At 49.1% G+C, this 53,447-nt stretch overlaps 6 protein-coding genes across 8 annotated transcripts; 5 read left to right on the top strand and 1 right to left on the bottom strand.

Annotated features, from left to right (window-relative positions):
* Positions 1 to 7,378: 7,378 nt before the first annotated feature.
* ALAS1 (5'-aminolevulinate synthase 1) lies at positions 7,379 to 14,544 on the bottom strand. The gene is made up of 10 exons (XM_005435943.2): positions 14,225 to 14,544; positions 13,376 to 13,579; positions 12,288 to 12,443; positions 11,984 to 12,206; positions 11,336 to 11,520; positions 10,595 to 10,774; positions 10,227 to 10,391; positions 8,866 to 9,134; positions 8,227 to 8,389; positions 7,379 to 7,669 (listed from the first exon to the last, which is right to left on the bottom strand). Exons 1-10 carry the CDS (start codon positions 14,424 to 14,426, stop codon positions 7,509 to 7,511), a joined length of 1,908 nt encoding a protein of 635 aa, XP_005436000.2. The 5' UTR covers positions 14,427 to 14,544; the 3' UTR covers positions 7,379 to 7,508.
* Positions 14,545 to 14,669: 125 nt separating this feature from the next.
* Positions 14,670 to 39,568, top strand: LOC114015028 (heat shock transcription factor, X-linked-like). 3 transcript variants are annotated; one of them, XM_055709203.1, is made up of 5 exons: positions 14,670 to 15,653; positions 16,790 to 16,990; positions 17,907 to 18,076; positions 35,966 to 38,487; positions 39,131 to 39,568. In XM_055709203.1, exons 4-5 carry the CDS (start codon positions 37,807 to 37,809, stop codon positions 39,554 to 39,556), a joined length of 1,107 nt encoding a protein of 368 aa, XP_055565178.1. In that variant the 5' UTR covers positions 14,670 to 15,653; positions 16,790 to 16,990; positions 17,907 to 18,076; positions 35,966 to 37,806; the 3' UTR covers positions 39,557 to 39,568. The 3 variants fall into 3 exon arrangements, with proteins under 3 accessions (XP_055565178.1, XP_055565180.1, XP_055565181.1); XM_055709205.1 differs by having other exon boundaries at positions 15,791 to 16,990; XM_055709206.1 differs by lacking the exons at positions 14,670 to 15,653; positions 16,790 to 16,990; positions 17,907 to 18,076 and adding an exon at positions 35,360 to 35,637.
* Positions 39,569 to 41,050: 1,482 nt separating this feature from the next.
* LOC129735979 (heat shock transcription factor, X-linked-like) lies at positions 41,051 to 42,632 on the top strand. The gene is made up of 2 exons (XM_055709002.1): positions 41,051 to 41,551; positions 42,195 to 42,632. Exons 1-2 carry the CDS (start codon positions 41,156 to 41,158, stop codon positions 42,618 to 42,620), a joined length of 822 nt encoding a protein of 273 aa, XP_055564977.1. The 5' UTR covers positions 41,051 to 41,155; the 3' UTR covers positions 42,621 to 42,632.
* Positions 42,633 to 44,114: 1,482 nt separating this feature from the next.
* Positions 44,115 to 45,696, top strand: LOC129735974 (heat shock transcription factor, X-linked-like). The gene is made up of 2 exons (XM_055708993.1): positions 44,115 to 44,615; positions 45,259 to 45,696. The coding sequence occupies exons 1-2, from the start codon at positions 44,220 to 44,222 to the stop codon at positions 45,682 to 45,684; spliced, it is 822 nt and encodes a 273-aa protein (XP_055564968.1). The 5' UTR covers positions 44,115 to 44,219; the 3' UTR covers positions 45,685 to 45,696.
* A 1,482-nt stretch (positions 45,697 to 47,178) lies between these two features.
* Positions 47,179 to 48,748, top strand: LOC129736074 (heat shock transcription factor, X-linked-like). Its single transcript, XM_055710239.1, has 2 exons — positions 47,179 to 47,679; positions 48,323 to 48,748. The coding sequence occupies exons 1-2, from the start codon at positions 47,284 to 47,286 to the stop codon at positions 48,746 to 48,748; spliced, it is 822 nt and encodes a 273-aa protein (XP_055566214.1). The 5' UTR covers positions 47,179 to 47,283.
* Positions 48,749 to 49,671: 923 nt separating this feature from the next.
* On the top strand, positions 49,672 to 51,864 carry LOC114015027 (heat shock transcription factor, X-linked-like). Its single transcript, XM_027800721.2, has 2 exons — positions 49,672 to 50,743; positions 51,387 to 51,864. Exons 1-2 carry the CDS (start codon positions 50,063 to 50,065, stop codon positions 51,804 to 51,806), a joined length of 1,101 nt encoding a protein of 366 aa, XP_027656522.2. The 5' UTR covers positions 49,672 to 50,062; the 3' UTR covers positions 51,807 to 51,864.
* Positions 51,865 to 53,447: the final 1,583 nt, after the last annotated feature.

Here is a 53,447-nt window from a genome sequence, read left to right as displayed (position 1 = left end):
GAGCTACAGCCAGCTGGCTGCCGGAGGGGACATCCCTGCTCAGCCCAGCTTTCCTTTTTTCAAGGGCTGGCGATGATTTTGCAAGGCTGTGAGGCCACTGCCTGGGGCTCTTGTTCTCTTGGCTGGGGTGAATTCGTGTGGTGATGGGGAGGGAAAGCAGGAGGAGGATGCTGAGCCAAGAGAAGAGCTGGGAAGGTGGTGGGGTCTGCCCACATCCCAGGCCCCATCCCTCCCACACCTCACCTAGGGCAAGGCAGAGGGTCCCAGGCCCCTGGGGGGGGAAGCAGACACCACATGTCCCTGAGCGGTGAGGAGCTGCCCTACCAGAGATCTTCAACATCCAAAAAATGGCCAACAGCCAAAATGTGGTAACTCCAGCTGGGCTGCAGGCTCTGAATTTCCCAGCAGTGGATCCTGATGGAGAAGCAGGAAAGCACGTCCCAGCTTGTGACACAGCCACTGAAAGCTGCTGCCTCCCCTCTCCTCACCCAGAGCAGCTCAGCTGCAATTCTGCCCCACGGAAAGGCTCTCTGTGTGCCACACAGCCCGGGCCCTGAACAAGCTCTTGCAACCAGCCTGGTGGGGTTTGCACCAGGTCAGGGCTGTGCTGTGCCTGGGCTTCACTCGCTGTGCCTAGGACGAAATGGATGATTTGAGAAGTCAGCTGTAAAACACTAAAAAAAAACCCAGAAAAAAAAGAGTTTCATGCAAAAAAAGAACCAATGTTAAACAAGTGTCCCTTTGGCATGGAGGCGGAGAGAAGATGCTGCTATGCATAGCACTCCCACTGCATATAAATACTAATAATTCTGAGCCAGTGCTGCAACACTCTCCAAACTATCAAGCTGCCACAAGGTCTTTTACCATCTCATACCAACACACTCTTCGTACAGTCCCTCTGCTGCCTTCTCCTTGTCTCATCTCATCCAGGGCCCACTGTTTCTTCTCTTGCTTCTCCCACAGCTGCTCTCTCCATTGGCTCTCAACCCCTTAACAGAACCAGCCACAGCTGCACCTTGTCTACATCGGCCAGCCCGCCGCCCCTGAAGCCAGCCCACAGCTGTATATTATCAGTGATAATTAACCCAGCTTCATTCCTCTACAGGCCAACACCACCAGAGTAATCTAAAAAGCTCATTCACCCCCTTCTCCTTTGGATCCTGCTTCCCTTCTGTGCTTGATGATTTTTAAACTTTCCCAAATGTTGAGGAGGAGTGAGAGGTGTCCCCCATTTCCCACCTGCCCCCCTCACTGCCCCCAGCCCCCTGCCAGCGCAGCCATCCCCAGCTGAAAGCCCCCCCATGCCAAAGGATGACTGCATGTGGCTGTGGGGGAGCTGGCCAGGAGCAGCCCAAGGGCTGTAGACCCCCAGCTGGTGCCCATTCCGTTCCCTCCCATCCTACCCCATCCCAACCTCCACCTTCTATCCCATCCTATCCTGTCCTCTCCCATCCTACCCCATCCCATCCTCCATCTTCTATCCCGTCCCGTCCTATCCCCTCCCATCCTATCCTATCCTATCCTATCCCACCCTGTCCCCCAGTCACATCCCATCCATCCCCACTCCTGCCTTCTCCCAGCTGCAGGTCTGGTGGCAGCTCCCAGCAGGGCCAGTATGTGCAGTGGGAGGCCACTAGCCCTGCTGCTGGAGCTTGGGGCAAAGGTGGCTGGGAGCATGGCTGGCTGTGGAGTCTCTGGTATATTTTATATATATGAGCACAAATGCTGCCTCTCCTGCAGCACAGCCTAGCAGGGACACACTATCCAACTGTTTGGTTTTGCAAGGCTTGTCAGGATGTAGCCCGATTTGCAGCTCACCTTCTGTTAATTTTGATTGAGAATTAGAATAGAATAGAATAGACAGTGGGACGGGGGGTGCTGAAGCAGTGCAGGAGGAGGGGAGCTGAACGGTGACCCCGACGTGATTCGAACTCACAGGCAAGGGACCAACGGCCGCGTGTGCTGGGTTCCCTTTGGAAAGTGGGTTACAAAGCCCATGCTGGCTCAACGCAGAGCAATTCCCAGGGGCAATTAAAGCACCCACAAACCTGGCTGCTGCCTCCTGACCCCACATCCCTACACCCAGCATACACGCCAGGCTTCGTGCAAGCATTGGTCTCCCTCTTGTTAAGGTTTGAGCTAATAAAGTCTCCCCTGCTGCATACCAAAAGCCCCGGGGTCTGAGGGGATGCTTGGGAAACCCACGTTTGGTTGGCGGCTGCTGGTGCCACCTTGGGGCATGTGTGCAGGGGGACAAGGCCACCCCATGCCCGCGTTTGGCCAACCAGGCAGGGAGCAGCAGGGCACAGCCACCTTCAGCAAGAGTGGGAAGCTGCAGGTGGATGTGGCTGAGCATCCCCACAGCCAGCCCAAGCACCCAGGTTTTTTAGGACTGACATGGGCTCCACAGCAAACGAGCCACAGGGGAAAGAATGGGAGCAGGATGCTTTTCACTATGGGATTCCTGGGTGAAGAAGTGCAAAGGGCAAAATCGCAGAGGAGATAACTCTTCTGCTCCCCCGAGGGCTGAAGCTGAGGAGCTGTGAAGGAGTTACACCTGATTGTAAGCTGAATGTGTGAATTGAAAGAGCCATCTGGCTACAAAAGCACAGGTGCCTGCAGGAAAGGGAGGTGAGCCCAGGTCCTCCCAGGAGCTCTGTGCCCTGTCCAAAGTGCTGCTTGGGCTTGGCAGCCAGCTGGGGGGAGCGGGCAGGAGCAGCAAGGAGTGAAAGGCTATGCAAGGGGTGAGTATATCCCGGATCAGCTTCCCCCAAGTCTGTGCAAGCCTAGGGGTATGGATGGAGAGGAGGGAGCCTGACCTAGTTTGGGGATGATGAGGGTTTGGGATCTGGCTCAGGCTGGAGGGTAGCTGGAGCACAGTGTCCTAAATAACTGGAAGCTCAGCCGTGCTGGTGCCGGCTTTGGTGCCTTGTGCCAGCACGAGCTGCAGTCTGGCTGGTGTCTGCCCAAATTATAGCAGTTTGCAGCGAGTCCCCGCCTGCATCCTCCATCCCAGCTGGTGGCAGCAGGACAGGGGGCCCATCCGTAATCCCCTGCAAGGAGCTCCCTGCTGCTCTTCCCTGGGGAGCAGCAAGTATGGGTATTGCTCCCTCTGCATGCCTCGTCCAGTGCCTACCAAGGAGTGGGCTTTGCTGTGTGCTGAGGCGGCCGAACCAGGCAGCCAAGGGGGGAGGGGCGTCCTGTGCTGGGGCTAGCCCCTGGGTGGGGGGTGGGAGGTCTGTGGCTGCAGCATCCCTTTGCAACCCCTCGCTGGGATGGAGATCCAGGGCAATGGCTCTTGTTGGAGGGGGTGGGCTGTTGGGAAAGGTGGCTTCTCCCCATCCCATAAAACCCAGCACCTCCCTGGGGAGCAGTAGCAGGTCAGTCTCTGCTGGGGGTTGGGGGAAATCTCAAACTGTGGGGCTTGGTTGCCCCCCCTTCTACTCCGTATGGAGGCTTTGGGAGAAGGACAGGGCTTAAGATTTCTAATCCCTTAGATGTTGCCCTGCATTAGTAGCTTGTTTCGGCCTAAAAACCCCCGTCTGCCCCATTGTCATCTGTCCCTACAGGCAGGGGTATGAGTGGTCATTCCTGATGATTTAAGACTTAGCTAACATTATAAATATTATCTAAAGGCAGGTGTCAGTTCCAGGCATAATCCCAGAGCAATGTGTAGCTAGGTGGCCCGTTTGAATAGAAGAAAAGCAGGAGATTTGGACCTGTGAAGTGCTTACTTGGTCGTGCTGCTGGCGTTGAGAGTGAGACCTGTTGTGTGCATCCATCTGGAGCCTGTGGGAGCTGGTGGGTCCCGCAGGGAGCAAAAGTTCAGCCTGGATTTTTTCAGGAGGACAGCATGGGTTTGCTTTTGGGGAGCAGAAGAAAGGTCTTTTGGGGGCTGAACACACCCCAAAATAAGAGAAAGGCATGTGGTCAGTCGCCACTGCAGGCTCTAAAATTCCTGGGCAGGAGACCCTTCCCTTAGCTGCAGATACCAGGGAGCTTGTGGGGCTTTTAAAGCCCTGGTGTGGGCAGCAGGGATGGGCTGAGTGGTCCTCCCCATACTGGGAGAGAAACCCTGATAAATGTGAGCGCTGGGAGATGAGCAAGGGTTGAGGGGTGCGGTGCGAGAGAAGTGGCCCAAAATAAATGGGTGTAAAGCACCAGGGGTACCAGAGTTATGAACCTAGTGCTGTTAATAATGTTCCTATTATTATTGCTGGCTAGGAAGCAGCATAGGCTTAATGGCTGGAAGCAGCAGCAGCAAGAGCAGGCACTAGGAATGGTTTCCAGGGCATTTATTTCCCCACAGGAGTGTGTTTCAGCAAGGGGCAGCTGGGGCTGGTGCAGCACAGGGCAGAGGCAGCGCGCAGCCCGGCAGCCGTGACGGCATCCTGCAGCAAAGGCCCGCCGGTGGGAGAAGCTGACCCCAGCCTGAGGGTTGGGTTTCAGTTTGGTTCCCTAAAGAAACGCAGGTCAGGAGCTTGTGATGCTGGTTTCCTTTCTGGGCTGAACCCAGGGGATATAGCTAACCAACTCCAGTGTGCAGTGAGGGGCTTGGCAGGAAGCCAAGGACCCCAAAAGCTTCATGAGCATTTGTAGTTCTGCTAATTAGCCGTTTCTGCTTGGTGGGGCTGTGCCACCGACAGGGGCGGAGGAGGGAGTGAAGCTGCCACAGCCTGCCCAGCCTGGCACCCGGTCCTGGCCCAGGTGGTTAGAGACCCTCTTGATGCCTCCTCCCAGTGATGGGGAACGTGAGCTCGTGTTTGCACTCGGGATGTTTTTGCTGGCCCTGTACCACCTGGGGTTTCTCTGTTGTGTAAATAAGGTTGAGAAATGGAGGAGAGTATGAGTTTAATGCTATGCAACATTCACCTAGATGAATTATTTTGCCCCAGACAAATCTTAGCAGTGGCTTTATGGCTGCGTTCTTGCTTGTTTACTCTGCCAGTGTCATGGACCATTTGTCTCAGACTTTAAACATCTTTTACCGATTACTTCCTCTATTATTTTTCCAGAAACCAAAGTAAAGCTTACATAATATTTCCAGTTATGCAACCCACCATTCAAGTTTTGCTTGCTGGGAAAAAATATGTGTTTGTTTTTTCATTCTTTGTTCTTTTCATTGGGGAAAACCTATCCTTTCTGTGTGTCATTGGAATTGTCTTTCTTTTGCAGTTCAGTGATGGACTTCTACCGGCCCTTTGCTGAGCACTGGTTCTGCTTTCACATCCTTGCTTGCCAGCACCAGAATGTAAGGTAGCTTGTTACACGTGATGTTAATGGGTGCAGTGCTACCAATTGCCACGTGTCAAGGTTAGTTGTGCACCTGTCATTTCAAAGGCTGCTGGCTTCGAGTCTCGGAATTTGGTTCTCTCCTGCAACTAATTTGGAATAACGTTTGAGAATTCTGGTAGCTGGTACCCTTTCTGTGTCATGTTTCTTCTCTGCTGCAGTATGGAGTGTAGAATAGCTGCTATAAAAACTAGAAAGAAAAATGTGGTTTATTAACCAGTATGTAAAATGCACTGGGCCAGTTCTGAATGCTTTCAGTGAAGAAACTAGAAATGCAAGTAATGTTGTACTGTCAGATTATGGCTATATATTAGCCAACATGTTGTGTTGTTCCTTCCCTCCCCCACTGATTGCTTACGCCAGTGGTTCAGAACAGCATTGAAGGCATGTTACAGTGTTAGGGACCCTGTTCTAGGAGAGGTTGGTGTAGGATCTGTGGCTTTTTACTTGATGCCTCAAGTTAATGTGGTAATACAACCCAATATATAACGAGAAAAGCTCTGTAATGGAGATGCATTTTCATTCAGTCTTAGGCCACAAACTGCTTGCGGCAAGGAAGTCAGGGTGCACCGTTGTATTTTATCTTCAGCAGCACTGAACTTGCCTCAGGAAGATCAGGATAACGTTACAGCATGTCAGAGCTTGAACAGCAATGCAACTGCTTGCACATATGATAACCTGGTGGTGGGTTTGAGCATCCCAGTTCATCAACTGCCTTGTTTAGCAACAGAGCTAAATGACCACGTTAATCCTATAGCATGATGGTGAGTGGTTTCCTCCCTCCTACAGAACACCTGCACATGACAGAGGCAGCAATCACCTGACTGGCTGGCAAAGGCCTTTTTAAAAGTAGCTTGACTGCTTGGGAAGTCAAAATATTTTTATACAAATTCTTCTGAGAATAGCAGCGTGCTCCAATACATGCTTAAGTGACTGGTGACTTCCAGCCAATGGAACTGGTGGATGTTGCTTTAACTTGGGCTTCTACCTCCCCAACATGTAGCTATTTGGGATACTGTAATGGACCCTTAACCAGAGCTTCACAGTATGCCTGTAAGTGTGACAGCAAAAGGCAGTGCCCAGGGGTTGGCTTGTTACAACCAGAAAACAAGAGTGTCTGATTGAGTAGCTGTTCAGTAACTTGCAGAAGCTAGACTGCAGCAGTTATTGGACAAGCCTGTACATGAAGGAAGCACTTCAGTGCTTTGCTCTAGACTTCATGCCAATACTGACCTCTGAGCCCACACATAACACCCACAAAATCACTTCCACCTGTTTAAACCATGCCCTTGCTATTCATGAAAGCATTAAACAGCATGGCAATTAGGCAACAGGCCCAAGCTTTCAAAAGTGGCTGCAAAGAGCAGCACTGACATTCTCTTACAATGACTTCTGTCAGAGACCTGAGTTATTAGATTGCTTATTGATAATCAATCTTGACACTGAAGTCTAGTTCTGCATGCACTGGAGAGCAGACCATGCAGACTAGAAGAGTCACAGACACCTTGAGGTGGCTTGCATCCACCTCTTGTAGTAAACAGGCCTTCTTTTCCCAGTCACTACACCACCCTGCCATCTTAGTTTTCTAGCAGTCACAAAATACCACTTATTTTTAAATCCCATTAGCACTTTTTTTGTCTTAACAGTGAGCACCATGCTGAACACCAGAAAGGGGAGAGCTTGTGCACAAAGCTACAAAGGAAGGGTAGCAGAATCCATCCTAAAATGCCTGCCCTCTCAAAAATGGGTGCAAGTTTATTACATAGCATATACTCTTAAGAAATGCTGTACAGTGGTTAGTGTGCATATGGTATTATACCTGCATGTTTTCAAAAGCTTTCAGGTAGAAGCTTGAGGAGCTATAAATACCCATCTTCTCAAAAGAAATAAGTCTACTACTTTGTAGTACACCAGAAGACACCACTGAAGCTCTTCTGGCACACAGTCATTGAAGGCAGTAGTTCAGCTGAAGGATATTAAGCTGTAGCCCATTGCTTTTATTCCTTCAGCTGCCCTTCCAACCACTGACACTTCAGTTCCACTTCCAGACAGTAAGTAAAAAAAAAAGCAAACACACACACGTGGGCATGATGGCTCTAGAAATTTATTTTCAGAGCTTAGTGCTTTAACTATGATTAAAATACTCATTAAGCAATTTAAAAATGCTACCAACTGGGTACTAGAACTAGACAGGAATACAACTAACACCACTACTTTCATGCACTGACAGATATTAGTTTGCTCATGCCACTGAAGTAGGATCTTTCCCGTTCACTCATCACTTCAAAATGTAGGGGTCTTCTACAGAAGTTACATTCAGCTGATGAATGTGGTTTCAAGTCTAGACCGACATCTTTCCATGTAGCCAGCAGTTTTTCTGTTAAGAACAGAAAAGATCAAGGCTTAAGACAGTGGACTGATTTAGGGAAGCAGCAAAAAGGAAAGTGTTAGCATACTATCCCTCCTTATTTGCTAGGACAGTATGTGAATTCACTGTGACTTAACTCACTCAAGAGGTAAGCTATCTGGACTGCAAGTGAGTCTCAGCTATCCCCATACCACAGGACAGGACTGACTGGGCAGGTCCATGTTTAAGACTGGTTAACAGCTCAGCTGAGGGCAGATTTCTTTGGACCCCACCTAACAAATGAAGATTAGTTTGGACAATGCATGAGCAGAGCCAGCTATGATGGAACTGACAGCGTAGGGTGGCACTGGCCTTGCACACTCCATTCTAGGTTGCAGTGCACTGGCCTTTAAGTCATGCTCAAAGCAGGTTAAGTGCTGAAGTACACTCTTACATGTTGCAGCAGTGGAAAGACAATGTCCAGCTAGCAACATCTAAAACTTAAGTGCTTCCTAATCTCATCTTTAGTACAAAGACTACATAGATAGCCCAGTATCTTCATTGCACTGATGCAAGAATCCACTCACCAAGAAAGTAACTCATCATTTGAGGGGTGTGGTGAGGTGTAGGGGCAATACGTAGCAGCTCCTCTCCACGGGGAACTGTTGGGTAGTTGATTGCTTGGACGTAGATGCTGTGCTGGCTCATCAGCTTGTCACAGATCTCTGTATTTTTAGCTGCATCTGCAACCTAAAGTTAAAACCTGTAAGTTACAACATCAACCAAAACTTGCAATGTGGCAGACCTGCCAGCCCAACTGGGCCAGCCACAAGAATCCAACAGAACTAGTCTCCCCTGTGCCACTATGAATAGCATATACCTCAGAAGGCCTAGAAGCTTGTGCTGTGAAGTCCTCTTGGCATAAGCACACCATTGCAGCCTAGGCAGGTAGCTGTTTATATACAAAATCTTCTCTTTCCTACCTTGTTACTTCCCTACTTTCTGTATACTCTTAGGTTGTGGGTTTCATCCACTTTATCACTCTGCTTTACAACATTTATAGGAGGCAAAGAACAACTTAAGCCAGACTCTTGGCACATCACTGCTGAATACAGAGACAGGTTTGAACTTTGTGAAGGTAGTAACCAATACCTGAAAGTGTAACATGATCATGGACAGGAAAACAGGCACCACAGTCCTGTGTCAACAGTATCCCAAGTACTCACCCGTATTGGAATGATGTGACTGGGGCAGTGCACCACAGGAAGCCCCGCATCCATCAGCATCTGTCTCATAAGCTTCACATTGCGTTGGTGCTGGCGCCTCAGAACTTGCCCCTCTGCACTCTTCAGAGTTCGGACAGATTCCAGGGCACCAGCTAAGAGCATGGGTGGCAGGGATGTTGTGAAAATAAAGCCAGCAGCATATGAACGAACAGTGTCTATCAGAGAACTTGTACTGGAGATGTAACCTCCTACACAGCCAAATGCTTTGCCTGAGGCAGGGGGAAAAAAAAAAAAAGCAGCCAAGGTTATTCCTTCCACCCATTAGAATGGCTTGAAGTATTATAACTTTTTTCCAAGTAAAAGGCTATTTTGACTATGTACTTAATGTAGTCATTGACAGGCAACAATTCTAGCACTCTCTGCTAATCTTGTATTTACTCAGCACATGTTACAGCTTTTTTTTAAGCCAATCCTGCTAACACGGATCTAGCTATTACACAGCAAGGACAGTTCAAGACTCTCTCAAATACTTAAGTTTTGATTTTGGGGAAGACCTTACAAGCCCAATCATCAAGCATAGACTTCAATAGTGACCCCAAGTGATCAACATTAAGTCTCTCAGCAGATTTAAAATAATCTGTTCCAGAGATGCTAGAAATAGCCTGTGCTCCTAGAGAGCACAGAAGGTTGTTACTGTGACTGTGCAGTAGAATGATCTGCCTCCCCTTTCCAGATGTTCAGGTATGAGAACAGAGCCACTGGTAAAGCTAGGGTGCCTGGTGAATGTTTCTGTTTCTATTAGGCTGTAACCCAAGACTAAGTTTCAAAGCCATGAAGTTTCCTATTAAGTTTTATTTATGTTTTAGAAGCTGTTTAAACAACTTTCTGATTTGCAGCAGTAAACTTACTAAGGCTGCATTCTACTCAGATAATAGCAGTTGCTTCAGTTCTTGCCAAATCTCTTTACATAAGTCCCCATCTCAAGTTTCTAGATTAGGAGCACTCCATTTCACATAAAGAACTAAGCACTACTAAATATAGAGGACTACCCTACTAGCACTCTCACCTGAATTTATTCCTGAGTTGTATAATATGCCACTGGAGGACTTTTTGCTAGCTTGTTTAAAGAAAAAACCCCACAATGCTACCTTAACTGGTTTGTAAGGCAGTGTAAGTAGCTTAACACAAGCTTTTCAGACTGTGGGACATACTTAAATCCTTTGGGCTTTCTGAAAAATCCTAGCCCCCAAGAGCCCTTAGGCAAGTTTATTTGAACAGATTATTTTGAATTAACCCACTTAATTTGGCTGCTCAGAAGCTTTGCTGCTTTAGCTTCTGTAGCAGTGCCAGGACATGCATACCAAGTGTGCCAGAGATGATGTCCATTTTGTGCATGATTCCATCCCGGTCTCCTATACCGCCACCTCGAGCTCCATACAGCCCCACGGCATGCACTTCATCCACAAAAGTGATAGCCCCATGCTCATGGGCCACATCACACAGCTCTTCCAGGGGACAGACTGCACCTAGGAACCAAAGCAATGACTGGCAGTTTAGGATTTCCTGTACTCAGCTTGGATAAATACCACAAGTTCCCCCAAACACCAGGCACTTCACAAGACTATTTCATGTAGACCCTTATCACGCTGTATACTTGCAGACTTAACATATGGATTATTTGAGCACTAACTGCACTGGAAGGGGAGAGAAGGGTTTGATGTCAGCTTACCATCCATTGAGTGAACAGTTTCAAATGCAACAATTTTAGGGGTAGATGGATCAGACTTCTTCAGTAGCTCTCGAAGATGGTTGACATCATTATGGCGAAATATGTGTTTTGGCACCCTACTGTTTCGGATCCCCTGGATCATGGAGGCATGGTTCCCAGAGTCAGAGTAGATCTCACAGCCTGAGGAAACAGCCCAGTTACTTTCTATACTTAAAAGTGTAACAGATTCCCAGCATTACTTTAGGTATTGGAAGTGTTCAGGCAGCAAGGGTAGCACATTCTAGAAAGTAATGCTCTTGAACAAAAGAGCAAGTTACAGATCATGAAGCAAGAGTAATATTTAAGGCTTATTTTAGGTGTTTAAACTAAAATAAACTTGAGCTTAAGGAAATACTGAAGGGTTTTCCCAAGTCCTTAATATTTTTATCTAACTTCTGAAGTTAGAGTTCACACCCACCAGTGGGAGGACACTAAATTCCAGTTGGAGTTTAAATGCAAGAGCAGAAGACACTGAGCTTTTTGTTCAATTCTTTCTGCAGTTCCTAGATCCCAGTCTCAGTAGGCTGCTACGTAATTTGCACAAGATGAACATAACTTGAATATGGCATTAAAAAAACCCATACTTTGCTGATCAAGTAGGATGAATCCTTAGTTCAGGTAGCTATTTGTAAAGTGTACTCCCAATTGTTTAGGGCATGCTTGTGTTTTTGTGGTAAATAGGGGTGCAATCTGTTGTCTCACCTGGCAGCATTTTAGCTAGAGTGAAAAGAGTGGAGTCATTGGCTACAAAGCAAGATGAGAACAGCAGCGCTGCATCTTTTCCATGAAGATCAGCTAGTTCTTTTTCCAAATCAACATGAAATTTACTTGTTCCTGAAATATTTCTTGTGCCTCCTGCTCCAGCACCATGTTGTTTCAGTGTATCCCTACAGAAGGCCCAAAGAGAAGCATTAGTGTTACTGCATCACACATATTACTAAATGATTATGGCCAAAAACATTTTAGTACATAATTGGCATTGCTCTAAAAAGGAACTGGCTACAAAAAGCAGCTGTTAGGTTTAAGGTCTTTGAGCAACCAACACAACCAAGTACAGCTGCAATATACCACCCAGTTTATCTGGTAACATGATGCTATGATTTGGGGGCTTTAAAGAAAATCCAAAGAGCAAGGTCAGTGACTGACAGCCATACTGCAGTGATGGCAATAATATTAAGTTGCCTACCCCAGCTTAAGAGAAGAACATAAGTTTAATTATATACCAAGAATAATATCAGAAGCAGCTTATGTAGCACAGTACAGAAATCAATTCTTCAGAAGCCTTCCCACAAAAGCTTCTGCAGGGTGCTGTAGCTTGAAACTGCACCTTAAGAACATGGCACTACTCACATAACTGCTCCACACACGCGAGGGTGACGACTCATCCCCAGGTAATCATTGCTGCACCAGACAGACACCTCCTTCTTGGTGATCAGAGAATCAGTATAATCATCTGCCATGGGAAAGACTTGTGCCTTTCTGTTCACCGTTTTGAATACACGGTAGGTGTGATCCTTCTTCTTTTCATCTATCTTTTTCTCAAAAAAATGATCATACTGGAAGGTGGATACAGCTGAAACGAGACAGGTACTTAAGCACACACGAAATAATCACAAGAGACCAAGCCTGTGGGCATTTTGCCAGATAATCTTACATTTTGGCAAGTTATCCTGAAGTAGATGAGAGACGCTTTCTGGTCTTTGCTTCAGCATAATATCCTTAAACTTCTTGAGCAAGCCACTCTGCTCTTCTCCCTCAGTCTCAATGTTCCTCACTGTGGAAGTAGTGGGTATTTTGGCAAATTCTGTACCTACAGACACTGTAATAAATTCCAGTGAACTTGATCAGTATGAAACAAAATTAACTAAGTTGAGTTCAGCAAAGCAAACATTTTAAGTAGCTCTATTCTTTAGGAAGCATGTGCCTGAATCCACGTGCCCTTTAGGATCAACTTATTTCATTTGCTTAATATTTGCATTGTACAGGCCAAAAGGAAAGCCTTGCAAATTCAAATACAACATTTCCCTGCAATACATTTGGTTCATCATGACTCAGAAGACTACTCTATAGAGCTACAGGATTTGTCTGAAAGAGTTGTTACACACCCAACTAAAGGCAAAATTCTAGCCAGCCACTTCCTTTTTGTTCCTAGTATTTTGTTCAGTTGCACAGATTTTTCTTTAAAACTATGCCACAATAAACAAACAGGAAAGAAAAATAAGCTTCCCAAGACAGATGGCAAAGCTTTACTGATGTTGCAGAGAAGTTCCTTCCTTTGAAGGACAGCCCTTCCACATCAGGAGTGCAAGCCATCAATACCCTTTAGTGCTATTAAAAAACCAAAATATGCTTGCTTGCTTTCCAGCTTGGATTTGCGTTGGTCCTTGCCTAGTACCTCAACCCAGTTTCTTCCATATCTGGATATGCCACTTTAGTCTACACCAGCACCCTGATAAAGCTCTCTTTAGTTCTAAGCATCCACTTCGGGTGTGAGCATTAACTCGATTCACCCATTTAGAGCCAGCATATCAAAATACAGTATACAGTACTCCTCCATCAAAGTCACTCAGGGAAAACACAGCTCAATATTGCAGGTGTACCATTAACACCTACGTTCTCCAACAGCTTTTTATTGCTGTTTCCCATAACCCTACCTGTTAAGACTCTGCACACTCTAGAGTCAAGTCAGGCACCAGAAGTTCTCTCAGAAGAGACCAACACTTCAGCACAGAAAATACATACCTTTCCTGTCCACCTGCATCTCCTGCACATCCTCCTGGAGTTCTAGGCTGGCCTTGCAGAAAACGTTACTGTTCTTGTGATTCATCTGAGCTGCCAGGAACGGGCATTTGGTAGCAGAGCTCTGGCTAGCACCAGCAGGTGGATGGCCGGTAGGTGGCTGGGTTCCATCTGTATTCTGTTGGGCCACCTCTTTGGCATTTTTGGCTTCCGAGGTGAAGACAGAGAAGGGAATGCACTTCAGCTTGACCCTTTTAATACACTGACAAGCTTTTCTATCCGTTACCTTTGCAATTAATTTAGCACAGATCATTCAGAACTATTTAACTGAGCAGTAACTTGTACAAGCACAAAATCCCAGTAACACCTAAGGGGAAAAAAACCCAGTACCTCCCCTCCACTCCCAAGGGGATGATTTCCTTTGGGGTTCAGCTATTTCCAGCCACCAGCCCCTGCTCTGCTGGAAGCCTTGACTCCTTCCACGAGTGCCAGAGTAAGGATCTCCCAGGGAATGTTACTGGGGGGTGAAAAGCCGCTTGTGTGGCCCAGGATGGCGGACCCCCACCTGCAGTGGGACGGCCTAACAGGCCAGTCTTCCACTTACACGGTACCCGTGCCTGGTAACCAGACATTTAAAGGATTAAGCAACCCTCATCTTGAGGCTGCCCGTTCCAGAAGTTTCCTGCTACGACATACAGCGTCTGCGTTACTTGTTTTTCCTTGAGGACGACTACGTCTGGGTAGCAGGGCCGGCTCCCCGCTGCGGTTACAGCGGCCTAGCCCGGGGCCCAGCAGCCCACCCCCGGCAGGACCTGGCTCCGCGGCCTCCGCTGCCCCCCCGGCCGTACTCACCCCGGCGGGCCGTGGGGGTCTCCTCCTCCGCCTGCTGCCCGCGGGCGGCGGACGTGGCCAGGGCGCGGGTAGCGGCCGGGGGCGCCGCCTCCATCATCCGGGGGCAGTGCTGGGCGTAGAGCAGCAGCGAGGGCCCGGCCTTCTGCAGAAAGGCCTGCGAGACGCGGGCCAGGAACGGGCAGCGCCGCACCACCGCCTCCATCCTCGCCGCCTGAGAGGAGAGCCGACGCGATATCAGCGGGAAGCGGCACACGAAGCACCGGCAGCACACCCGGTCACGGCCCCGGCCGCCGCTGCCTATATAACCCCGCCGGGCACGGCGCAAGCGCGCTGCCGTCGCCCCGCCGCCACACGGCGCAGGCGCGGCCCGGACCGTGGGGGGCTGGAGGCGGTGGCGGCTGCCGGGGCGGGGGGACCGGAGGTGGTTCTGGGCGGTTCCTGCGGGAGCGAGGCGGTCTCTGGGCGGCTCTTGGGGGAGCTGTGAGGCGGTGGAGGGGCGCCGCGCAGCGCCTAGGGGAGCCGTAAAGAGATGAAGGGGCCCCGGACGCCGTGAGGGGCTAGAGGTGGCCTGAGGAGACGGAGGGGTCCTGTGCGGCTCCTGGGGGGTCGTGAGAGGACGGAGAGGGGCTAGGCGGCTCCTCTGGGAGCCGTGAGGAGATGGAGGGGCCCTGGGCGCCGTAAGGGGCTGGAGGTGTCCTGAGGAGACTGAGGGGCCGGAGGGGGCCCGGGTGGCTCCTTGGGGGCGCCGTGAGGGGATAGAAGTGCCATGAGGGTGCAGAGGGGGCTGGGCAGCCGCCGGGGTGTCGTGAGGAGGCAGAAGGGGCCCGTAGCTGCCGAGGGTGTGTGTGAGGGGACAGGGGGGCAGCTGGCACCGGGGTCTGTGAGGGGATGGCCACCAGGGAGGCATGGTCCGCATGGGAATTGGGAGCAGGTAGTTCTGCTCTGGGTTTCCCCTCAGCCCCTGGCTGTGTGATGCTTGCTTCCCAGAAATACTGGAGTTATTTACCCCCAGGACAGTAGATCTGTGGGCCCCTGGTATGCCTGTTCATTGGAAAGTACAAGCTCTGAGTCAGCTCAGTGGGGAAACCCGTTGCTGCTCAGGCAGATCTCACACATTTTCTTCCTTAAACATGCACTTCTGACTCCTTGTGGAGTCCTTGCACAGGGGCTCAGGAAACAGCAGCGGAGTCTCAACTGGTGGTGCTGATCCTGAACCCCTCTCACTTTGCCTACAGCCAGTATGAATCTTAACAGTTTCTCGGACAATGAGGCTCAGATTTCCACCACTGCATTTTTGAGGCATTGGTGCTGCTGCCTCGGTTTTGAAAAGAGAGACTTGTGAGAATAATGGCACCAAGTAAAATAGAGCCCTGCATCCTGTAGTTTGCAATGGACGTTAAAGTTAATTTGTCTGAAAGAATATTTACAGGTGGGTAACGATAAAAGAAGCTTTTATATATGTGGCCATAAGAGCTGCAGTAGCACTACTAATTCCTGTAAGCATATACTAACTGCTGAAGTGTGGAAAGAATGGAGAAGAAAGATGACAATGCATTTTTTCTTCAGCTTGCGAAACTGATTTCACGGAAGACAGGATTCAGGCAGAGTACTGCCTCTCGGCCTTCCACCCTCAGCCAGCTGAGAGCCGGCTTGGGCACTTTGAGGCAAGAATGGTTTTTGTAACAGGTACAGAGTTTTGAGGAGAGCTGTTTCAGAGCTTGCTCTTACTTGACTGATTTGCATGTAGTCATGTTGTGTCATTACTAGAAGGTGCTTGTAGCAGAATAAGTGGGGAAATAAAAAACCTACGTTGAACTGTGGCTGCTGAGCTCAAGCTTGGATGCAAAAGGCACTCAGAAATTATTGGTCAGTATTTACATGTTGCAAATTAATCTTTAGATAACTCTTCTGTCAGAGGGTAGGGGAAAGACCTGCAGGATATTTCCTTTACCATCCTCTCTTCATCACTGACTCACTTTAAGGATGCTGGCTGCATATGTAAACTTTGTGATCTCAATAAGCAGGTCGAGAGGAAGGCAACCTCAAAACAATCAAATGGCAAACTCACTGTCAACTCCAGCTGATATGGCTTTACAAGGCAGGGTGTGGGATTTGGATTTTAGTAGGGCTAGATGTTTTTTTAAACACAGTTCACTTACTAGGAATTTAAGACAGCATTGTTTAAGAAGTCTCGATGCTTAGATCTTAAACAGTTCAGCTCATTATTCCACTGATGTAATGCAGAAGTTACTGTTAAGAAACAGCCTTTCATAAGTGGGCATCATTCAACTATATATATGCTAGTTTTATTTTTTTCTGTAAATAAATGATTAAGGCTATGGTATTTGACTTGAGCCTGTGTAGCAGTTGTGATAACAAGAGTCTTGGTCATGTGGTAATACTCGGACTGTGCTACAAATTATTAGTTCAGTTTGCTCATGAAAAGTGCTTGCTTTTTTTTTTTTTTCACAACTGGCTTTCACTTTGTTACATGCCTCAAATATTTTTCAAAATACAATAGTTAATTATGACTTGAAGTTTAAAGACACTTGATCTGTGTTTCAGATTACTGCTATCCCTATTCCCTTGACCATCAATATTTGACTCCCAGCCCTGAAGCTTTGTATCACAGTTACTTTATAAAATGAGGAAACATCATTACATTCTACTATGTAGATACCTGACGAGTCTCCTTAGAGGACAGAGTTAATGTGTCTGAACCTAAGGGATCACTGCAGTGCTCCTTCGATTATTTTCAGTTTTAACGTAAGTGAAGTCCCATATGCTTGATTGATAGCATGTTGATAGTATTTTTCCGTTTCCTCCTATTCTTCCCTTATTAATTGACAGTGGTACTTAAGAGGAACAGAGGGAATACATGTTTTGTCATAAGAGGCACCAGAGAAAGGTGTTGTACAAATACAGTGGCAGAGTACTGCAACAGGCTGCAGAGCTTGTCTGCGCGGACATCTGCCACAGCAGATTCAATCCCACAAAAATCTTATAATCCTTCTTTAACCTGATAATCTTAACAGCAGCATTTTACCATGTTGCAAGGTTGAGGGATGAAGTACATTAGTCTGCTCTGTTGATGGAATTCAGAAACTTGTGGTTTTGTATTCAAAAGTGCATGTGAAGTCTGAAGCCTGAAGAGCATGTCCTTTTTACACAAATATTGTTCAAGGCTGGCAGCTGAAACACAGTGACCTTGGCTATGATATGGAGATCTCCAAGTGAAGCAGATCTCCTGGCTTGCCTGTCAGACTTCCCTTCAAGCTGTGCTATTAATCAAACACCGCAATAACGCTTCTTTAGAGCTTGATTTTGGTGAATTTATTTAACCTTGTACATGACAGGAATTGCGCAGAGCTAAATAGCAATGGAATGGCATTAACTTGACCCTCATCTTGGAGAGCTGCCGAAGGAACATGTCCTTGTCAGTGCACAGAGACAGCTGTGAGCTCTGGGACCAACAAAGTGGGGAAAAGTCAAGGGAAAAGGTTGTCTTATCAACTGCTCTGCCAGTTTCCTCCCTTTGGAAATATTGCCAGAGCTTATATGTTGAAGGTGAAGTAAATACTAATAAAGCTGCCATTAATTAAAATTTCTTAGGGCTTTAGTGGATTAATTAAATGGTATTTAAAGATGTTAATTGTGGCAATGTATTACCGTCATCCTACAGGGCTCAGGAGAAACTAGCATGAAGTGCCATGCAAATGCTGTTTGCCACACTCCAGAAGAAGGACTTCAGACTGCAACAAGGGACAATACCTTAGCAACTCAAGGGAGAACAGAGAGCCTGTCCCAAGAGAGAAAGCAGGCTTATGTAGCCTGTCTGGAGAGAGATGGCAGGTACTATGGGCAGGGGAGAAGCAATGACTGGCTCTGAATATGTAAAGGACGGAATAGCATGTAATAAAGAAAGAAAATGGTTTAGGCTGAGAGGATGGTATTGGTGTAAGAGCAAATTTATTCATCCGGCTGTGACAAAGTTTAGGTTGGAAGGTGGGTGGTTCCTAGCTGTAACGGTGTTGGAGCAGTCTTTGGAGCTGGTACCTGAGACACTGCATACCAGGTAGATTCAGCAGAGGAAGCTCCATCTGCCTGAAAGGCCCATGTGATGCACTGGCAGGAGAAGGAGACTCTAAGGTAACCTGAGAGCCTCTGCTGATTTGATTTGCTGAAGCCCATTCCATTCTGATGATTTGCCCATTTCTTTGCTAAATAAATTGCAAGAGGGGGAAGAAAAGGTTAAATTCCAGCAGTTTGGGAGGTGAATGAGAAACCATAGGAAGTGCTTCCTGTATAGAAATTTAAATGGGGGAAAAAATCCCCTGCCACAGGGTCAAGTTGATTTCTGCAGATGTCTGTGGTTGCTGGTGGAGATGGTCTCTTTCATGTTGCTCCTTTACCATACAGACTCATGTGTAAGTTACCTTCAATACTTCCCTCCCATCCCTATTCTCTTAAGCATGTTTTGCCCAATATTTCTGGAAACAGAACCTGATTCACAGATTTGTAGCCTTTATCTGGCCTCACATCTGTCAGCAGTTAGCTCCTTTCATGGAATTTTAATGAATTTAACAGTTTTAAGAGAGCATTTAGATACTTCAGCAGAAATTCATGAGTCAAAGCCCCTCTGCACTCAGCCTGTCCAAATGAGAGCATAAAACTGTACCATTAGCAACATTTAATCCCTTTTGCCCACTTCTGAAGTCAGAGCTGCACATATTCCTAATTTTTTCCCACCCAGTCAGTGTCATGAGAGGGCAAGCCAGAAAAACAGTTCCCCCTTCCTATACACAAGCTACTGTCTATATTGAGATCTGAATTTTCCAAGGGAGTGAATGTGGTCCTGACATCTGGATTTAATCCAGACTCAAATTCCAGGCTTAGATCTGAGAACTTCCGCTTCTGGTCCCGAGACCAGCAGTTCTTAGAGAGAACTTAGTTTACCTTTTAAGGCAAAATTTGAGGGTTGTGATAGTAGCTGCATAGTGAAAATTCTTCCCATGCTGGATGTTTTTAGCAAATTTTCCTCCTTTGGATCCACTGTCGTCTTTATGTGACAGAACAGGAAGTCTCATTTCTTTATAGGATCCTCTAATCGGTAGAGAATTCAACCAAGCTGGAAGTGCTGCTGAATGCTGAGGCATGTGTGATCTGTTGCAGAGTGACTGAGTAGCACCCCAGTTCCAGAGATGCAGGCCAGGCAAGCTTCTTACCCCATCTATTACCAACAAGCACTGAGTTACTTTTCTCCCCAATGTAATGGATATCTTTTACAATTCAGGAACTCCCAGTGCGTCCTCACAAGGGTGTTAGGTCAGGACACTTTTGCTCATCTGCCAGGCCGCAGGTGCTGCCCATTGATGCAGAGGAGTTTGGTCTCTTGGCACAGTCCCATTATGGGGACATGACTTAGGCTCAGCTGGGACAGCAGAAGCTGTTGCCACCCTCATACATACCCTGTGCTTCTGCTGAAGGGAACCATTCTCACACCAGGGCTGCTGCAGTCTACAGCCCATCGGATTAACTTATCCAGCAGTGGTTTATCTTCATTCCAGAGTATCTCTTTGACATGCCTCCAGTTGCTTCAGATGTGGAAAATCACACAATAGTCCTTTTTTTATCTTGCATCCTCGAGTTTTTCTTGCTTTTTGGAGCCCACAGCAGGAAATGATACACAAATCCTTCCAGCTACTGTGAGCTTTGGCGCACTTTGCAATGATTTGCATTCACACCCTTGTTTGCTCCTCTCTCAACAGTTTTCTTCCTTCTTTGAGAAAGAACAAGTAGACTCCAACCAGTATATTTTTAGTTTGGATTATTGCTGGGCTTCAGCCTGTCATTTTCCTTGCATGTTTCAGCCCTCATTTCTCCTCATTAGCTACTCAGGCAGAGACACCACCTACTACATCCAGTTTAGGAGCCTGAACTCTATGTAGTCAGCAGCAAGCAGAAATACCTTAGAAAAAGTGAATCTGAGTGTTTCCTGTACAAAGGTGTGAAAGGATAAGGAAAGGACTTAGCTCTGAATTCAGAGCTCTCTATAGCTCTCTGTAACTGGAGTTTCCAGACAGGAATCAAGTGGCTAGCCTGCTCCTCTCTATATAGGAAGGACAGCTGACAGAGGAGAAAAGAAGTGGGTGTCTCTTTGAATTTAAATGCTCCAGGCTCAGAGAGACACTCAAGTCATGTTTATGTAGTAAAGCATCTTTGCTACACCAGGTAGCTCTAGTGAGCTCCTACTGCCGCTCATATCTGCATTAGTGTGGGCATTTGCAGGAAGGTGGAAGTCAGAGCAGAAACAGGATTGATTGTAAAAGGCCTTGAAAACAAGGAATTGTCCTACAGCAGTGAAAAATGCTGTGCTGGAGCCAATGGGCTGTCTCTTTTAAAGCAACGTCGATGGTAGGACTTTTCTGTGAAGCAGAAGACAACTGGAAATCAAGAGCGTACCTTGTTCTCTCTCTCTTGCCCTCTAAAAATATACTGGGTTTGGCTGGGATAGAGTTAATTGTCTTCATAGCAGCTTGTATGGGGCTATGTTTTTGATTTGTGATGAAAATAGTGCTGATAACACAGGGATGCTCTAGTTGTCATTGAACAGTGCTTGTACAGTGTCAAGGGCTTTTCTGTTTCTCACACTGCCCTGCCAGCAGGTTGGTTGGGGTACACAAGAAGCTGAGAGGGGACGTCCCCAGCTGAGCAAAGGGCTATCCCATGTTATATGACATCAAGCTCAGGGTGGAGGCTGGCTGAGGCTGCCATTGCTCAGGGACTGGCTGGGCATTGGTCAGTTTGTGGTGAGCAATTGTTTTCTTTTTCATCACTTGTTTTTCTTGGGTTTCGTGGTGGTTTTTTTCTCTCTTGTTTTTGTCCTTTTTTTTTAATTATTAAACTATGTTTAGTTCAATCTCCAAGTTTCCACAGTTTTACCCTTCCGATTCTCTCCCCCATCCTACCTGGGAGTGAGCAAGTGGCTGTGTGGGGATTAGCTGCCTACTGGGGTTAAACCACCACAACAACAAAAATATCTCTGACTTGTATACCTGTCCCATGGGCCCGCCACAGACACCTTACAAGTCAGTAGCATATTCAAGTGCTCTCACTCCTCCCTTCACCCCAGACTCAGTTTGACATAGTAAGTTAAATCCTTTGTATAAACTGATGTTGTTTTGTTTGTCAAAATGGAGATTTTTTGGACTAGACAGGTTTTTAATCAGTACTATTTCCTGCAGTTGTACATGCTACCTTTTTTCCCCCAAGTGTAATAATACAAGTAAGATTGCCTTTTCAGCCTGGGAATAGGGATAAAAGCATCCTGTGAAGTCGTAATGGTCTCTGATCTCTTTTGGGCAGGTGAAATGATGGGATTTCAAAAGGCTGTCACATTAAAATGTTTATTGTAGGGATAGTAAACCTACAAGCAAGGCTGGTTGGTGTGGTTTGTTTCAGCAAAGGCTTATTCTTCTCTTATGCATCCAGTATTTTTATTTCTTCTGCAAGGATTGATAATTCAGTGAAATAAGGAGGAGAAGCATTTCAGAATTAAATACCTGCTGATGACATGATAAGGTGGGGGAAAATCCCCCTCCTGACTAGACCGAAGCTGGGAGTTCCTGTGTGGGTGGTATTCCATGAATTAGTACCTACTAAGGCAGCTGAGTACTGTTATCTGGGTGGCTTTTCTTCTTATCCCAGCTATTCCATAGCATTAGATATTGCTGGTTTTGAGACAGTCTTAAGAACTGTCTTGGAGAGAAGAAGCAATAAACAGAGGGAAGTGTAGAGCAGTTTTGATCTTGTATTGTTTCTGTCAATGGTCAAGGGAACTTTATAGTTGAAGAATTATTTGTTACAGTTTATATTAGTTGCTGTAGTTGTATAGTCAGTTAGAATTAGCTCCTTGAAAGAAACAATCCAAAGTGTTGAGAGGGAGGTGGCCAAGCAGCACAGCAGAAGGATGCCTGGTATCTAAGTGGAGATGTTCCAGACGTGAAAATAGCATGGAAGTGTGTGGTAACAGGGTATGAAACATCCAGAGCCAAGCCCACTCCTGTGAGTGGGAGGAAAGTCTGCATGACACCATAGCCTGTGTGCCACAGCAGAAAGCTGGAAGGATGAGCTGTAGCCTTCTTGGTGTCCAGTTCCTTCCTCTGCAAATGTTTTTATCTCCCAGTGTAAGCATTGGTGCATTCTGCCCATGGGGCTTGCTGTGCTATTTTGCAACAGCTCTTGTTGATTAACCTTTGAGGTGCGAGATGTGTTATTTCTCCTCATGCTCTAAAGATTATAGATAAAGTTAAAGGGTGGTGATATGTTATGAAAATGAGAAGTGTGTCAGTAATAGGGAAGAAGGGGCCTGTGCCGAAATATTAAAGGAGGAGATTAGCACATCATTATCTTCAAATCTGAATTTCAGAGCTGCAGACCAGAGAACTCTGTGACATGTTAAGGTTATTGGAGGCTTCCATTCCTTGTTTGCCTTTGTACTGAACTCTTAAAAAAGCTGGCAGGTGCTCTGTTTGCACTGTCTTACAAACTGCTGAAGTCATGCAAAGCTCTGGGCTCTACTTTCAAGGCTCTTGGGCCTCTCTGCCTGCCAAGCAGCACAGGCAGTATCAGGAGGAGTACATGTGAGGACCAGCCAGCACAGCTGGGATGGGAGGTTTCTTGGGGTACTGTGACCCTGCTGGAAGTCTTTTCTGCATGTAGTTTGTTTGACCTGGTGGTCTGCAGCTGCTTTGAACACCATTCCAGCTATGGAGATGTATGGGACTAGAGATATCAAAGGAGTGAGTTATCTCTGCCTTGGTGTGCTGAGCAAACCTAGTCTTGTCAGGTATTGGCTTGAGGTGGTGGTAATTGTTGGAAAATGTGTTGCTTTTGCATCTCCAGGAGATGCAGTAAAGAACGTGGAGTCGCTAATGTCTCTAATAATTTTCAGGAATCCCTCCACTTAATTGGGTGAGATGAACGTGCTTTCTCTTGGAAATGCACATTGTCCCCAGCCCTGGGCAAAGAAGAGAAAAGCTGATTCTAGGAAATGTCCTAGAAAGAGATGGAAGTGTGAATGTTGCATAACAAAAACAGTTGAAAGGGATCAGCTGAGAAATTAGGAGTGAAATGGCAACATTACAAACCTGAGGTTAAGTCATTCTCTTTATTTCCATGCCTGGTTTCTCATGTTGAATTGATTGGGAGGGCAAACCATGGGATAGGAGAGAGTAAATGATGGTTTAGCATTAGTGATTGATCATGTGATTGACCTGTGTGCTGTGGTTTTACATACAGCTGTGCTAATCTTATGAAGCTTTTATATACATTAAAAAATCTAGTCTCTTCAGACTTGCAAGTTGCAGCACTTTGCCCAAAAATTTCTGCAGACATCCCGTAAGCTCCTAGGGGAACTAGAGTGTAGTTGTAATGGTTTGATTTTTTTTTTTTAGTACTTCCAATCATGATCTTTAAAGGCCTCTGGTCTTGACAAGTCTCTGCTTCAAAGTTTAACTTGAAAAAACAATTCAGAATTCATGTTCTCAAAAAGTTGCATCTTGTTTCCAATGTGAAATTTGATAACGTGTTGATTAAAAAAGAAAAAAATCTAGTGTTAGGACAGAAGATCTCTCTTTACGACACCTCTCTCTTAGTACTGATAAGGGATGATAGATGACACAGGGAGAAAGTACTGTGGTGTGGTGATGGTTCTATGTGGAGAGGTAATTTGCGGTGAAGGGTAGCTGATTCTCTCCAGCTATCAGTAGCACCAACAAACTTTCAGATTAACTTAACTACACAAGGCTATTGCTGGGATGCTTGGCTGAACTGTTTCCCCAAAAGCCCTGTATTTCTGGTTTTTTGTATTTCTGTTGTTTGGCACTTTGGAGTCTGCAAATACAGCCTGGCTGGCATGGATTAATTTCAGTGTTTAACAAGTCAAAAGGTGGTTTTAACAAGTAGAGAGGTGGTTGGGTTGCCTTGCAACGTTTGCTGCTAGCCCATTCACTACTTAAACGTTAATTCTTCTGCCTCTGATAGAGTGTACTGAGCAATCTCTGGTCTGATCTGGGTGTGAGGTAAGGTGGTTTTTTTTTTTTTTTGCCAAGCTGCATTTTGTGAGGCAACAGTGTCTTGGAAGAAGCAGTTTTGGGGAGAGATGTCATGCTGGGCAACACAAGTTTACTAGGCCAGGCTCTAAGACAGGAAGCAGACATTCATTCTGTCCAACCTGTAGCAGGAATGAGATCCTGTGGTGGAGGGTGGGTACTTGGGAGGGCGGCAGCCACACCTTCAGCCACAAAACAGGACCCAACAATAATATACAAAGGTGTGCCAACCCTGGATCCTTGTGCTATCTAGTGCTGAAATCCAGAAGGGTCTTTAGGGCTTGCGTAGTGCCTGGCCTTGCACTTTGGCTGGAGGAGGGAGAGCGGAGGCTGGTGCTTGGCACACCAAAGAAGTGTGCTGCTCTTCTGTGGGTAAATGAAGGGGACAAGCTCTGGGTTCCCTTGTAAGCTTTTGGGACCACGGATTGCTCCGCGCTACTTGTGCTCTCTGTACTACTGCCTCAGAAAGGTGGTAACCTTTTCTGTGTTTGCTTCAGCTGGGTTCCTAAAACTGCACATCTCCTTCACAGCAAAAGCCCTATCAAGATTATTTACCATGAAGGACAATGAGATTTTGAGTGAGTAATTGAGATTTAAAGCACCAATTACAAGAACAAATAAACTGGAGCTGCTTCCTCAGCTTGTGTTTTAATTGGAAGAAGTGATTTCAGTACATCCTTCCCAAAGTCCCTTGCACTGTCTCTTGGGCTTGATAGCCAGTGACCTAATTTTCATGTACCGATCTTGCAGCATGTCCCTCACCCAGCTGCACTATGATGAGGGAGAACAGTGCATGTGTGTGGTGGTGATGATGCATATGCCTGGAGTTTGATTGCTCTGCTTTTTAAAGTTTCCTTGGGTAGAATTACTGTTTTATGTTTACTTGGCAGCTTTTCTCCCTGCTGTTTGTTCGGGTTTAATTCTATGGAGTCGTGTCTGTTCCCTGGTGTGCTGTCAGTTGTGCATGTTGCTGAATACAAAGCCTTTGGGGTGGTAGTGAGCACAAGTGACACCTTAATAATGGATCCTGGAGACACGGCTTTAGTACTAAGCTGCCCCCATCTCCCAACAATTGTCAGTTTAGGGCTTATTAGTCACACATCCCTTCTTTCAAAGAACTATTTTTAATGCTTCTTCTGTGTTCTGAGTCCTCATAAGCCCGGTTAGATTTTTCTGTCTTTGCTGATGGTGGCTGCTTTTTAATTGCTCAGGTAGCAGAAGTAGGGCTTGAAAACTCAATCAACATTATCTCAGCTGATCTCCCTGTCACAAGTGGATTTAAGCAGATCAAGATATTCATAGGGATCATGTGTGGATGCAAAACACAGCTAGCTGTAGAGACCAAGGCAGATCACATGCACCTGGACTGTTCTCCCAGGTGTCAGCCTTGCCCTCAGCCAATCTCTGCCACCCTGCTGCCAGCTGGGCTCTGTGCTGTCATGGTCAGGGGCCAGTCTTTCTGCTAAGTCAACAACCCGGCCCTGTAAGCACACAACCTCTCCTAACTTCATCTGCAGTGTCAAGCCCTTTTCTCCACTGTCCTTGATGCTGCTTTGCAGCACCTATGTCTCAGGGCAAGTTGGGGCAGTGCACGTGGAGAAGCTGGAATCTCTTAGCTTCTCCCACAGGAGTCAAGGGAAGAAGTGACTTGTGATAGCGCACCCCAGCATGGAGGGGTGTGGGGGAGAAGAGCAGGGCTGCAGGTGAAGCGTGGTGCAGGGAGCCAGGGCTCAGCTGTCCAGCAGGGTTTGGTACATCTCCTCTGCTGGAGCCTCATGTCTGCTGGCCCCTGAGCTGTTTTCGATCCCATCTCTCTCCTGTTTCATGGTTTTTTATGTCAGTGTGGTTTGGGCAGTGGGTAGTGAACAGGCTCCCGGCTGCCATTGCTTCCTCAGAGGAGATGGGGAGAGTCTGGCGTGTCTGCTGGCTAAAAGCTTGGCAGAGAGCAGGCTGGTCAAAGCAGGTGCTGCTGCCAAATGGGATATTGTCCCCAGATCTCTGGGGGCTGGCATTACTCCAGCCTGCTTCGGGCTTAATGAGCTACCTTATCTGTCATGTTCCCCATGGCAGATCGGGTCTCTTCAGGATTAATTAAGGATCATAACTGTGACCTAGTTACCAGACTTGCACTATTGTTAGTGGAGCTCTCTGAGCCACCAGGCTGTTTGAGAGAGCTTCTTACCCTTGTCTGCTCTGGTTACTCGCTCTATATAGCCTTCTGGGACTGACTGTGAGCCCCAGGCAGGATCACGTTACATTAATTTCTCTAACAGATTATTGCTTTACCCTTGGGTAGGTAGCTAGCTGCTTCCTGCTTGCAGTGCACCGTCGGTGTGGGGATTAGATACGCTGGCATACATCTTTTGCGGTGTTGTCTCCCATCTGGAGTGGAGGGGAGATGAAGATGAGAAGAGGTCAGCTGCAAGATTAGGGAGGATGGTGCTGGAAACAAAATCTTGAGACAGTCCAGTTCTGTGCTGCCGTGCCTTAAACCATACTGGTGCTGAAGGGCTATCCCTGGGTCTCTCTTCTCCTGGCTGCTCAAATCCTTCTCATTTCCAGTTTGTACTTCATTGTAGCGAGCCTTTAGGAATGCTCCCCATAAAGGAGCAGAAAAGACTAGAGCTTGAGAAATAAATTGAGTTCAAGCTCTTCTAACTCTGGTTCTTGCTTGCCAAATTTTCAGGTAGGGCAGTGTTCCAGCTGGAAACTACTCGGTCTCACATTCCTGTGGTCTGCAGACCTGCTACAACCAGGTCCTTCCTTTGGCTGGGCAGGGGCTGTACTACAGGGATCATGGTGGGGACTTGTCCCCTTCACATCTATCTGCTCTCTCCTTCCCTCCCTTTTCTGCTTGTTTGATGAGAGCTTGCCTTGCCTTGTGGATTGAATCTCATGCAGCCGGGCCCTTGCCTGGGCTCACAGCCTCGTGTTGAGGGCTGCACATGGCGTGTTTACTGTTCATGTGAGGAGGGTTTATGTCCCTAAAGCTCCCCTCAGTCCCCCATGGTCCTTAACTAGCCTGATATTCTGCTTAGGGTCTGATCATGTCCCCAGTGGGATCCCAGCAGCTCCCACTGATTTCAGGCAGGAAGAGCGTGAAGGAGGCTGTTGAGTGGGACCCCTGGGAAACAGCGCTTCACTTTGTCCTCAGAAGCACGCGCAGCGGGGGAACTGCTTGGCTTTTCTCCTCTGCCTCAGGAAACATCTCTTGAGTTCCAGTGACCTGCTTATTATGTAGGTCATCATCAGCTGGAAGGAAAAAACAATTTCAAAAGTAGGAGAAATCTAGCAGGGTTCCTCCGCTGAGCAGCTCTTTCTGGAAAAGCAGGGAAAGCTGCCCTGGGGGAGGTGGCAGGCAGCGTGGCCTGTTCCTCTTCCACTCACCCCGGGCAGAGCAGAGAGGGGAAGCTCTGCAGCTGAAAGGATGTGTGATACTCTGAAAGCAAGCAGATCCAGCGTGCCCTGTGATGGGGGAACAGTGCATTAAGGTGGACAATAGGAACTTGATTTGAGTGGTCAGGGGTTGTTTGCCCTCTAATGACTTTCTCAAGCTTGGTTTTAGTAATTAGGAGGTTGTTTCTGCTGGTCTTACCTTGGTTATGTGTCTGCACAGCAGAGACCTGTGCCATGTATGCTGGAGGAGCTCTCTCTGCTGGGAGACAAGGCTGTCCTGCCAGGGATAAAAAGGGGACACAGAACAAGCAAATGCCTCTGGGTGCCAAAAGTAAACTGAGACCTGAACCAAAACTCATCTCAGGGTTGTGCTGGTGGCATTACCCAGGGGCTGCTCCACTTTGCTCGTAGCAGAACTGACACCTTGTGATACCCTGAGAAAAGAGCCTTAGTGTAAATTTCTGACTGACCTAAGCAAGGGACAAATTTCCCTGTGAACAAGAGGTTTGGTGAAGTCCAGCTTCACTCATACTTGCTTCTGATGCAATAACACTTAATATCCCTCACTATCCTCACTTCTCCCAAACCCCCGAAATATCAACTGGGCTGGAGACACCTGCGCCTTGGCTGCTTCGCGCTTGGGGGAGTATGTTTGTGTGTTTGTTGGCCAGCAAGCAGGCAGGTAGAGAGCTGCAGCCTTTCCTTTGCGGGAGCACAAATGTGGCTCCCCTCTTTACGTGCTCACTGAAAGATTTCTCTTTCCCTTCAAAACATGCAGAAACACCGTGTTTTTGAGACAGCCAGGCTTGACAGGAGAAGCTGAAGTCACACACAGGCTTCACTAGTAATCAAGATGAAGCAACACAATCTTGTAATTGTTACCTTAGAAAATAAGATTTCAATATGCTGTGGTTTTGGCAATGAAAAGGTGTATGGGGAGGTGGGTTGTGCAGTTTTTTGGGTCTCCTCCCTGGGTCCTCATCACGCTATGTTGCTGCTCACTGTAGCAGGGCTGGCTGAGAAACCTCTTGCTGGGCACTTGTGCTGTCAGTGCATTCACCCCTGCTCAGGCTGAGTGTTTGAAGCCTCTCCAGTTGCAGGCAGCTCCTGGCACAGACTCTTGTGCTTGAAGGTGCAGCTGACCTTTTTGCAGAATACAAGTTCTTGCAGAGCTGCTTGCTTTGTTTCAGATGTGCTTGTCTCCTGCAGCCTTTGCTCTTCACTTTATACCAATATCTGCTGTGCTGTCTTAGATAAAGTACATCTGTCTGCGATGGGACTGTCTTCCCTCTTCAGCTTCTTGATGTTGGTGGTTTCTGGTTAATGTATGAAGATCTCTCTGCAGATCCCAGTTCTCTGGCTGTCTAACCCAAGGGTAGGCTGTGCTCCTTGTCTCATCACACCACAGTAGTCTAGAGAGAAGTCAATGTAGGAAGTATTACAGCAATGAAATTTTGAACAGAATGACATTTTTTCACCTACAGTAAAAAGACATCTCCCATGTTCTGTGCACCCACATGGAGCAGAGTATTAAGAAAGCAGGCAAGCAGGCATGTAATTTAGCTGGAGGCACTGCCATACGATCTGCCAGTGTGATGCAGACAGCTTGGAAGTCTTACTCAAGATGTAGGATTAGGTTCTAGCACAGGCTTTTCTGAGTTAGACAGGGGACGGGTGCCCTGAGGCTGACATTGTCACGTTGCCTTGGTGGGTCCTTGCACAATGAGGCCACTGTGTGCTGTAGACAGCAGTGTGCTGGAGCTGTCATGTACTTGTGGTGAGAACGTTGAGGATAGCCTGTTATCTTTGCTTGGAGGAAGGGTTTGATTAGAAACTGTCTCTTAGATGTGTGGTTATTGAATGAATTGCTCTTTCAGTATGTATGAGCCATCTCCATATACGTGCCAAGTGCATCTGTCCCAGGCACGCATGCAGCTGGTCTAAAGGAAAGCAGATGAGCTGTCCTCATCACAAGCTTTTCCTCACGCTTTTTCTCAATTGCTGCTTGCATGGAGCAATTCTCCAACAATATAAAACACAGCAGCAGGGGTGAGTCAAACAGATCTTGCCAGGGCTGTCCTATTTTTTCTTTTTTGTTGTATTATAAATTGAATCCACAGTGTCACAGGGCACAGTGCTGTTCCCAGCATGATTGGTGGCAACAAAAAAACCCAGGAATGGTATGTATTGTGTGGTAGCTGGGGAGAACTTCCTGTTCCAAACATCTCCGACCTGTCTGGGGCTTGTTGCCATGAAATTGTGGAACTTAAGTAAAGAATGATTGGGCTGTGAAAAAATCATTTTAGTCACTGATTAATTTTGTTTACTTATGTATGTCTCATTGTCTGCAGAAGTTGGTGCATCTAACTCAGGTTCTTAAATGGGAAGCAAGGTGACCTGGTGGTCTTTCCCAAGGGAGTAACAGGTGTTATGGTCCAGACATAAACCAGTCCTGAGGTACTGGAGGGCAGGTTGAGACCTGTGCAGGCAGGCTGAGGTTCTTGCACCTCTTTGGGAAGTGTCTGGTGTTGCTCTGGGTAAGAAATGAGGTTAGACAGCTCTTGGACTTGACTTCTTGAGATGGAGGTATTGGCAACACTCTGCCTAGCCTGGGGCTCTGCAGAGCTTCCTGTTGTAAGAGCACATCTCCCATTTGCTCAACTTTGCTTAGCTCGTCTCAAGATCTAGATATTGTTTAATACAGGTTTTCACCCAAACCACGGGACAACAGTTTAACGGTTATTGTAGCCTCAGATGTTGTCAAACTATTATGGGTAGTGGAAGAGCTGTTCTGCAATATGAGGGTCTTTAAAGTAAACACCAGCCTGGGTCTTGAATCATAATTAGGACTGCTAGCGAGTAGCTGTCCCACCAGTTACTTGTCCTGCAAGCTTCAATTGTCATATGAATAAAACAACTTTTATTTGAATTAATCTCAAAGCAGAGGGTGCTTGAAGGAGTAAAACACCTTGGCTGTTTGCGCTGCAGTGAGCTTGCTGCAACCTGGGGTTGCTCTTTCCTGCATGTCCCCCACCCTGCCAGTGCTCAGGTCCTGGCTTCCACCTCTGCGGTGGTGCAGTGGCCTCCCAGGGTGGGAATGAGAAGCACAGCTGGGCCCTGCCAGGCAAGATAGGAAGGATGTGGAGGTGACTGTGCACCTCTGGATGCATGTCACGGGAGATGAGGAGGTGGTGTGAGGTCACTGGAAGCTCAGACTGATGGTCTTAGCATGGCTCTGCTCTTCTTTCTGCAGCCTGCACGCAGATCCTAGCAGCTTCTGTCCCTGTCCCTTCACTGCCCCCTTGTTCATGTGGTATTTTCGGACACTGAAAGTGGGCAGGATACCCTTCCCACCATTCATCAAGAAGAATGAGATGGCTTAATCACAACCAAACAAAGCCTTAAGGATCACAGCCTCCAGTAAGCCACTGACATCTCTGGTTGCTTGGAGTGTGACCATGCAGGGAACTGGCTTTAGAGCTTGCTTGTGCTGGGTGAGATCCTCCTGGGGGGGGACAAGAAAATAGACCAGTGTCCCAGCATGAATCAGCCATCCATTTATGTACAGCTACTACTTCTCCAGTGGTACCAGGCAGTCCTGCAGGGTGATGGGCTGCAAGGATAAAGGGCTGACTCTCCTCTTGTGACAGGAGGGTTTATGCTAGGCAGTTGTGTCTGGCTACTGTTTGTGAGAGAAGAACAAGACTCCAGATTTGGACTGAAGAGCTTCCGTACTGTCTGGACATTCAGGGCTGAAGATCTGGGAGCTAGTTCATGACTGTTCAAGCTTTCTGGTTTGGAGGTTCAGGCTGTATTTCTAGGAATTGAGGAGACAAAGCTACAAACAACAATTTTCTGATTTGATGCCTTTTCAGATTTGGTATTGCAGTTCTCTTGCATTTTAAAGATTTTTTGCTAGGCTGTTATATGATGATTCATTCTTGGCTTCCTTTTTCATCTGTTTTAAGCTGAACTTCATGATGGCACGCAGTTGCGCTGCCTGCCTGCCAGCACCTTTGAAAGTGGTGGCCTTGCTTCCACTCAATGAAAAGCTCAAAGAAAAGTAAAAGCTTTTAAAGGTCCCTAAGGGATCTCTGAAATGACATAGCCAGTGGATAGAAACTTACAATACACTGACCAGGAAAGAGGCTGTAGCAGACTCGAACCATAGTAGCCATGAGGAAAAAAGCCCCCAAACATGCAGAAACTAATTATCCAAATACTGAATCCATGAGGGACCAGGTTTCCTTAGGTCTCCTGTTGATGGAGCTGCTTGCATGGCAGAGGAAATAAAGGTGCTCACAAATTAGGAACCAAGTGAGCGAGTGAAAAAAAGTTCTGGATTGCCTGCAACTATTCATCAGTAGTGTGAGGCAGACAAAGGTTGAACATTAATTCTATCCAGTATCGTCTGTAATTTTTTTCACTTGCTCAGTGCTAAATCAGTGTAGCTATCTGGAGGGTGGGATGGCACACACACCACTGCGGGGAAGAGCTGCTTTTGATGGAGGTGTGAGTGTCCACCTCTGGGGGATATCATGCCAGGCCAGGGCTGCTAATTGCCAGTTAGACTGAATGCTGCTGAGCTGCTGGAGTAAATCTATGCTCTTGTGGGACTCTGCCTCAGGCAAGGTGCTACTTGTGGCAAGCATGTGCAGGAGGATTTGGCCTCCCTCTGCATTGAAGGTTGCTTCCTCTCTGGAGTTACCCTGCTGGAGTCAGTCCCATTACAGATAATGGTATCTTTGGACAAATGAGAAGGTGCTGACTTAGCCTGTGTTAAACCCCTGCCCTGGGTTTCTCCAAGCCTATCAGTTATGAGTCACTGTGTTTTTTATTTACAAAATACACGCAAATGATATCAATATAGAGTAATGCTATTACAGATGCTGATGTTTGGACATCAAGCTGTGTTTGCAGAGATGAGACAGAGAAGTTGCACAATCTGTGTAAGTCGTCACACACTTGTAAGAAAACCAGTTGGATATCTCAGTTTGTCCACCAGACCTATTGCTTCAGCCCAATGACCTGACTCTATGGCTGCTTTTACTATGTAAGGGGTTTGATCTTCTTGCTGCAAAGGTGGTTTGCCGTGTGTGGGCTTTGTATCATCTGGCCATCTCCTCTGCTGCATAAAAACATTAGGTCAAATGATGTAAGAGCATCACATCTACATAGCTGTATTTCATTTGGGAAAGGGAGGGGTTGTATAAAAGATAGGTTTAACTTAAAACAATTTGGTAAGTTTACTAGTAGGGGCTTTTTAATACTAAAGCCTCCTCTCCATGGTCTAAGCCCAGAGTGAGTGCTAATGTCACCAGCAGAGCAGCAACCAAGGTTCAGCTCAGGGGCAGCAGTGCTGTACCACACCAAACAAGGACATTCACCTACGTAAAAGCATATGGTATGGTTGGCAGCAGGAACCTTTAGCTTATGTCATCTGGAGGTGAGATGAGGGTATGGTACATCTTTATAGCCGCAAGGAAATGTTTGTGTAAGTTTGCAAGAAACATGTATAAAGCAGTTACCATAAAATCATGCTTTTGCTATTTGGTTGAAGTTGTAAGAATAAGGCAGCCCACTCCAGAGGTGTGGCAGAAAGTCTGCTCTAGCATAGTCCTGAGCTAAGATAACAGACAACAGGTAGGTGTGAGTAGTTGGGCTAGCATGATAAAGTTGGGAGTCTTTGTTTATTATTTATGTAAATAAGATGTGATAGAAAATTCTCATTACTCTTCTTTGGGTCATTTTTATCCATGACACCAATGATTGCAACATCAGTGTGACTAATCCCATGCATGTGATTTATCTAAGATGTCTGTTTCATCTGAGTTTAGACTGTTTGTTTGCACAGTGTGTTGTAATACTTCACAAACAAGAAGCAGAGCAGCCCTGTGCGGAGGTGTCTGCCCTCTTTGGAGATGGTGGCCTGTCTTCTGCTCAGGCTCACAAAAGGCAGAAAAAAGAACTAAATGCATGAGACACTTTGAGAAACAAACCTGTAAAATCCCACACCACCAGGCGAGGAGGCTTTGTTTTGTGCAAAGAAATGGAGCCTTGAATACTTGAGTCTTGGCTGACTGTATGGGACAAGTTAGACCAAACATCCATCCAGCTAGCAGCAGACACTAAGGGAAGAAGCTGGTGTGCACTATGCTCCTGGCAATCCCCTAAGCCAGAGGATACAGCCCAGGACATAAAAGTGCTGGTGAACCCATTCTGCATTGATCTGTCTAACCTTTTTATGAACTTGCTTGGTTTAGGTCCAGAACTTGGCAACAATGTTAGACAGTTCTGTATCATTTGGAAATGAACTTCCTCCAAATAAATTAGTATTGTTTGCTCAATGTCAACTGCACTTTCCTGCCCTCTAAACTCTAGGATTGCATATCACACTGTCATAAAAGTTGCTGGTTTTTACAGCTCCAGTTTGAAAGGCATAAGATTTCATTTTGGCTAAGTATCCTGTAATGTCAACAGCTTACATTTCTGACATCTTTTGTCATGGCGTAAGTATTTATGGCAACTATGTTATGCTGGAGTGTTTTTTCCCTGAAGGTCAGGACAGCTGCAGATGAAATAGCCTATCCCTCTCTGTGCCAGTCCCTTACTGTATCTCTGTGATTTCTAATAAACGTTTGCTGATTAGAAAAGTTGCCTGTGGAGTAATCCGACAGAACTTAATGCTGCCGACCCTAATTGTTCAAGAAGTTGACTTAGCAAGCAGGATCCTTCCCCTCTGCCTTCTAGTTACGAGTCTTCGTGGTGCGCTTACATTTGCAATTAGGACCGTTCTGCATAACTAGGAAAACAAAACAGTGGATGCTCTTAGGATGAAATTCTCCTGCCCCCTGAAATAGGACACCGGATCTCTTCAGGTGAATTCAAGATACTGAAAGAAATGTAATAAAAATAAAAGGAATTGGAAACTACTGGCCTGGCATCTCAGCTGTAATTATAACAGTGTTCAGCCACTGCCTACACTTGGCAGAGGGTACTGTCTTCTGTTGAATGAAGCACCCAACTAGCACCCAGCTTGGCCATTCTCCAGTGCCTGGTTTAGTGTGGCACTTCTCTGGGCAGGCAGCACCTTTCTTCTGCTGGTTCTCCAGGGAAGTCCCTCACACAGGACAAGTTTCAGTGGATCACTTCCTCATTCTGCCTTTCTATTTCTACTTGCAAAGGTTGGAAGTTACCACAAGCTTGAAAATTGGGCAGTAGCTATGCAGCTCTTGAACTGGTATCTATGAATGCAGCTATGGTAGAGGCTGTGGAGCCTGCTCACATCAGCTGAGGGTCCGGTCCTTCTGTGCAGTGGTGCTTACTCAAGAAATCAAACAACCCCTGAGGAGCAGTTGAGTGTGATATTCCCCCTGTTCTCCTCCTGGCTGCTTGGAGCATCCCAAAGCCCAGTAGGTATTTTCCACTCGGCTGTGTTAGCAGGCTGTGTAGATAAATATGTACATGTTCAGCAGGCTGAGCAGGAGAATTTGTGCATGTCTCTCTCCAGGATGGTCTGGACTTTGTCATGTTCTGCCTCCCCTTCCCAGATGCTTCTTTTCTGTGCTTCAGGCTTCAGTACAGCAGGATATGGCGTCACTTTTGGTTTTGTCTTTGGAAGAGTAAACAAAACAGAAGGCCAAAAGCCAGCTGCCTAAAACACATTCCTCTGCTGTGACTAGCAGCATCTCTACTTCAGATACAGGCATCCACTGTTTGCATTGCTCATCCTCCTGGCAGGGGATAAGGGCTTTGTCTGCCTCGCTTGATTTGAGCCTAACCTTCCTCATCTTTCTAATTTTGAGATGCCTAATATGCTGTCCCTTACTCCCACCAGAACCGGGGTTCCAACTGCTTCCCACATCTCCAGGAGCTGATGAAAAATATCTCATACAATGGGTCAAGGTATAGTGATAGACAAGAATGCTCTTGGTCTTGATAGAACCTGGTGTATCTATCAGGTGTGTTGTGGACCTGGCATTGAGCTGAAAGGCAGAGGAATGTGTCTGCTCTCTAAGAGGGAGTAAATCTGAACAAGAAGTGCGGGATTGGGTGGGAAATAAATTCTTCTGAGAAGGCCTGAGGTGCTGCAGGGGAGAGTGGCGTCTCCTACACCTCAGGATGATTCAAAGCAGCACATCTCAGTCACTGCACTTATAGCACTTCTCTTTTTTTTGACTTGTCCATCTTCCTGTGACAACCAGCTTCTTTCTTCCCCTTTCTACTTTTGCAGGAGAAAACAGAATGAGTTGCTTCCAGAAGGTGAGATGGAAGAGATGGCTGCGATCTCTGGTCCTGGCTCTCCACCCAAAAGGGTTTACCCTGCTGCCAGCAACTGCACATTACTTGCTGTTCCTTTGCTTGTGTGAACACTTGGTGAGCTTCACTCTCGGAACAAGTTTAAATTGCTGAGGATTTCCAGGAGACAAAGTGAAAGCCAAAAGCGGAATATGGACACTTTTCAAGGGTCAGAACATGTTAGGAACTGGCTTGTTATTTGAATCTGTGTTTTGGGTGGAGGAGTCACATCCATTTGAAAGTTTAAAGCTAGATAGTGAAATGCCCTCTGCTTCTCCTGTTTCCCAGCACTTAATGCAATATTAAAGCTATATTACAGCATTTTGAAGGACTCACACTTAGATATAAACCGTTCCATAGAGGAAATATGTACAGTAATGTTCATGCTGCTCCCTTGTCCTGCTGCTGGTGAATCTCCCTCTGTTGACAAGCTCTTCATTCACCGGCATGATAGTGGCAAGCCTGCTTTTAGCACCATTTCCAAATTTAGCCAATGCTTCAAACAAATTGTCAGAGAACAGTAACCTGGGACTGCTAACAAGGTGAGCTCAGGGGTTGTTCTGGGCTTTGAGCTGTCTGCTGGGCCTCTGTCACCTTAGAAATAGTCTCCCCTGTTACAGAGCTCACAAAATGCTGCAGCCAACCTGCCTCACGCTGGGCTGCAAGAGAAGCAGGAGCTCAGATACCAGGTACCATAGATGGGTCCTTTACATTGATCCTGCTGGCATTAAGAGGGTTTATGCCACACAAAAGCTTGTGGCAATGCGTTTCAACAAGGGAAGCCTTTTCCCCTTGCTTGGCAGAAGTATTCATAGCCCCTCTGAATTTCCAGCTGCAGGACAGATCTCAGGGTATATGTGGAGTCCTTGTTCACAGGAGCGCGGCCTGGAGGAGATTTATCAGTATTGTGGTAGTGCCTGGAGCTTTGGGTCAGTGTAGCTTCAGTTGAACATGTAAAGCTGGCTCAGGAAAAACTGTTGCCAGCTCCTCAAAACCAGGGAGGGTACTTCAGGGTAAAGTTTCTTCATGTGCCCAATTCTGTTTCTTGGCAAAACCAGGAAAAGGCAAAATGTCTCCCACCCAGTTAAACTCCTCTAGGGTTAAAGAAGCCAAAGGATGAAGGGCACAGTGCAGCCAGTGCCGGGGAGGGAGCGCACTGAAAGGCAGGAGCACATAACAGCACCAAATCCCTGGAGCAGAAGAGTGCCTAGTGGCTGTAACAGAGGTTATGACAACCCACATGATATAGAGAGCTTGATTGTCATCATGTACTGGGCTGGGCTGTATTCTGGGCGCCTCTGAAAGTGGCCGCACAGCTCAGAGGGAAAGTGCTGATCTTTCACCAGCCGATTGTACTTCTCTTAGAGCAAAAATACTCCCAGTATCTGGGGAGACTAGACATTACAGTCTGCAGTCCTGCAGTGTTTAGAGATGGGAATATTTGGCTTGGATTTAGAAAGAGTGTGCAGCCAAAATCTGTAAGACGTTTCTGCAGCGAATCATAATAACTTCAGAAATGGGGCACTGGGGTGCCCAACGCTGCCACCGTCCCCCCTCCTCGCTGCAGACCCCCCTGGATGCAGCTGGACACAGCACGGTCCCCTCATTGCCCACAGCCCTTCAACAGCTTTGTTGCCTGCGGGGCCCTGCAGTCCCGCCAGCGGCGGCTCTGCCAGTGAAAAGCAGCAACAGAAGTTGCTCTTCAGCAACTGCTCCTCCGGCTGCTCCTTTCTGCCAGGCCACCGTTTTCAAACGTCACCGTGACGTCGCATTGTGATGTCACCACTATGCAGCACGGGCATCACAATGCCGTGCCGGAATATCTGCTGGGACCCACAGCCAGCCAGTGCCAGTTGGCCTTTGCTTGCTGACTGGCAGGACCAAGGCCTGGCTCTCCACGGTGGTGGCCACCGAGGCAAGCTTGGCACAAAAGCAATGGAGCGGGAGCTGTCTGCTCAAGTAACACCATCCCTGCCTGCTCCGGAGGAGCTGGGGCAGTGGGCAGACACGACTTGTGCTGGCCCTCCAGGACAGGGGGAAAGTGCCCCCCGGGACGCTGCCATGCAAGTGGTAGGGGAGGAGCGGCACGTCCAACCGGGGGGTGACGGACATGACACCAAACAAGTCCCTCCTGCTTCCAGCAAGAGCGTGGGCCAAGGCAGTGGGCTCCTGTCGCTCCGCTTTCCACAGAAGCTTTGGATGATAGTGGAAAGCGACCAGTTTCGGTCCATTTGGTGGAGCAAGGGAGGAAAATACGTGGCCATCAACGAGAAGCTCTTCAAAGAGGAGGTGCTGGGCGGGGGAGGACCTCTGCAGGTTTACACCAGGCAGAGCATGAAGAGCTTCCTTCGCCAGATGAACTACCACGGATTCGTCAAAATGCAAGGGGATGGCGAAAGATCTGCCTCCCTGCCTGAGTTCCTGGCAGAAGAAGCAGCAGCTGCTGCTCACAGCAAGGTACAGCCATCGCTCCGCACATCCACTAACGCTCACAGGGGTCTTGGGGGAGGGACGGACCTTCGCGTCGCATAAGGCCTCGCAATAGAGGGGGCGGGGAGGGCAGCGAGCGGTCCGGTTTTAGTTTCCTCCTCGGGGCGTTTTCAGGAAGGTTTGAGTTAGTCTTTCTGACTAGTAGAAACGTGGATAAAGTACAGTTTGGTTATACCTGCTTAGTTTGAAGCCGTCCCATGGAAAGACCGGCTCCGTGTAACCTCATTGCTCTGAATGTCTTTGCTACGTGTCTTGCTGCACCAAATCTGAAACCTTCCGGCCGAATGCCAAGAGGATACACTTAAGGACCCCAGTGTTACCTCCCTGCTCATGCCCACCCTGGAGTTGCTGAACAGTCATGGTATTTGGCTTTTGAAAGCACTTCTTATGCTTTTGAAAAGCCTACGCTGCTCTTGCTGCCAGGGGTGGCGGTGACTGAACAGAACGCTTCACGTAACCTTTCGGCCTCAGCTTGAGGTTTCAGCCGTCCCCGAGAGTCCCTTCCACTATCCATGTTTGTCTTGTGCAATTCAGAGTCTGGCTTCTCGTAGCTTGGGCTTTTCCAGGCTTGGGATGGCGGCAACTGACTCTTCTCCTTTGCTTCTTCTAGGTACTCTACTACTATAACCCCCTCTTTAACAGAGGGCATCCCCACCTGCTGGAAAAGTGCCGGAGGAGGGCTGGCCTCAAGCGGAAAGCCCTGGAGATGGATGAGGGGCAGCCCTGCAGAAGACCAGGTGGCCAGCCTGCAGGGGACATGCCAGCGTCCACCAAGCGATGGGCTGAAGCACCTCCCAGCCTCGGTGCCACCCGTCCATCTCCACCGGCAGCTGCTCCCGCACTTCCAGAGCCGGCGGGAGCAGCGGGCAGCAAGAACTTCAGCCCTGTGGCCCCCTCCTCCCCACCACCACTCTCAGCTCTGCCAGCGTCCCCAGCACCACTCTGCAGACAAAGCCCTCCAGTCCCCCACTGCCCCACCTGCACCTGCCACCTCAGGACTGCAGACGCCATCGGACCCCAGCGCGGCACAATCTAAAGAGACGGAAAGAGTCAGCAGCCCGTCATGAATGAGTGTCCGATGGTTGTTGCTAAGGAGTGCAGCTTAGAAGAGCTGATGAGAAACTGATTGAACAATAAAGCTTTTCCAGTTGTCCTGTCCTGTTTGCACAGTGGAAGCCCAGACCTGAGTTTTTATTTCACCTAAGCAGAAGCGAGCCCACAAGCCATTTAATCGTCTTCCATTAACAGTTAAGCTCTAGATTCTTAGCCTTACTGAGTAAAAAGATAGATGGTGTTTGCATGATGCATGCACTGAGGGTGTTCTTCCTAATGGCAACATCTGAGCGAAAGGGGGATGCCATCAAGAACTGTGGAGACTACATACTTGTTTAAAGTAAGAATATATTAAAAAGAAAAAGGTTTTGAATCAAACCACACTGAAATCAGAAGTTTGCACAACTCCTCACAAATCAAGAGCTCCCCAGCCAGAAGGTGCCTTCTTTCCCTGCACATGACCACTGGTGGTCTTGGTTTCACTGGACACTTGCACAGTGCAGGCTTGGAAGAGGGCATTAGGACATTTTTTTCCACTGAAAGGGTTGTCAGGCATTGGAAGAGGCTGCTCAGGGAAGTGGTTGAGTCACCATCCCTGGAGGGATTGAAAAGACCTGTAGCTGTGGCGGTTAGAGACACGAGTGTCCCTGAAGGGTGGGCTTGGCAGTGTTAGCTTAATGGTTGCCCTTGATCTTAAGGGCCTTTTCCAACCTAAATGATTCTATTCTTTCTAAGAAAAGGTTTTCTTCCTGTGGTTTTCTTCAGTATTTTAATACCACTTGAAAAAGCCGAGGATGGGATAAATGTCCCTCCTCCTCTTTGTCGGACACTTGCTCCGTGCTTTGGACTGCCTTCTCCTTTATCTAGTGGACGCCTCCTCCTCCATACTTGCAGCTGTTCTTTGTGTTTACACCACTGCGCAGATTAAACACCTTGCATCGTGTTTCCTTAACAGACACCACCGCAGTGAAATGACAACAAGCAGTATGAGGACGTTTCTGCACATGTCAGAGGTGGCCAGCTGAAAAAGTGCCTGAACAGAGCACTGGGGTGCCCAACGCCGCCGCCGTCCCCGCTCCTCGCTGCAGACCCCCCTGGATGCAGCTGGACACAGCACGGTCCCCTCATTGCCCACAGCCCTTCAACAGCTTTGTTGCCTGCGGGGCCCTGCAGTCCCGCCAGCGGCGGCTCTGCCAGTGAAAAGCAGCAACAGAAGTTGCTCTTCAGCAACTGCTCCTCCAGCTGCTCCTTTCTGCCAGGCCACCGTTTTCAAACGTCACCGTGACGTCGCATTGTGATGTCACCACTATGCAGCACGGGCATCACAATGCCGTGCCGGAATATCTGCTGGGACCCACAGCCAGCCAGTGCCAGCTGGCCTTTGCTTGCTGACTGGCAGGACCAAGGCCTGGCTCTCCACGGTGGTGGCCACCGAGGCAAGCTTGGCACAAAAGCAATGGAGCGGGAGCTGTCTGCTCAAGTAACACCATCCCTGCCTGCTCCGGAGGAGCTGGGGCAGTGGGCAGACACGACTTGTGCTGGCCCTCCAGGACAGGGGGAAAGTGCCCCCCGGGACGCTGCCATGCAAGTGGTAGGGGAGGAGCGGCACGTCCAACCGGGGGGTGACGGACATGACACCAAACAAGTCCCTCCTGCTTCCAGCAAGAGCGTGGGCCAAGGCAGTGGGCTCCTGTCGCTCCGCTTTCCACAGAAGCTTTGGATGATAATGGAAAGCGACCAGTTTCGGTCCATTTGGTGGAGCAAGGGAGGAAAATACGTGGCCATCAACGAGAAGCTCTTCAAAGAGGAGGTGCTGGGCGGGGGAGGACCTCTGCAGGTTTACACCAGGCAGAGCATGAAGAGCTTCCTTCGCCAGATGAACTACCACGGATTCGTCAAAATGCAAGGGGATGGCGAAAGATCTGCCTCCCTGCCTGAGTTCCTGGCAGAAGAAGCAGCAGCTGCTGCTCACAGCAAGGTACAGCCATCGCTCCGCACATCCACTAACGCTCACAGGGGTCTTGGGGGAGGGACGGACCTTCGCGTCGCATAAGGCCTCGCAATAGAGGGGGCGGGGAGGGCAGCGAGCAGTCCGGTTTTAGTTTCCTCCTCGGGGCGTTTTCAGGAAGGTTTGAGTTAGTCTTTCTGACTAGTAGAAACGTGGATAAAGTACAGTTTGGTTATACCTGCTTAGTTTGAAGCCGTCCCATGGAAAGACCGGCTCCGTGTAACCTCATTGCTCTGAATGTCTTTGCTACGTGTCTTGCTGCACCAAATCTGAAACCTTCCGGCCGAATGCCAAGAGGATACACTTAAGGACCCCAGTGTTACCTCCCTGCTCATGCCCACCCTGGAGTTGCTGAACAGTCATGGTATTTGGCTTTTGAAAGCACTTCTTATGCTTTTGAAAAGCCTACGCTGCTCTTGCTGCCAGGGGTGGCGGTGACTGAACAGAACGCTTCACGTAACCTTTCGGCCTCAGCTTGAGGTTTCAGCCGTCCCCGAGAGTCCCTTCCACTATCCATGTTTGTCTTGTGCAATTCAGAGTCTGGCTTCTCGTAGCTTGGGCTTTTCCAGGCTTGGGATGGCGGCAACTGACTCTTCTCCTTTGCTTCTTCTAGGTACTCTACTACTATAACCCCCTCTTTAACAGAGGGCATCCCCACCTGCTGGAAAAGTGCCGGAGGAGGGCTGGCCTCAAGCGGAAAGCCCTGGAGATGGATGAGGGGCAGCCCTGCAGAAGACCAGGTGGCCAGCCTGCAGGGGACATGCCAGCGTCCACCAAGCGATGGGCTGAAGCACCTCCCAGCCTCGGTGCCACCCGTCCATCTCCACCGGCAGCTGCTCCCGCACTTCCAGAGCCGGCGGGAGCAGCGGGCAGCAAGAACTTCAGCCCTGTGGCCCCCTCCTCCCCACCACCACTCTCAGCTCTGCCAGCGTCCCCAGCACCACTCTGCAGACAAAGCCCTCCAGTCCCCCACTGCCCCACCTGCACCTGCCACCTCAGGACTGCAGACGCCATCGGACCCCAGCGCGGCACAATCTAAAGAGACGGAAAGAGTCAGCAGCCCGTCATGAATGAGTGTCCGATGGTTGTTGCTAAGGAGTGCAGCTTAGAAGAGCTGATGAGAAACTGATTGAACAATAAAGCTTTTCCAGTTGTCCTGTCCTGTTTGCACAGTGGAAGCCCAGACCTGAGTTTTTATTTCACCTAAGCAGAAGCGAGCCCACAAGCCATTTAATCGTCTTCCATTAACAGTTAAGCTCTAGATTCTTAGCCTTACTGAGTAAAAAGATAGATGGTGTTTGCATGATGCATGCACTGAGGGTGTTCTTCCTAATGGCAACATCTGAGCGAAAGGGGGATGCCATCAAGAACTGTGGAGACTACATACTTGTTTAAAGTAAGAATATATTAAAAAGAAAAAGGTTTTGAATCAAACCACACTGAAATCAGAAGTTTGCACAACTCCTCACAAATCAAGAGCTCCCCAGCCAGAAGGTGCCTTCTTTCCCTGCACATGACCACTGGTGGTCTTGGTTTCACTGGACACTTGCACAGTGCAGGCTTGGAAGAGGGCATTAGGACATTTTTTTCCACTGAAAGGGTTGTCAGGCATTGGAAGAGGCTGCTCAGGGAAGTGGTTGAGTCACCATCCCTGGAGGGATTGAAAAGACCTGTAGCTGTGGCGGTTAGAGACACGAGTGTCCCTGAAGGGTGGGCTTGGCAGTGTTAGCTTAATGGTTGCCCTTGATCTTAAGGGCCTTTTCCAACCTAAATGATTCTATTCTTTCTAAGAAAAGGTTTTCTTCCTGTGGTTTTCTTCAGTATTTTAATACCACTTGAAAAAGCCGAGGATGGGATAAATGTCCCTCCTCCTCTTTGTCGGACACTTGCTCCGTGCTTTGGACTGCCTTCTCCTTTATCTAGTGGACGCCTCCTCCTCCATACTTGCAGCTGTTCTTTGTGTTTACACCACTGCGCAGATTAAACACCTTGCATCGTGTTTCCTTAACAGACACCACCGCAGTGAAATGACAACAAGCAGTATGAGGACGTTTCTGCACATGTCAGAGGTGGCCAGCTGAAAAAGTGCCTGAACAGAGCACTGGGGTGCCCAACGCCGCCGCCGTCCCCGCTCCTCGCTGCAGACCCCCCTGGATGCAGCTGGACACAGCACGGTCCCCTCATTGCCCACAGCCCTTCAACAGCTTTGTTGCCTGCGGGGCCCTGCAGTCCCGCCAGCGGCGGCTCTGCCAGTGAAAAGCAGCAACAGAAGTTGCTCTTCAGCAACTGCTCCTCCGGCTGCTCCTTTCTGCCAGGCCACCGTTTTCAAACGTCACCGTGACGTCGCATTGTGATGTCACCACTATGCAGCACGGGCATCACAATGCCGTGCCGGCATATCTGCTGGGACCCACAGCCAGCCAGTGCCAGCTGGCCTTTGCTTGCTGACTGGCAGGACCAAGGCCTGGCTCTCCACGGTGGTGGCCACCGAGGCAAGCTTGGCACAAAAGCAATGGAGCGGGAGCTGTCTGCTCAAGTAACACCATCCCTGCCTGCTCCGGAGGAGCTGGGGCAGTGGGCAGACACGACTTGTGCTGGCCCTCCAGGACAGGGGGAAAGTGCCCCCCGGGACGCTGCCATGCAAGTGGTAGGGGAGGAGCGGCACGTCCAACCGGGGGGTGACGGACATGACACCAAACAAGTCCCTCCTGCTTCCAGCAAGAGCGTGGGCCAAGGCAGTGGGCTCCTGTCGCTCCGCTTTCCACAGAAGCTTTGGATGATAGTGGAAAGCGACCAGTTTCGGTCCATTTGGTGGAGCAAGGGAGGAAAATACGTGGCCATCAACGAGAAGCTCTTCAAAGAGGAGGTGCTGGGCGGGGGAGGACCTCTGCAGGTTTACACCAGGCAGAGCATGAAGAGCTTCCTTCGCCAGATGAACTACCACGGATTCGTCAAAATGCAAGGGGATGGCGAAAGATCTGCCTCCCTGCCTGAGTTCCTGGCAGAAGAAGCAGCAGCTGCTGCTCACAGCAAGGTACAGCCATCGCTCCGCACATCCACTAACGCTCACAGGGGTCTTGGGGGAGGGACGGACCTTCGCGTCGCATAAGGCCTCACAATAGAGGGGGCGGGGAGGGCAGCGAGCGGTCCGGTTTTAGTTTCCTCCTCGGGGCGTTTTCAGGAAGGTTTGAGTTAGTCTTTCTGGCTAGTAGAAACGTGGATAAAGTACAGTTTGGTTATACCTGCTTAGTTTGAAGCCGTCCCATGGAAAGACCGGCTCCGTGTAACCTCATTGCTCTGAATGTCTTTGCTACGTGTCTTGCTGCACCAAATCTGAAACCTTCCGGCCGAATGCCAAGAGGATACACTTAAGGACCCCAGTGTTACCTCCCTGCTCATGCCCACCCTGGAGTTGCTGAACAGTCATGGTATTTGGCTTTTGAAAGCACTTCTTATGCTTTTGAAAAGCCTACGCTGCTCTTGCTGCCAGGGGTGGCGGTGACTGAACAGAACGCTTCACGTAACCTTTCGGCCTCAGCTTGAGGTTTCAGCCGTCCCCGAGAGTCCCTTCCACTATCCATGTTTGTCTTGTGCAATTCAGAGTCTGGCTTCTCGTAGCTTGGGCTTTTCCAGGCTTGGGATGGCGGCAACTGACTCTTCTCCTTTGCTTCTTCTAGGTACTCTACTACTATAACCCCCTCTTTAACAGAGGGCATCCCCACCTGCTGGAAAAGTGCCGGAGGAGGGCTGGCCTCAAGCGGAAAGCCCTGGAGATGGATGAGGGGCAGCCCTGCAGAAGACCAGGTGGCCAGCCTGCAGGGGACATGCCAGCGTCCACCAAGCGATGGGCTGAAGCACCTCCCAGCCTCGGTGCCACCCGTCCATCTCCACCGGCAGCTGCTCCCGCACTTCCAGAGCCGGCGGGAGCAGCGGGCAGCAAGAACTTCAGCCCTGTGGCCCCCTCCTCCCCACCACCACTCTCAGCTCTGCCAGCGTCCCCAGCACCACTCTGCAGACAAAGCCCTCCAGTCCCCCACTGCCCCACCTGCACCTGCCACCTCAGGACTGCAGACGCCATCGGACCCCAGCGCGGCACAATCTAAAGAGACGGAAAGAGTCAGCAGCCCGTCATGAATGAGTGTCCGATGGTTGTTGCTAAGGAGTGCAGCTTAGAAGAGCTGATGAGAAACTGATTGAACAATAAAGCTTTTCCAGTTGTCCTGTCCTGTTTGCACAGTGGAAGCCCAGACCTGAGTTTTTATTTCACCTAAGCAGAAGCGAGCCCACAAGCCATTTAATCGTCTTCCATTAACAGTTAAGCTCTAGATTCTTAGCCTTACTGAGTAAAAAGATAGATGGTGTTTGCATGATGCATGCACTGAGGGTGTTCTTCCTAATGGCAACATCTGAGCGAAAGGGGGATGCCATCAAGAACTGTGGAGACTACATACTTGTTTAAAGTAAGAATATATTAAAAAGAAAAAGGTTTTGAATCAAACCACACTGAAATCAGAAGTTTGCACAACTCCTCACAAATCAAGAGCTCCCCAGCCAGAAGGTGCCTTCTTTCCCTGCACATGACCACTGGTGGTCTTGGTTTCACTGGACACTTGCACAGTGCAGGCTTGGAAGAGGGCATTAGGACATTTTTTTCCACTGAAAGGGTTGTCAGGCATTGGAAGAGGCTGCTCAGGGAAGTGGTTGAGTCACCATCCCTGGAGGGATTGAAAAGACCTGTAGCTGTGGCGGTTAGAGACACGAGTGTCCCTGAAGGGTGGGCTTGGCAGTGTTAGCTTAATGGTTGCCCTTGATCTTAAGGGCCTTTTCCAACCTAAATGATTCTATTCTTTCTAAGAAAAGGTTTTCTTCCTGTGGTTTTCTTCAGTATTTTAATACCACTTGAAAAAGCCGAGGATGGGATAAATGTCCCTCCTCCTCTTTGTCGGACACTTGCTCCGTGCTTTGGACTGCCTTTTCCTTTATCTAGTGGACGCCTCCTCCTCCATACTTGCAGCTGTTCTTTGTGTTTACACCACTGCGCAGATTAAACACCTTGCATCGTGTTTCCTTAACAGACACCACCGCAGTGAAATGACAACAAGCAGTATGAGGACGTTTCTGCACATGTCAGAGGTGGCCAGCTGAAAAAGTGCCTGAACAGAGCACTGGGGTGCCCAACGCCGCCGCCGTCCCCGCTCCTCGCTGCAGACCCCCCTGGATGCAGCTGGACACAGCACGGTCCCCTCATTGCCCACAGCCCTTCAACAGCTTTGTTGCCTGCGGGGCCCTGCAGTCCCGCCAGCGGCGGCTCTGCCAGTGAAAAGCAGCAACAGAAGTTGCTCTTCAGCAACTGCTCCTCCGGCTGCTCCTTTCTGCCAGGCCACCGTTTTCAAACGTCACCGTGACGTCGCATTGTGATGTCACCACTATGCAGTGCGGGCATCACAATGCCGTGCCGGCATATCTGCTGGGACCCACAGCCAGCCAGTGCCAGCTGGCCTTTGCTTGCTGACTGGCAGGACCAAGGCCTGGCTCTCCACGGTGGTGGCCACCGAGGCAAGCTTGGCACAAAAGCAATGGAGCGGGAGCTGTCTGCTCAAGTAACACCATCCCTGCCTGCTCCGGAGGAGCTGGGGCAGTGGGCAGACACGACTTGTGCTGGCCCTCCAGGACAGGGGGAAAGTGCCCCCCGGGACGCTGCCATGCAAGTGGTAGGGGAGGAGCGGCACGTCCAACCGGGGGGTGACGGACATGACACCAAACAAGTCCCTCCTGCTTCCAGCAAGAGCGTGGGCCAAGGCAGTGGGCTCCTGTCGCTCCGCTTTCCACAGAAGCTTTGGATGATAGTGGAAAGCGACCAGTTTCGGTCCATTTGGTGGAGCAAGGGAGGAAAATACGTGGCCATCAACGAGAAGCTCTTCAAAGAGGAGGTGCTGGGCGGGGGAGGACCTCTGCAGGTTTACACCAGGCAGAGCATGAAGAGCTTCCTTCGCCAGATGAACTACCACGGATTCGTCAAAATGCAAGGGGATGGCGAAAGATCTGCCTCCCTGCCTGAGTTCCTGGCAGAAGAAGCAGCAGCTGCTGCTCACAGCAAGGTACAGCCATCGCTCCGCACATCCACTAACGCTCACAGGGGTCTTGGGGGAGGGACGGACCTTCGCGTCGCATAAGGCCTCGCAATAGAGGGGGCGGGGAGGGCAGCGAGCGGTCCGGTTTTAGTTTCCTCCTCGGGGCGTTTTCAGGAAGGTTTGAGTTAGTCTTTCTGGCTAGTAGAAACGTGGATAAAGTACAGTTTGGTTATACCTGCTTAGTTTGAAGCCGTCCCATGGAAAGACCGGCTCCGTGTAACCTCATTGCTCTGAATGTCTTTGCTACGTGTCTTGCTGCACCAAATCTGAAACCTTCCTGCCGGATGCCAAGAGGATACACTTAAGGACCCCAGTGTTACCTCCCTGCTCATGCCCACCCTGGAGTTGCTGAACAGTCATGGTATTTGGCTTTTGAAAGCACTTCTTATGCTTTTGAAAAGCCTACGCTGCTCTTGCTGCCAGGGGTGGCGGTGACTGAACAGAACGCTTCACGTAACCTTTCGGCCTCAGCTTGAGGTTTCAGCCGTCCCCGAGAGTCCCTTCCACTATCCATGTTTGTCTTGTGCAATTCAGAGTCTGGCTTCTCGTAGCTTGGGCTTTTCCAGGCTTGGGATGGCGGCAACTGACTCTTCTCCTTTGCTTCTTCTAGGTACTCTACTACTATAACCCCCTCTTTAACAGAGGGCATCCCCACCTGCTGGAAAAGTGCCGGAGGAGGGCTGGCCTCAAGCGGAAAGCCCTGGAGATGGATGAGGGGCAGCCCTGCAGAAGACCAGGTGGCCAGCCTGCAGGGGACATGCCAGCGTCCACCAAGCGATGGGCTGAAGCACCTCCCAGCCTCGGTGCCACCCGTCCATCTCCACCGGCAGCTGCTCCCGCACTTCCAGAGCCGGCGGGAGCAGCGGGCAGCAAGAACTTCAGGCCTGTGGCCCCCTCCTCCCCACCACCACTCTCAGCTCTGCCAGCGTCCCCAGCACCACTCTGCAGACAAAGCCCTCCAGTCCCCCACTGCCCCACCTGCACCTGCCACCTCAGGACTGCAGACGCCATCGGACCCCAGCGCGGCACAATCTAAAGAGACGGAAAGAGTCAGCAGCCCGTCATGAATGAGTGTCCGATGGTTGTTGCTAAGGAGTGCAGCTTAGAAGAGCTGATGAGAAACTGATTGAACAATAAAGCTTTTCCAGTTGTCCTGTCCTGTTTGCACAGTGGAAGCCCAGACCTGAGATTTTATTTCACCTAAGCAGAAGCGAGCCCACAAGCCATTTAATCGTCTTCCATTAACAGTTAAGCTCTAGATTCTTAGCCTTACTGAGTAAAAAGATAGATGGTGTTTGCATGATGCATGCACTGAGGGTGTTCTTCCTAATGGCAACATCTGAGCGAAAGGGGGATGCCATCAAGAACTGTGGAGACTACATACTTGTTTAAAGTAAGAATATATTAAAAAGAAAAAGGTTTTGAATCAAACCACACTGAAATCAGAAGTTTGCACAACTCCTCACAAATCAAGAGCTCCCCAGCCAGAAGGTGCCTTCTTTCCCTGCACATGACCACTGGTGGTCTTGGTTTCACTGGACACTTGCACAGTGCAGGCTTGGAAGAGGGCATTAGGACATTTTTTTCCACTGAAAGGGTTGTCAGGCATTGGAAGAGGCTGCTCAGGGAAGTGGTTGAGTCACCATCCCTGGAGGGATTGAAAAGACCTGTAGCTGTGGCGGTTAGAGACACGAGTGTCCCTGAAGGGTGGGCTTGGCAGTGTTAGCTTAATGGTTGCCCTTGATCTTAAGGGCCTTTTCCAACCTAAATGATTCTATTCTTTCTAAGAAAAGGTTTTCTTCCTGTGGTTTTCTTCAGTATTTTAATACCACTTGAAAAAGCCGAGGATGGGATAAATGTCCCTCCTCCTCTTTGTCGGACACTTGCTCCGTGCTTTGGACTGCCTTTTCCTTTATCTAGTGGACGCCTCCTCCTCCATACTTGCAGCTGTTCTTTGTGTTTACACCACTGCGCAGATTAAACACCTTGCATCGTGTTTCCTTAACAGACACCACCGCAGTGAAATGACAACAAGCAGTATGAGGACGTTTCTGCACATGTCAGAGGTGGCCAGCTGAAAAAGTGCCTGAACAGAGCACTGGGGTGCCCAACGCCGCCGCCGTCCCCGCTCCTCGCTGCAGACCCCCCTGGATGCAGCTGGACACAGCACGGTCCCCTCATTGCCCACAGCCCTTCAACAGCTTTGTTGCCTGCGGGGCCCTGCAGTCCCGCCAGCGGCGGCTCTGCCAGTGAAAAGCAGCAACAGAAGTTGCTCTTCAGCAACTGCTCCTCCGGCTGCTCCTTTCTGCCAGGCCACCGTTTTCAAACGTCACCGTGACGTCGCATTGTGATGTCACCACTATGCAGCACGGGCATCACAATGCCGTGCCGGAATATCTGCTGGGACCCACAGCCAGCCAGTGCCAGTTGGCCTTTGCTTGCTGACTGGCAGGACCAAGGCCTGGCTCTCCACGGTGGTGGCCACCGAGGCAAGCTTGGCACAAAAGCAATGGAGCGGGAGCTGTCTGCTCAAGTAACACCATCCCTGCCTGCTCCGGAGGAGCTGGGGCAGTGGGCAGACACGACTTGTGCTGGCCCTCCAGGACAGGGGGAAAGTGCCCCCCGGGACGCTGCCATGCAAGTGGTAGGGGAGGAGCGGCACGTCCAACCGGGGGGTGACGGACATGACACCAAACAAGTCCCTCCTGCTTCCAGCAAGAGCGTGGGCCAAGGCAGTGGGCTCCTGTCGCTCCGCTTTCCACAGAAGCTTTGGATGATAGTGGAAAGCGACCAGTTTCGGTCCATTTGGTGGAGCAAGGGAGGAAAATACGTGGCCATCAACGAGAAGCTCTTCAAAGAGGAGGTGCTGGGCGGGGGAGGACCTCTGCAGGTTTACACCAGGCAGAGCATGAAGAGCTTCCTTCGCCAGATGAACTACCACGGATTCGTCAAAATGCAAGGGGATGGCGAAAGATCTGCCTCCCTGCCTGAGTTCCTGGCAGAAGAAGCAGCAGCTGCTGCTCACAGCAAGGTAGAGCCATCGCTCCGCACATCCACTAACGCTCACAGGGGTCTTGGGGGAGGGACGGACCTTCGCGTCGCATAAGGCCTCGCAATAGAGGGGGCGGGGAGGGCAGCGAGCGGTCCGGTTTTAGTTTCCTCCTCGGGGCATTTTCAGGAAGGTTTGAGTTAGTCTTTCTGACTAGTAGAAACGTGGATAAAGTACAGTTTGGTTATACCTGCTTAGTTTGAAGCCGTCCCATGGAAAGACCGGCTCCGTGTAACCTCATTGCTCTGAATGTCTTTGCTACGTGTCTTGCTGCACCAAATCTGAAACCTTCCTGCCGGATGCCAAGAGGATACACTTAAGGACCCCAGTGTTACCTCCCTGCTCATGCCCACCCTGGAGTTGCTGAACAGTCATGGTATTTGGCTTTTGAAAGCACTTCTTATGCTTTTGAAAAGCCTACGCTGCTCTTGCTGCCAGGGGTGGCGGTGACTGAACAGAACGCTTCACGTAACCTTTCGGCCTCAGCTTGAGGTTTCAGCCGTCCCCGAGAGTCCCTTCCACTATCCATGTTTGTCTTGTGCAATTCAGAGTCTGGCTTCTCGTAGCTTGGGCTTTTCCAGGCTTGGGATGGCGGCAACTGACTCTTCTCCTTTGCTTCTTCTAGGTACTCTACTACTATAACCCCCTCTTTAACAGAGGGCATCCCCACCTGCTGGAAAAGTGCCGGAGGAGGGCTGGCCTCAAGCGGAAAGCCCTGGAGATGGATGAGGGGCAGCCCTGCAGAAGACCAGGTGGCCAGCCTGCAGGGGACATGCCAGCGTCCACCAAGCGATGGGCTGAAGCACCTCCCAGCCTCGGTGCCACCCGTCCATCTCCACCGGCAGCTGCTCCCGCACTTCCAGAGCCGGCGGGAGCAGCGGGCAGCAAGAACTTCAGGCCTGTGGCCCCCTCCTCCCCACCACCACTCTCAGCTCTGCCAGCGTCCCCAGCACCACTCTGCAGACAAAGCCCTCCAGTCCCCCACTGCCCCACCTGCACCTGCCACCTCAGGACTGCAGATGCAGGTCATGCCATCAGACTCTAGTATGGCATGTTCTGGATGGGCAGAGAGTCAGGAGCCAGTCGATGGTGTTGAATATCATTTTTAGTACACAGAAATTTTCAGAGCTGGCAATAAACCTTTGTAGCAATAACGCTTTTCCAGCTGTCCTGTCCTCTTTGCACAGCACAGTGTTGGGTGAGTTCCTGCTCCACCACCCAAACAGTTTTCAGAAGCAACTGATCCACCCCTAGCAGAACCAACCATTTCTCCCCGTAGACCAGCCTGGTTTCTCAGCGCTAGAAAGTAAAAGCCAGTATGAGGGTTGCATGGTGCATGCCCTGGTGTTGCGTCTTCCGCATGCCATCTGTGGCTGGGAGGTCCTGTCACTCCTCTGCAGAGGCATTCTCCCAAGGCCACGGCAGGCTACCAGGAGCTCACAAGTCCTGGGACTCCGCAGGGGGTACGGCTGAACCGTAGAGCTTTCCGCAGGAGGAGGCAACCCATTACCCAGTGACTGGAGGAAGAATTTCTGACAAGAGCATTTACCAAGGTCCAGTTTAGCAAAGAGGGTTTAACTGAAGCATCTAAACGAGAGGCTGCTTTGTGCTGCCCAAGCTTTCCGCTGAGCAGGGGGTTCGCTGCTTGGTGAGAGCTGGTCCGGCACACATGCCGCGAAGGACGGGCCATGCCTTGCGGTGGTTTGCATTCACCAGCATAAGAAATAAGGGTGTGAGTTGGTTATCTAATAGAGTTGGCAAGAGACAGAGTCTATGGAGTTAGTAATAAATGGAGCCAAATAAAGTTGATAATAAGATGAACAAGAAACTTTTTCTAGTTGCTTGTCTTGTTTGGACAGTGGAAAACACTGTTCTTAAATAGTTCTGTGGGTTTAATATTCCCACTTGTCCTTTAGTGGTCTTACCAAGACTGAGGTCCCGGCACAAGCATGCACCAGTGTCATGGTAGCACCAGGAGGTCCAACAAAGGCTGAGCTGTTGGTACTGCACGGAAGAGCAGCCAGGTGCCTCTTTTGCTCTCTGAGGATGAGATGTCGGAAGGGGAAATGATCTGTGCAAGGAAGCAACTGGCTTGGGTGGTTGGCAGTGGGCTACACCACCTCTCTGGTTCTGTCTGCCTCAAACTGGCTTGGAAATACAAAGGACCACTGTCCCCTCACACAGTTAAATTCACTGCAGAAGGGTTTGGCTTTAGTGACTCTACCAGCTGTTCAGAGAGAAGGAAGCTGCAGGGGAGATGGTTAGGCGGATGCCACAGACTTAAAGCTGGTTGGAACAAGGGCTGCTCTGATTTTTTGCAGACAGATGCAACCTTCTCTTCAGCATGTAAAAGCAGCAAATGCAACCAACACTTGGTTTTGTTCTGTCGTCTGTCCTGGTCCTGTGCCATTCCTCTCCTCAGCATGCAGGACTGGTGTGGAAAGGAGAGCAGGTGGCCACCCTGGTTCTTCGTAGGGAACTAAGACAGTGGGTTGTTTTGACATTGATATGTGCAACTGTGGCCTTGCTTTGACAATGTGCAGCTGTGATCCTGCAGCAAAGAGGTAAATAACTTTGAGGGAGTATGAGAAGAAAACCGGATGATCTCACCTCTAGAAGATAAGGAAACAGTGTGAACAGCAGAGAGTAGCCTATAGTGAACAGTGGCTGGGCGTATGGACGGTAG

This window comes from Falco cherrug, chromosome 4 (assembly GCF_023634085.1).
Source record: "Falco cherrug isolate bFalChe1 chromosome 4, bFalChe1.pri, whole genome shotgun sequence".
Classification (NCBI taxonomy): domain Eukaryota; kingdom Metazoa; phylum Chordata; class Aves; order Falconiformes; family Falconidae; genus Falco; species Falco cherrug.
The sequence above is the reverse complement of the archived record's forward strand: the minus strand, read 5'-3'. Positions and strand labels throughout refer to the sequence as shown.

Coding starts and splice junctions, on each gene's coding strand:
- LOC114015028 (XM_055709203.1), top strand. CDS start 37,807: ATGTCACCACTATGCAGCACGGGCATCACAATGCCGTGCCGGAATATC. Junction 38,488..39,130: donor CAGCTGCTGCTCACAGCAAG/GTACAGCCATCG, acceptor TGCTTCTTCTAG/GTACTCTACTACTATAACCC.
- LOC114015027 (XM_027800721.2), top strand. CDS start 50,063: ATGTCACCACTATGCAGCACGGGCATCACAATGCCGTGCCGGAATATC. Junction 50,744..51,386: donor CAGCTGCTGCTCACAGCAAG/GTAGAGCCATCG, acceptor TGCTTCTTCTAG/GTACTCTACTACTATAACCC.
- LOC129735979 (XM_055709002.1), top strand. CDS start 41,156: ATGCAAGTGGTAGGGGAGGAGCGGCACGTCCAACCGGGGGGTGACGGA. Junction 41,552..42,194: donor CAGCTGCTGCTCACAGCAAG/GTACAGCCATCG, acceptor TGCTTCTTCTAG/GTACTCTACTACTATAACCC.
- LOC129735974 (XM_055708993.1), top strand. CDS start 44,220: ATGCAAGTGGTAGGGGAGGAGCGGCACGTCCAACCGGGGGGTGACGGA. Junction 44,616..45,258: donor CAGCTGCTGCTCACAGCAAG/GTACAGCCATCG, acceptor TGCTTCTTCTAG/GTACTCTACTACTATAACCC.
- ALAS1 (XM_005435943.2), bottom strand. CDS start 14,426: ATGGAGGCGGTGGTGCGGCGCTGCCCGTTCCTGGCCCGCGTCTCGCAG. Junction 8,390..8,865: donor GTCACATCATTCCAATACGG/GTGAGTACTTGG, acceptor TTTTAACTTTAG/GTTGCAGATGCAGCTAAAAA. Junction 7,670..8,226: donor AATGATGAGTTACTTTCTTG/GTGAGTGGATTC, acceptor TGTTCTTAACAG/AAAAACTGCTGGCTACATGG.
- LOC129736074 (XM_055710239.1), top strand. CDS start 47,284: ATGCAAGTGGTAGGGGAGGAGCGGCACGTCCAACCGGGGGGTGACGGA. Junction 47,680..48,322: donor CAGCTGCTGCTCACAGCAAG/GTACAGCCATCG, acceptor TGCTTCTTCTAG/GTACTCTACTACTATAACCC.